Source organism: Lemur catta, chromosome 21 (assembly GCF_020740605.2).
Source record: "Lemur catta isolate mLemCat1 chromosome 21, mLemCat1.pri, whole genome shotgun sequence".
NCBI lineage: Eukaryota > Metazoa > Chordata > Mammalia > Primates > Lemuridae > Lemur > Lemur catta.
The window spans coordinates 8,399,710-8,465,783 of record NC_059148.1 but is presented as its reverse complement, the minus strand read 5'-3'; the positions used below and the strand labels follow the sequence as shown (position 1 = coordinate 8,465,783).

The 66,074-nt window shown below is 55.8% G+C and overlaps 5 protein-coding genes across 12 annotated transcripts; 3 read left to right on the top strand and 2 right to left on the bottom strand.

The window, feature by feature from the left end:
* Positions 1-3,053: 3,053 nt before the first annotated feature.
* On the top strand, positions 3,054-5,768 carry C21H22orf15 (chromosome 21 C22orf15 homolog). Of its 3 annotated transcripts, none has more exons than XM_045534149.1 (6): positions 3,054-3,357; positions 4,000-4,086; positions 4,178-4,212; positions 4,553-4,627; positions 4,708-4,861; positions 5,252-5,768. In XM_045534149.1, exons 1-6 carry the CDS (start codon positions 3,333-3,335, stop codon positions 5,506-5,508), a joined length of 633 nt encoding a protein of 210 aa, XP_045390105.1. In that variant the 5' UTR covers positions 3,054-3,332; the 3' UTR covers positions 5,509-5,768. The 3 variants fall into 3 exon arrangements, with proteins under 3 accessions (XP_045390105.1, XP_045390103.1, XP_045390106.1); XM_045534147.1 differs by having other exon boundaries at positions 4,178-4,311; XM_045534150.1 differs by having other exon boundaries at positions 4,178-4,315; positions 5,252-5,341.
* On the bottom strand, positions 5,754-7,645 carry CHCHD10 (coiled-coil-helix-coiled-coil-helix domain containing 10). The gene is made up of 4 exons (XM_045534151.1): positions 7,502-7,645; positions 7,017-7,242; positions 6,054-6,204; positions 5,754-5,952 (listed from the first exon to the last, which is right to left on the bottom strand). The coding sequence occupies exons 1-4, from the start codon at positions 7,540-7,542 to the stop codon at positions 5,933-5,935; spliced, it is 438 nt and encodes a 145-aa protein (XP_045390107.1). The 5' UTR covers positions 7,543-7,645; the 3' UTR covers positions 5,754-5,932.
* Positions 7,646-11,205: 3,560 nt separating this feature from the next.
* Positions 11,206-21,745, top strand: MMP11 (matrix metallopeptidase 11). The gene is made up of 8 exons (XM_045534289.1): positions 11,206-11,319; positions 16,622-16,851; positions 17,884-18,027; positions 18,106-18,239; positions 18,385-18,626; positions 18,711-18,927; positions 19,735-19,992; positions 20,829-21,745. The coding sequence occupies exons 1-8, from the start codon at positions 11,206-11,208 to the stop codon at positions 20,960-20,962; spliced, it is 1,473 nt and encodes a 490-aa protein (XP_045390245.1). The 3' UTR covers positions 20,963-21,745.
* A 1,781-nt stretch (positions 21,746-23,526) lies between these two features.
* SMARCB1 (SWI/SNF related, matrix associated, actin dependent regulator of chromatin, subfamily b, member 1) lies at positions 23,527-60,620 on the top strand. 2 transcript variants are annotated; one of them, XM_045535087.1, is made up of 9 exons: positions 23,527-23,846; positions 27,518-27,629; positions 29,338-29,467; positions 33,046-33,183; positions 35,404-35,531; positions 45,302-45,468; positions 53,007-53,197; positions 59,737-59,868; positions 60,273-60,620. In XM_045535087.1, the coding sequence occupies exons 1-9, from the start codon at positions 23,754-23,756 to the stop codon at positions 60,310-60,312; spliced, it is 1,131 nt and encodes a 376-aa protein (XP_045391043.1). In that variant the 5' UTR covers positions 23,527-23,753; the 3' UTR covers positions 60,313-60,620. The 2 variants fall into 2 exon arrangements, with proteins under 2 accessions (XP_045391043.1, XP_045391042.1); XM_045535086.1 differs by having other exon boundaries at positions 23,563-23,846; positions 27,518-27,656.
* Positions 60,593-64,971, bottom strand: DERL3 (derlin 3). Of its 5 annotated transcripts, XM_045535092.1 has the most exons (8): positions 64,762-64,890; positions 64,572-64,637; positions 64,427-64,500; positions 64,220-64,313; positions 63,592-63,787; positions 62,997-63,087; positions 61,604-61,605; positions 60,593-61,028 (listed from the first exon to the last, which is right to left on the bottom strand). In XM_045535092.1, exons 1-8 carry the CDS (start codon positions 64,852-64,854, stop codon positions 60,868-60,870), a joined length of 777 nt encoding a protein of 258 aa, XP_045391048.1. In that variant the 5' UTR covers positions 64,855-64,890; the 3' UTR covers positions 60,593-60,867. The 5 variants fall into 5 exon arrangements, with proteins under 5 accessions (XP_045391048.1, XP_045391047.1, XP_045391045.1 ...); XM_045535091.1 differs by lacking the exons at positions 60,593-61,028; positions 61,604-61,605 and adding an exon at positions 62,667-62,892 and having other exon boundaries at positions 63,592-63,664; positions 64,199-64,313; XM_045535089.1 differs by lacking the exons at positions 60,593-61,028; positions 61,604-61,605 and adding an exon at positions 62,667-62,892.
* Positions 64,972-66,074: the final 1,103 nt, after the last annotated feature.

Sequence of the window (66,074 nt, the reverse complement as noted above, 5' to 3'; positions counted from 1 at the left end):
AGGGAACCATCACTCTGATTCTGTCACCTTCGATTAGTTTTGTCTGGTCTAGAACTTCAACTATAAATGGAATAACAGTGTCCTCTTTTGGGCCTGCTTCTTTTGTTCAATGTAAGAGTCATCAATGTGTGTGCAGCAATATTGAATTCATTCCCGCAGCTGTGTGTGACCCACTGTGTGACTATACCACAATTAGTTTATCCATTCTCCTGTCATTAGACGTTTGGGTGCTTTCCAGTCGGCCATTGCAAACAAAACTGCTATGAACATCCCCGTCAATGTCTTTAGTGCACTGTGCTCCTGTTTCTGCTGGGCAGACACCCAGGATGGAACTGCCAGGTAGCATCGAGTGTGTATGTTTAATTTCAGTAGGGACTGCCACGGTTCCCAATGTGTTTGTACCGGTCTGCAATCCCCCCAGCAGGTAAGAGAGTTCCAATGACTTCACATGCTCACCAGCACTTGACATTGTCAGTCCCTTTAATTTGCCAGAGGGCGGCTGGGTGTGGTGGCTCACACCTATAATCCCAGCACTTTGGGAGGCTGAGGCAGGAGGATTGTTTGAGCCCAGGAGTTTGAGGCTGCAGTGAGCTATGATCATGCCACTGCACTCCAGCCTGGGTGACAGAGCAAGACCTTGTCTCTAAAAATAAAAAATAATAATTTGCCAGAAGGAGGGGAGCTGAGGTGGTTTTCAATTTGGGTTTGAATCCCAGCTCCTACGCTTTAAGTGCATGACTTCAGCCAAGTTACTCCCTCTCCCTGCGCCTCAGTTTTCTCATCTGGAAAATGTCATTAAACATAGTGCCAGCCCAAGGACTGTGAAGATACAAAGATAGGACCTATTTGCTCAGTGTGGGGCACAGAGCGTGGACTGTGTCTTTTATTTTCTGCATTCTAATGCTTTGTAATCTGGGGCCTTGCTGACCATGGAGGGACTGCCCCTCTCAGAGTTAGGCAGTCCCTGGAGATAGTAAAAAAAACCTCTTTTATCAGGCCCCCACCCTTCACCTAATCTTCCCAGGGCCAGGCACAAGACAACTAGGGACAGCCCCTATGCCCCAGAGCCCAGCTGAAATTATTCAATCCTAAACCTGCCCACCCAGCCTTGCTCACTCCTTTGGAAACCACAATAAAGGCTCCCCTGGCCTTGGGACCAACCCTGGTACTTACCTGGAAGTACACCTGCTGTGGCGTGGCATGTCCACTCTTCTTGAGAACTGTGAGTGACAAACTATCTTCTCAGTGGCAATCTGTTCTGTATTCTGACGTTGGCCTTACTATACCAATTGAAACAGTGCACTCTTGTTAACTCACAGCCTCCAGGGCTCCCGTGGAGGAGGAGATTATAAAGCCCCTCCAGGGTCCCACTATGTACATTCCTGACACCTACTTAGGGCATCTCCATGACACTCAAGATAAAAGACTCTCTCCTTGGTGGCGCTGAAGAGCCCCTTGGACAGCAGAATGGTGACTATCATCAGAGCTGAGGCTCTAGGGACTGGAGTCTCCTGAGCTGTGTTCTGCAGGACATGCGTCCCCAGATACAGTGCTGCCCCAGGAGGAAAGTGCCCTCTGTTTCAGCAAGTTTAGGAAATGCCACCTGTTTCCACAGTACTGACTGGAGCACTGGCTACATCGTGGTGCTGAGCCCAGAAATAGCTTTTTAAAGTGTTACCATGTTTAATCCTCACAACCCCGCTGAGTCACCGTTCGTATCCTCCTTTTACAGGTGGGAACATTGAGGCAGCCCAAAGGAAAGTGCTTATCCAGGGGCAGAGTGTGACGATGGTGAGCTGCATGGAGGACCTTCCACCTCACCGCCCAGAACTCTGCCTGCAAAGGGCCGGACAAACAGCCAAACCTTGGGACAGGGAGCATTTCTTGGGGAAAAAGGAGCCAGCAAAATGATGGCGGTGGGGGTGGTGGTGGCTCTATGCACCCATCTGGCACCCTGGCTGCAGGGGTCTGGTGTGGGCTCACAGGGAGGGGGTGGGAGACAGAAATAGAGGCGAGGCAGGGAAACAGTGTGAGACACAGAGTCCGAGAGGAGGGTGGGAGGGGAGAGAGTGGGAGAGGCAAGTGAGTATGAGACAGGAACAATGGCAAGGCCTGGCAAGGCCGGCGAGTGGGGACCAGCTAGTGGTGAGAGCTAACAAGGAGGAACTTGTGACCTACTATGTATCTGGGAGACAGAAAGAGGGACAATTTGACCCTGTGAGGACATGCTGGAATACACGTTGGCAGTTCCCTGTGAAGTTAAATAGACACACACCCTAGGAGCCGGTAATCCCTTTTGTGATACTTACCAGCCTATAGAAACGGAAAACTCCACACAAAAACCTGCAGGCGAATGTCTATACTGGCTTTATTCATCATCTCCAAAAGTTGGCAATAACCCAGAACAACAGCAGATGAATGGACCAACAAACTGTGTACATCCAAAGGGACACTCCTCAGCAGGAAGAAGGCATGGGACAACCTGGATAAATCACAAATGCATCATGCTGAGTGACAGAAGCCAGCCCCAAAAGGCTCCACCCTGATTCCATGTATATGGCATCCTGGAAGAGGCAAGGAGGGAAAGCAAGGCAGTGGATGCCAGGGACCAAGGGGCACAGTGGAATTTTGGGGGTGATGGAAATGTTCTGTGTATCCTGACTACGGTGGTGGTTACATGGGATTTGTCAAAACACTAAAAAGGGTGAATTTTACTATATGTAAGTTAGACCTCAATAAACTTGACTAGTGAGAAAAGAAACAAGGACAGAAGAGAGGAGGCTGGGGGTGGGGAAGGGAGCACAGGGAAAGGGCCTTGTGTCCTGGGGAGCCTGCGTGGGAGGTGAGGACCCCCTTTCAGCGAGCAGTCCTGTCTCTCACTGGCAGGACGCGCGGTCTCCGGGGCAGTCACGAGGGCACCCCTGGACCAGGCTCGCGCCCCCAAGATGGGCTGGGCCAGACCCCGCCTCGGGGAATGCCCGCCGGCCCAGGTTCGTTACCCGGATACGGGGAGGAAGGCGTCTCCTGCCTAGATGTCTCCGCGGCTCCCACTGCCATGGAGACCAGCCGGCGAGCGGGGGGAGTAGCTCCGGCCCGGCGAGCGGCGTGAGGAAGAGGAGGCCTGGGGTCCTGGACTAGCTGCAGGGCCTGGTCCCGGCTGGTGGAGCCAAACTACAGAGGCGGCCGAGCGGAGGGCCACACGCTGTCACACCGACACACCTCCCCACGGGACCCCGCCCCGGCTTAGGTGTCAGCTCCTGGCCCTGCCTTCATTGGGGAATCGGGGGTTGGGGGATCAAAGCCCCCCACACCTGTCTCCTGCCCCCTGCGCCATGTTTATCACGGTGATGTTCGGAGGTGAGTGGCGTCCCCGGTCCCAGCAGGCGGGTGGGAGGATGGGCACACTCAAAGGCGCTTCCCCTTGCCCTGGGGGAGGGTGGGGAGGCAATGGCAGGGAGGAGGGGTGCAGATGGGGGCGGGGACGGGGGCGTTGGGGAGGGGGCTCTGTGAGGAAGCAAAGCCTGGAGCGAATCCCTCTAAACCCGGGCTGAGCCCTGCCCGCGTAACTCATGCGGGCTCCTCTCGGCGAGCACCCGCCGCGCCACCCGTGGAGCACCTTTTTAAGCCGCGCAACTTCTTCCCCATTCAGTCAGTGGTCCTCGGGCTTCCGCGAGCAGCAGACGCTGGAAGCTCTAGCTACCGTTGCGGTTTCCCCGCCGGAGGGTCCCCATGTGCGGGGCGGGGCTGCCACGTGCGAGGGCGGGGCCGGTGCGGGACTCTGGGCTGGTGCGCGCCGGACATGTTCCGGCGATGGATGAAGGGGTCTCGCAGGCAGTGAAGGCGGAACTTGCCAGAGCGGTTTTGCCTGGGACACGTTCCGAGCCCCGCAGCCCTAGTCGCAGCTCTGGGAAGGGGAGCGATTGCAGGGAGAGGCAGAGGACCCCAGATTGAGGGGGAAGTAAGGGATTCCACACGCTCACCTCTGCCCCTTCTCTACAGCCGGCTGCTGGGAGCTGGTGAACCCCTGGTGCAACCTGGTGACCCTCACCGCCCACCTGAGGCAGAGGGGGAAGGTCCCCCCAGATGGTGAGGAGACAGGGAGGGGCTGGGGAGGAGGGGCTAAGGGCCCCCAGGCAGGTGTGCCAACCCTGGCCCGCCTCTCTCCACATCCTCCCAGCAACTATCGCTCTCCTGTCTGAGGATGGGCACCTGGTGAGCCTGGACGAGGGCCTGGAGGAGGGGGCTGCCCCAGCAGAGTCCATGGCCAGTTCCCTGCTGCAGGAGCGAGGGACCTATGTCCTTGTGCAGATTGTCAGTAAGCAGGGCCCAAAATTCTCCCCTGTGGCTATGTCGGAATGGAAGGGGGGACACAGCAAACCACAGACCACCCAAGGCCTTGCCCAGCACCCCACCTTGGCCCCAACCTGAGCCTACCCAGTGCTCTGTCCCAGCCCCCAACCTGGCCTAGCAAGCAGGCCTAGAGAGGCAGACAGGTCCAGGTGAGGACCATAAGGCACTCAGGGGTCCTTCACCCTCTCTCCACACTCCACAGGGGGAGAGGGCGGAGCCCCCACCCGCTATGAGTCCCTCCTGGAGAACCTGGATGGCCAGTGTCCAGAGCTGGCAGGTGAGTGTTAGGGTAGAGCCCTGGGGGGAGGGCACATCTTCTTCCCAGCCCCCACCAGCAGGGCTTCCTGGGCCTTCCAGAGGAGCTGCGCTGGCTGTCGGACCTCCCAAGGGGCCAGGGCCGGAGGAGGCGCATGGGCACACGCCGTGGCCACCGGGAGCAAGGCCCCCCTTCAAGGCCCGGAAGGGTGGGCGCCCTGCCGTCCAGGACTCGCTAGCTGGGGCCAGGAGCCAGGTACGGAGGAGATACGGACACCCAGGGAGACATACCCAGAGTGGGACCCCTTCCTGGGGGACAGACACACTCAATGCCAACTCTACCCACACAGACCCCCAAGATAGAAAACACTGTATCTAGGGTCCCCACCACCCCCTGGAGTGTAAGGGCAGGAATGTCCTCAGTGCCCTGGAGACGTGGAGTAGGGCCTGGCACACCGTAGGTACTCAGCTGCTGAATGAACTCAACAAAGGTGGCAGCTCCGTGTGTGACAGAGCGGCCTGCACTGGGTTTGAGGGCCTGCTCCTCCGCTCCCACAGGCCCAGGGACCTGGCACACCATAGCCAAGTGGCCAAGCTGGACTGGGACCCAAGGGGGTTGACCGTGACCTCTGCCTTGTGTCATCAGGTGCAAACAGACAGCAGCCCAGCAGGATTCCTCTTGCAGAATCTGGAATTGCTGAGAAGTTGCATCAGCAAGAGGGGCAAGGTCACAGACAGGACGTGAGGCCGCTGGGGGCCCCTAAAACGTGGGTGCAGAGAAAGGGATCCAGAGGCAGAGACGAGAAGGGTGGGAGGGGGCAGGCGTCCCTGAGAAGGGGAGACAACAGGCTTCTCCCGGGATTCCAGCCCCCAGACTCAGATGCCCTTGGGGTCACCAGCTAATGCCTCACCACCCCACTTTGGACTGCCCAGGGCAGTCTGACCTTGGCTACCCATGGTGCAGATTACAGCAGGGCTCCTCCCACCCCACCCAGGATGCCCCACCCTAGACGCCCGCTTAAGGTGAAGCATTCTATTAAGGTGAAGCATTCTACACCTGAGTGAGACATCCATCCATCTCCCCTGACCCCACCTCCTCTGCCAGGGAGCTCCCGGGAGATGGACCAGCGACAGGGCACACAGCAGGCTGTGGTCTAAAATAAACTCTTTTAATTGCACATTTGTGTCTCGGGTTATCTGTGGGATGAGAAACCCCCTCTTCACTCCCAATCCCAGCTACATGGGTACAATCTGGCATTGTGGTCCAGCTGTCGGTCAGGGGGTGCGGGTGGGTGCAGGGCTGGCGCCCGAGTCTGCATCGGCCTCTTCAGGGCAGGGAGCTCAGACCTGTGGAGGGAGGGGCAGCACAGGCCTGTGGTCAGCTTGCAGGTGCAAGAAGAGGGTCCGCCCCTCCCCCACCCCTCCAGGGCCAGGATCCGCTGGCTCACCATGGTTGTATTTGCACTGCTTCAGGACCTCGCTGAAGCCCTCACACAGGGACAGGTCACTCTGAGTGGTCGAGCACTCCAAGAACTGCTTGATCTCGTAGGCGCAGGGCCCCCCCATCTGCAGGGGCTGGGGGGCAGTGTGGGCAGGGGCCTGGGGGTACAGCATGAGACCACAGCATCAGCTTAGGTTTGCTAGAGATGGGGTTCCTAAGCTGGGGCGCACCTGCTCCTCCCCACAACCCCAGCTCGGGTGTCCCATGGGTCCCAGGAAGGCCAAGTGACCCAGGGCCAGGCTGCCTCAGCTGCTCCAGCGGTGAAACAGGTGAGCCAGCAGCAGCTGATACAGACAGCATTTCTCTGCTGCCTCATAATCGGCACATTGCACAGGTGCAGGAGAGGGAGAAGGCTCAAGAAAAGTACTGGGCATGTACTCTGGGAGTATGAGCCCCACCCCCATGAGTTCTAGCACCTTCCTGGCTCAGCCACACTGATCCTCATGACCCCGGCCCGACCCAGCTTCTAAGCCTAATTTGTCTTAGGGCTGGTGGGGGCCCCAGTGGGGGAGAGGTCATCAGGGAAAGCTGCCCTTTGCCCTCGGGCCCAGGGGCCACTGTGCTGGATCTGAGTGTGGCTCAGGAAATTTAACATCCCTCTGTTCTCTACGGTTAGGTGACCTTAGGTGGGTCTCTGAGCCCCTCCGGCCCCAGTTTTCCCATCTTTAAATGGCTGGTTGGTGTTTCTCCCTGGGAACCTAGGGACCTTAGCCTCAAGGGAGGGCTGGGAAGGTGCCTTTAAGTGACAGTGAGCTCATTAGCAGACTGAGGAATAGGACCCTCTTTGGGCAAAGTCCTGGGCTTGCAGCAATTCTGCATGCACTCAGACACTTCTCACTGGGCACTTCGGCAGCGCCCTGTGTGGCCTTGAGAAAATCCCGCCTCAGTTTCTCCTGGGCCCGCTGCTCACCTGCTGGGCAGCAGGCTGGGCGGGGGCGGGCTCCGAGCTTCCCCCGCTGAAGGCTCCGGTCAGGGCGCTGCCCACGACGTGTCCCACGGCCGAGCCCACGGCTACCCCTGCAGCCGTGGACGCCATCTGAGCCATTAGGCCCGGCTGGCCCGAAGGGGCGGGGGCCGGGGCTGCAGCCGAGGGCGGTGGGTGAGCGGGCGGGTGGGCAGAGTGCGCGGGAGGGCGGCTGCGGGGGGCGGGAGGAAGCAAGGTCAATCCCGGCCCGACCTCAGACCAGGGGCCCCAGGGGCCTGCAGCTCTTAGAAACGACCCCCCTCAGTTCCCGGGGAGGTGGGCGACCCGGGTCTTAGACACGCGGTTATTGCACGCCGCCCCTCCCCCCGCCAAGATGGCGCAGAAGCAGCCAAGGTCACTCTGCGGACGCCCTTGGGGGACTGCCCACGCTTCCAAGCCCCCTCCCCACGGTGCCCTTGTGTCCATCACACCTGGCTGGCCGGGCGGCCACGCTGCGGCTCCCCCGAGGCATGGCGGCGGCGGTGGGACGCGGCAGACTTTAGTCAGAGACAGCAGCGGCGCTTCTGTCGCGAGGACAAACGCTGCAGCGCTTCTCACAGCGGGCGCGAGAAGGCGGGGCCTGGGCGGGGCCTCAAGACACGCCCCCCGCGGGAGGCGTTGCTCCCCCCGAGCCAGTCCCGAGTCCACCGTTCCCCCGACCCCCGGACCCTGCTCTTCCAAAAACCGCTGGTCTCAGCGCCCGCCTCAGCCGGAAATAGGACCTTGAGCCCTTCGTGCGCCTGACCGGAGCCGTGCAGGCCCTGGGGACAGAGGCCACTGCTGCAAAGCGCTCGGGGCTTAGGCAAGGGCGACAGGACCCGGTCCTTCCACCACCGAGGAGTGCAGGGAGAGGAGTTTGGGGTTGTCATGAGCCCCGGCGGGGAGAGGAGAAGTGAGGTGACAGGCTGGGCTCCGCTCCCTGCTCGCTCGCACCAGACAGGGTCTGCTGACCCCCCGTGGCCTCAGGGACGCGGGTGAACTAGAGCGGGGACTAGCGTCCCTGGGGAGGGCCTGGAGCGACCCGTCCGCAGAACCCCGCTAGGAGGCGTCCCACCCTCCTTGGACTCTCCCGGCCAGAAAGTGCGGCTGGCGCGGGCAGCCGAGGGCTGCGCCGGCGCGTGTGCGATGAGGACCCCGCGAGACCCTTAACCCCACCGGACACCGGCGCCCACCTCGCCCGGCTCTCTGGGTGCAGCGCCAGACACTGACGGGGTTTACGCGACTTTCCAGCCTCGCAAAGGCCGTGACCCGAGCGCCTGGAGGCACCTGAGAGCCTAGAGGCGTTTGCGCGGCTCGGGTCAAACCAAGTTCAGGTTTGAATCCTGCAGCCTCGGGATTTTAGCACCTTGGTACCCGGCCAAGGTGGGGCTGGGGGCACGGATTTAGAACACTTCCCTTCGCTTCAGAGACTCCAGGTTTTTGTGGTCTTTTCTGGGTGACTTTGCAGTGGTCATATTATTACCCCTAGATGGGGGCCGGGAGGGACCCTCCCTCATCACTGTCCGGTGTGCCCCGGGGAGGCCGCCTGGCACCGGGATTGTGGGGAAGGTGAAGTCACCAAGAGCAAAAGCAGCCGGGAAAGGGGGCCGTCTGTCCTTAGGCGGGGAGAGGAGAGGAGGTCCCTCTGTGAGGAGGAGGGCAAAGGAGCAAGGAGAGAGGGGCTCCGTCATGTGTGTGCGGAGCTGTTCCCGGCCATGCATACTGGCCGTGAAAGTCATGTGCAAGTCTGTGTTCTCACCACGCTTTAATCCTTTCAGCCGGCTTGGGAAGCAGGGCCCTCCGCTGACCCACCTTCAGTCTTCTCGCCTCCCAGGGAGGTGAGGGTATGCAGGGTGGGCCATTCTCTCCTTGAAGACATGCCAGGCCTGGTCCAGCAGCTCGGTCCAGTCCCTGCCTACCTGTTCCCATTTGCAAAACTGAACCATCCTTCTAGCTCATCAGGGTCCTCTTCCTACAGGAAGCCCTCTGTGACCAGCACACCTTGCTGGGTGCACTGTTGGCTTGTCATGGTGACCCCTGGACCGTCACTGAGGGTGGTTGTTACTTCAGCTGCCATGGCTGGTGGCCTGCAGGTTCCACAAGGCATGGCCGTGTACCCCTGGAGGCACCCAAGACCATTTAAGGTGTTACACGAATGAATATTTTTATTGCGATAATTATGTATTTTCATATGTATCAGAAAAATGTATAAACAGCTCATCAAACCCATGATTTCTTGGCCAGTATTGGTAAGATGAAGCTGAATCAGGCATTGAAGTGACTACTTTTTAAAAATGAGTCACTTTATTTTTTTTATTTTTTTTTTTTTTTGAGACAGAGTCTCACTTTGTTGCCCGGGCTAGAGTGAGTGCCGTGGCATCAGCCTAGCTCACAGCAACCTCAGACTCCTGGGCTTAAGTGATCCTACTGCCTCAGCCTCCCGAGTAGCTGGGACTACAGGCATGAGCCACCATGCCCGGCTAATCTTTTTTTTTTGTATATATATTTTTAGTTGGCCAGATAATTTGTTTCTATTTTTAGTAGAGACGGGGGTCTCACTCTTGCTCAGGCTGGTCTCGAACTCCTGACCTCGAGCGATCCACCCGCCTCGGCCTCCCAGAGCTAGGATTACAGGCGTGAGCCACCGCGCCCGGCCAAAAATGAGTCACTTTAAAGAAAAAGATTGCCAGCAGTCTAGGGAGTAAAAATCACTGCTGGCCAGGCGAGGTGGCTCCCACCTGTAATCTTAGCGCTCTGGGAGGGCAAGGTGGGAGGATCGCTTGAGCTTAGGAGTTCGAGACCAGCGTGAACAAGAGTGAGACCCCATCTCTATCAAAAATAGAAAAATTAGCTGGGTGTCATGACACACGCCTGTAGTCTCAGCTACTCGGGAGGCTGAGGCAGGAGGATCGCTTGAGCCCAGGAGTTTGAGGTTGCAGTGAGCTATGATGATGCCACTGCACTCTAGCCTGGGTGACAGAGCTAGACTCCGTCTCCAAAAAAAAAAAAAAAAAAAAAAAAAAAAAAAAAATCACTGCTGTCCTGCCTCTCCTTGCCCTCTAGGAGTCCCTGTGGAGTCTTCCCATAGAAGCCGTGAAGCACCCTCTTCCCTTCCTCGGCCCAGGCTGCCTGCCCACAGCCTCCCCTTACAGCAGCCAGCAGCTCAGGGCCCTGCCAGCCAGATGGGAGCCACGGCCTGGCTCTTGGCTGTGTAGGGCTGCCCGTGATGGAGCAGATGCCCGGGGAGTCGGTGAGGCCCTTCATCATTGCAGGGGGTGTACAGTGGGTACCCTCTGCAAATTAGGGATGAGACTGGAGAATCCTTTCCAGAATGTGGACACCACCCCCTCCCACACTCACCTCCTCTCCCTCCTGTCTCAGGTGGCTGGTCCTGACTAGGGGACACTTTGGGCCCCCAGTGCCCCACTCGGTCACCCTCCACAGCCTTCTGACAGCACCCTCCCCTCCCTGACCAGCTGGAGGGCCTTCTGACCCCCCCACTTGCCTGCTGAAATGGAAAAGGCTGGCCCCTTACTCTTGGAGCCTCAGTTTCTCCATCTATACATTGTGATTCTGTTCCAAGTGGCACAGCTGGCCAACCCCTGCAATGTGCCTCAGTTTCTCCTGGGGCACATTTTAATATCCCTTTCCTCACTGGGGCTATTGTGTCATCTTCCAGATGAGGTTCTGAGGTGTGGGGGAACTTGCCCAAGGATAGGGCCACCTGTCACAGGCTAGCAGAGGGTCAGACGTCAGGCCACCAAGGAGACCCAGCCAGATGCGCCTTCCAAAGGAGGGGGTAGGGATCCAGAGGAATGAAACCCGACTCCTCTCACATTCTCACCAGGTTTAAGGCTTTGGACGTCCACCACACAGCCGGGAAACTGAGGCCCAGAGCGGCCCCAGCTGGCCAGGGTCACCCAGCTCCCGGCCCGCGAGGACAGCAGCTCGGCCCACCCCGGGGCGGGACCCTGTCTCCAGCCCGACCCAGCGGGCCGGCCCCTCCCCGTCCACCTCCCCCACCCTGGCCCTGGCCGCTGGGAGAGTTTAGAACAAAAGGCGGCGGGGGGCGGGGCCGGGCGGGCCGGGGGCGGGGCGGAGGCTATAAGGGGCGGCGGCCCGGCGCGGCCCAGCAGGCCCAGCAGCCCCGGGGCGGATGGCTCGGGCCGCCCGGCTCCGCGGCGCGGCCCCACGCGCCCTCCTGCTCCCGCTGCTGCTGCTGCTGCTGCTGCTCCCGCCGCCGCCGCTGTCGGCCCGGGCCCGGCCGCCGGTGAGTGTCCGCCGCCCGCCGCCCGCTCCTCGCCGAGGGGGCGCCCGGCACGCGGGCTGGGCCCAGCGGCCGATCCGGACCCACGGGGGCGCCCCGGGTGGCCTGATGCGGCCGGTACCAGAAACGCTTTCTGATTCCCTGTGGGTGTGAGAGATAGTGAGCTTCCCGTCCCTGGGAGTGTGCAAGGGGAGCCTGCGCCGGGATGGCTGGGACTGGTGAACAGGACTCCACACTGGACTCACGCCCCCTCCCAGCGCAGGGACCTGCCCCTCGCGCCCCAGCCGCGGATGCCAGGGTGCGTGTTGGGCGAGGTGGCAGAGGGAGTGGTTATGGGGCCCCCTATTCATCGCAGGGACAAAGCCGAGCAGTTCCCAGGCGGGTGTCAGCCTGCAGGTGTGTGGCCGCAGTGAGCGCACCTCCAGGTGCGCAGTGGGACGGAGGATGGAAGCGCCAGGGAGGGCGGTGCTGCGCTGGGGGAATAGGGTCTGAGCCTGGAGGATATGCTGCCCCCTGTGCACCTGCCGGCAGGAAGTTTGGGAGGCTGGGAGCCAGGACAGCGTGAGTGCAGCCTGTGTGACCAAGAGGTGGGCGTCAGAAAGAAGGGGGGGCTGAAAGTGGGTGGCCGAGACCCTCAGGGGGCAAAAGGGTGGGGAGAGAAATGGAAGGAGACAGTGTGTGCTCCCACGTGGAGAAGAAAGTCCAGGTAAGAGAAAGCGGCAGTGAGGAGAGGAGGGACTGTCACCGCGTATGTGTGACAGCCTCTGTGTGTCCCAAAGGCTGCACCTTGCCTTGAGGTGGGCTTCAAGGCACCAGTCACAGGGGTCACCAGGCAGGGCCTGGGTGCCTGGGCCACTCTGCCCTGCAACCAAGGTGTCCAGGCAGCTCAGGCAGGGTGGGAGCAGGAGGGGGTGACAGGCTGGAGTCCCGGGACTGGTGTGGTGAAGAGGGAGGCCTGGGCGGGCTGGGGCCCTCTGTCCAGCCACACCGGCTCTGCCCTGGCCAGCCTCATCCTGTGCTGGCCATGCAGGAGGGGTTGGGATGGGTGGGGTAGAGTGTATGAAGTGGGGGTCACCTTAGTCTGGAGGCTCTGCCTCTTCCCAGCCCCTCTTGGTCCCCTAGAACCTGGGACAGAGTAAGGAATCAATCACCCTGAGTAGCCATTGACCCCATGGGTATGGGACTTGGAGAAATCTGTGTTTGAACCATGTGACCTGGGTGAGCCTTCTTATGCCTCAGAACCTCACCCGCTCCATCTGCAATGGCTGGGCACTGAGGATGAAAGGAGGTGATGCCAGGCACACTGGAGATACTCTGTCACCTGGAGCTGCCACTTTGATGTTTGTACAGGGTCATCGCTGGGGCTGGGAGCCAGTGTAGGGTGGGATAGACACACAGGGAGCATTTGGGGTCACCTCTGATGTGTTTATCCCCAGGTTGCTGTCAGCAGGGCCAGGAGAGCTCTGTAAATATTTATCCATCCCAGTTCCCAGCTTTCAGGGTCGATGAAAGCCCCGAAGTCCAGTGGGACAAAGCTGCCTCCCCTCCTGGAGGTAGCAGGGGAGGGGAGGGGAGGGAAGGGGGAGTTTAGGCGGAAGCTTGAGGGAGAAGGGAAACCTGCTTGCCAACTGGCTGTGTGACTTGGGCAGGTTGCTTGACCTCTCTGGGCCTCAGAGGGACAGGATGCTGCCTACAACAGCGTGGTGATGCTCCCGTGCTCCTCACAGCCTAACCAAGTGCCCTCCATTCAGGCTCACCTCCGAACAGCAGAAGGCACAGCTCTGATTAATTATCCCATTGGACAGATAGCAACTGAGGCCCAGAGAGAGGCACAACTAGTCTGGCCTTACCCAGTGGTTTCCTAGCCTGGGGTCCTCCTTATGTCACCTCTGTCTGCTGCTGCCCGTTTTCTGGGTTGGAAGTTGACTCAGGGGCCGCCCCTGAGTCTCTGAGCTCTGCCAGGCGACTGGGTCCGTGGAGAAATTCCTTGAGTGTGTCTGAGGCTGTGGTTTGGTGCCTGCCAGAGGAGGGCAGGGCTGGGCCAGCCAGGCACCCACCACAGAGCAGGCCGAGGGCGGCTGCGGGCCAAGGAGGGAATGCACTGGGAGCAGAAACACCCCTCAGGAATGTGGGTTTTGGAGGTAAGCCAAGAGCGAGCTGGGGGGGTGCGGTAGGGGAAAGCTCCAGAGCTGGAGGTGTGAGCCCCAGGTCTAGGCCCTGCTCTTCCCTGACCTGCTGTGTGACCCTGGGCAAAGTCCTTGACCTCTCTGGGCTGTTTCATCCTCTGCAAAATGGGGGATGCCTGCTCCCCAAGGCTGCAGATGAGGCCAGGAGTGGGCTGTGCCCCAACCTCACCTCACTGAATCTCGTATTCCTGGGAGCACCGAGCACGCCCATCTTAGGAATCAGCAGCTGCCTCACGCCAGGCCTTGCAGCGAGGGCCTCTGGCCCCAGCCAGAGAGGACTCTAAAAGATGAAGTGTGGGAGGTCAGCGAGGCCGGGAGTGTATCTCTCATCCCAGTGATGGGGAACCGAGGCCAAGAGCTGGAAAATGATGACCTCTAAGGAAAAAAAATTCACACCTGGATTCCAGCGTGTCCTGCTCACTCACGCTCTAAGGTCAATGAACGGGACGTGGCAAGGGAGCAAGGGACCTCCTCTGCCTTGCTGGGAGAGCCTGCATGTGGAGCTTTTCTTCTCTGGGCCTGGGAGCTCCCTTCTAACTGCTACTTCTGTTTTACCATTTTAGTCTGGAGATTTTGAGGTGGAGCTGGAGGTGCGGTGGCTGGGGGGGTGCCATGGAGACTTTGGCAAGAGGAGGGGAGGGCCTACAGGCCAAGGAGCAGGGCAGGTGGGAGGCGCTTCTCTGCCAGAGGCTGCAGCAGGTGTCACAGACGGATGTCATGCAGCTCTGTGCCGTGGCACCACCCCCATTTGACAGATGGGGAAGTTGAGGCTAAGAGAAGACAGTGACGTGTCCAGAGTCACCATGGTGTAGAACTAGGCCTTCTGAACTGCAGAGCTTGGCTATTTTTCCTCACTGAGAGGGCCGGGATCCAGAAGTCTGGGCGTGGACTTGGTGCCTCTCGGAAAAGGAGAGGAAGGGACAGTGGAGGGTGTGCGGGGTGTGTTCATGGCTCCACGGATGTCCCACCATGGCTGGCTGCGCAGGCTCACTGAGGGCAGAGGCAGAGGCCACAGGCATTAGCAGAGCCGGCAGGCTGGCCTTTGGGCTGTTTGGGTGTCCCAGGGGACAATGCAGCTTCGCCCTTCCCAGGAAGGGTCCTTATACCCCTGCCAGGGTTGGGGGAAGGAATGATTTCTCCTGCAGGTCAAGGGGCAGCGTGGCGGGGAGGAGGGGGCAGGCCCCATGGCCAGTCCTCAGACCTGGGGTCCATGTCCTCAGTGTGAGACTTTGGATGTGCATCGTGCCCACCCTACTGACCCTAGCGAGCCTGCCCCGGGAATGCCCAGGAAGCAGCAGGTGCTTAATAATGTCCCTAAGGTGTCACTAAGGAAGGATGACTCAAGCCCTAGAGAGCAGAGCACAGGCAGCAGGCAGCAGGGTGGGCCATGAGCACAGACAGTCCGCTACCTGCCCGCTGGTACCAGAGCAAGTCGCTTATCTTCTCTGGGATCCATTTCCTCATCTGAGCAATGGGGGTGATGACGGTGGCCTTGGTGAGACGTTCCGCTGGGGCTAAGAGCATGTCCACAGATGCCAGGGGCCTGGCCTGCAGCAGTGATAAGTCCTTATTAACAATAAGCCCCGAATTGGCTGGAACCACACCCCAGTGGGGCCGTGCTAGGCCACGTAACCACGCAACAAGCAAGCTCTGGAAGTGGGGGAAGTGGCTCCAGGGTCTCACACCCTTAATAGTCTCATGGCCCCCACGTTCAGAAGGCCCCTTCCTATTGGGGTGTTCTTGGGAGTTGAGTCCTTAGCTTGGGGATCAGGAGTTTGGAGGCCTGGGAGGCTGACCCTGAGGCTTCTGGGCCCTGGGACAGCTGCCAGAGGCTGAGGGTGAGGCGGGGCCTGAGTGGCCGGGCTCCTGCCCCAAATATGGCTGTGCGGAGGCTGCGGGCACCCAGACCAGACAGGTGCTCCGTCTCCCAGCAGACAGCACAGCTCCAGCCTTCTTCTCCAGTGCAGGAAGGAGACTTAGCTCCGTGCGGTTCTGAGCCAGGCCGCAGTCTTAGGCCTGGGATGCCAGGGTCCTCTCACGGTCCTGCCACACCCTTGCTGGGTGACCTCACAGGGCCTCCCACCCTCTCTGAGCTTCTGTTTTTCTCGTGCACAGATACTGTGACTTCTGCCCTGGGACTTGCAAAGGGTAGGGGGTGTAGCTTAGGTCAGAATTGCCATCTGTGCTCCTGGGGCTTCAGCAGGTGGGCCTGGGTGCCTGGTGACTGGCTGCCCCCCTCCCCGCATGGCAGGCGGATCACAGGTCTAGCGCCCGCCGTGCACCGGCCCTGGCGAGGTGTGAGCAAAACCGCCTGTGATGGAAGTCAGGCCTCGGTTACCAGGTGCCCTTGCCGGGTGCCGGGGCTGTGCTAAGTGCTCCACATGCATCGCCTTGTCTAGTCCTCAGGTGGACACGTTGGGGAGCTACCGCCATCCCCACCGGCCAGGTGAGCAGACCAAGGCCACGCTACAGGGCTGCAGCCCCTCCACGCTGGGGGAGGAGGGGGACATCCTGGGCAGGGGAGATGGCAGAGCCTCTCACATGACCGGGGAGGCAGAGCGGGGTGACTCAGGTGTGCCTGAATGAAGAAAGGGAGGTGGAAATGAGTGTGCGGAGGGTAGGGTGGGGTGGGGGGAACAGGACGAACTTGCCTGGTGTTTCCTCGAGAGCGTTTTGGGGTCCGTTCCTGGGAGTGTGTGGAGGATACAGTCAGGGGCTCATAGCCAGTGCACCCCCACCCAGACCTCGCTGGCCTGAGTACGAGAGTAGGTGAGTAGGTGACAGGCAGCCCAGGGCCCTCTGGGGCGGGGTGGGGAGGCAGCCTGGTGCCTTGGAGTGAGGTGTCGTGCTACGAGGCCCTGACTATATTCTCCACACACCCCCAGGAGTGAACCCCAAAACACTCTCGAGGAAATACCAGGCAAGTTCCTTCTGCTCCCCTGGGCCCTCAGAGTCAGCCCAGTGCCAAGGGCCCTGCTGTGTGCTGGCGCCCTTGCCTCCCTGTTTGCCCAGCCACACGGTGGGCCGGGGCTGTGCATGGTGTGCTGACGGCCACCTCTAACCACAGGCCACGAGGGCCCGAGGCCTGACCAGGCCCTCGCGTTCTCTCTCCTGCCCAGGATGCGCATGGCCGCCGCCCTGTGACGAGGGGGCCACAGCCTAGGGATGCACCTCTTCCCAGCAGCCTGGTGCCTGCCCCTGCCACCCAGGAGGCCCCCCGGCCTGCCAGCGGCCCCAGGCCCCCCCGCTGCGGCGTGCCTGACCCACCCGACGGGCTGAGTGCCCGCAACCGGCAGAAGCGGTTCGTGCTGTCTGGCGGGCGCTGGGAGAAGACAGACCTCACCTACAGGTAGGGGCTCAAGGGCGCTGTGTGTCCCCATGTGAGAGCCTGCCACCCTCACAGCTGCTTCCTGAGACACACACCAGGGCCAGATCTGTGTGGCTAGCGGACCCCTGGGCCCACTGACTCCCTGCCTTCCAAGGACACACATGCGAACAAACACCCCTCACACACACGGATACCCTCCCTCAGCAGAGGGAAGTGCCTCTGTCATCGCCCGAGGAGTCTCAGCACACGCTTGGGGACAGGTGTTCAGTCACCCAGGCAGCCTTTACTGGGGACCTATAAGGGCCAGGCCCGGGACTCCATGGTGAAGGAGGCAGACACAGCCCTGTTCTCTTGGGGAAGGCGATGTCAGCTGCGTCACTGTTGGACTCGGTGCCGGTGGAGATGCCGGGGAGCAGGGGCAGGCAGGAGCTGGGTCCTCACGGCGTGACAGGGAGGCAGGAGCTGGGTCCTCACGGCGTGACAGGGAGGCAGGAGCTGGGTCCTCACGGCGTGACAGGGAGGCAGGAGCTGGGTCCTCACGGCGTGACAGGGAGGCAGGAGCTGGGTCCTCACGGCGTGACAGGGAGGCAGGCCCAGGGCAGGTGCCACGGAGGCTGAGGCTCCACATACTGCAGGCGGCCACTCAGCCCGTGAGGGAAGAACGGTCTGGTGTCACATGGCGTTAGAGCTGAGAGTGCAGGGTCCTCAGGGATTTCCTGGGTGGGGATCTTGGATCCAAGAGGGGGCTCAAGGGGCTGAGGTCTCCGCATAGTGAGTGGCACTCTCAGGTCTAGAATGTGGGTCCTGGGACTCCTGGACCTGTGTTCTTTCCACCGAATGCAGACATCTGTACACGCCTAAGTACACACAAACCCACCCAAAGACGTGTCTACATGGCCAGGAGGACTGGGGTGCTGCACGAAAGGCCCACAGCACACCTGGCTGTGTCCCAAGTGTACACACACCCACCAAGCACTGTGGGGCAACTTCTGACCCCTCAGCCATCAGGGGCTGTGCCTGCCCTGAGGCCCAGGCCCCTGCACCTCCCCGCAGGGTCCTCCGGTTCCCGTGGCAGCTGGTGCGGGAGCAGGTGCGGCAGACACTGGCAGAGGCCCTGCAGGTCTGGAGCGAGGTGACACCACTCACCTTCACTGAGGTGCACGAGGGCCGAGCCGACATCATGATCGACTTCACCAGGTGATCGGCGGCCTGGGATCGCTCAGGGAACAGCCCTGCCTGCCAGCTGTCACTGACTCTGCCCCCACCTGCCCACAGGTACTGGCATGGGGACAACCTGCCATTTGACGGGCCTGGGGGCATCCTGGCCCACGCCTTCTTCCCCAAGACCCACCGAGAAGGGGACGTCCACTTCGACTATGACGAGACCTGGACTGTCGGGGACAACCAGGGTATGGGCTGGGTACCCATTTTCCAGGTGGGGCAAGTGAAGGTCACAGAGAATGGGTACTTGCCAAGGCCCCTGAGCTGGGGTCTGGAGCATGGGTATCTTGCAGCAGGAGGTCCAGGGCTTGCTGACCCACCTCCCTTCTCCAGGCACAGACCTGTTGCAGGTGGCAGCCCACGAGTTTGGCCATGTGCTAGGGCTACAGCACACGACAGCAGCCAAGGCCCTGATGTCCCCTTTCTATACCTTCCGCTACCCACTGAGCCTCAGCCCAGACGACCGCAGGGGCATCCAACACCTATATGGCCAGCCCCGGCCTGCCCCCACCTCCAGGGCCCCGGCGCCAGGTCCCCGGGCTGGGATGGACACTAACGAGATTGCACCGCTGGAGGTGAGGCTCGGGAGGGCGGGAAGTCGGAGGCGGGGCCCTGTGGCTGCAGCGTGTGCCCTCAGCACAGGCCCCTCTCCCCCCAAGCCGGAAGCCCCACCGGACGCCTGCGAGGCTTCATTCGATGCAGTCTCCACCATCCGGGGCGAGCTCTTCTTTTTCAAGGAGGGCTTCGTGTGGCGGCTGCGCGGGGGCCGGCTGCAGCCTGGCTACCCGGCACTGGCCTCTCGCCACTGGCAGGGACTGCCCAGCCCTGTGGACGCGGCCTTCGAGGATGCCCAGGGCCACATTTGGTTCTTCCAAGGTGAGTGGAGGTGGACGGTCTGTCTGCTCAAGGAACTTCCTTCCTGGAGCCAGGAATGTCATGCCAAGGGTAGGGATAGGCAGATGGATCCCCAGGGATGAAGTGGGCAGGGAGAGGGTACCCCAAAGGCTGGGGGCCAAGGGAGAGCATGCCTCACTCCTCGAGCACAGTTGGGAAGCTCCAGAGAAGGCAGCTCTGGAGATGGGGGCGGCACAGACGGTACTGCACATCCGGGCCCTGGACATCTGGGCTGTGCGCTGCCGCATCCAGCCCTCAGAGCCACCCCCTGGGGCAGGGTGCTATTCATGAGGCCTCTGGGGCTCAGAGGCAGTGAAGTGACTCACTGAGGCTGCAGCTTGGAAAAGGCAGAGCAGGGATTTGATCCAGGTCTGAGACCCTGGAGCTGTGATTTCAACCTTCAGCTGGCAGAGGTGAGACCTGGAGCCTTCCAGGTGCCAGAGACTTCAGAAGCAAAGGTGCGGTGTGGAAACCTGCACGTGGGTTTGGGGAAGCGGGGCCCAGGGAGTGGTCATCGGGCATTTGTCACAGACAGCCAAATGCCAGGGCAAGGGGCAGGAGCCCAGCAGCCCTCCACTGACTACAGTAGCCCCACCCAGTGCTACTTTACAGAGCCTTCACCCCGGCTCATCCCAGCTGGCTCCCAATTCCCTCTGGGCATGTCGGGTGCTGAGCAGGCACTATTGGCCCCCATGTTTTATGGGCAAGGCAACTGAGGCTGGGAGAGTCCATGGTGCTGGGCGTGGCAGTGGTGGCTTGGCAGCTCCTTGCAGCCTCCCCTCTTGGCAGGCGCCCAGTACTGGGTGTACGACGGTGAGAAGCCAGTCCTGGGCCCCGCACCCCTCTCTGAGCTGGGTCTGGTGGGATCCCCGATTCATGCTGCCTTGGTCTGGGGTCCCGAGAAGAACAAGATCTACTTCTTCCGAGGCGGGGACTACTGGCGTTTCCATCCCAGCAGCCGGCGTGTGGACAGTCCCGTGCCCCGCCGGGCCACCGACTGGCGAGGGGTGCCCTCTGAGATTGACGCTGCCTTCCAGGATGCCGATGGTGCGTTGAGGGTGGGGCCGTTGGCAGGAGGTGGGTGCAGCAGCCGCATCTCCTGCCCAATGGTGGCTGAGCCTTTGTCCAGCACCATCTGTCCTCCTCCTGGTGGCCAGGCAACACTGTAACTTGTGTTGCAGATGAAGAGGCTGAGGGCCAGAGAAGAGCAGAGTCTTGCCCCAGTCCCTTGGGCACAGCCAGGAAAATAATAACCGCTGTTCACTGAGGGCTGACAATGCCCCAGGCACGGCTCTCTAAGCTCATTATATGTCTCATGCATGTCTCAGAACAGCCGTCTGACCTGTTGTGAACCCAGTTTCCAGAGGAGCAAACAGAGGCTCAGGCAATGAGGCCTCTACCCAGGGCCACCCAGGTGGACAGTGGCAGAGCCAGGACTCTCACCCAGGAGGTCCCTGCTCATAACTGCTGAACTACCTGGTCTCCCACAATTGCAAAGGATTAGAGCCGGGTCAGGACTCACAGTCCAGTGCTCTTTCTCCCCTACATTGAGACCTGCTGCGAGAGCTGTCCTGGGGTGGCCTCAGGCTCCAGGACTCCAGGAAAGCCATCTGTAGTCTGGTCGGTGGGTGCAGGAGAGAATGACGTGGAGGGTGGTGAGGGCAGTGGGACTTGCTCCCTTGAGAGGTAGGACTCGGGCCACTCAAGTTCCAGGAAGCTGTAAGGTGGGACCAGACCCTGGGGCAGGCGGAGGGGCGTTCTGGAAGGCCAACCTCGGATCCTGCGAGGAACTCAGCAGTAGCCAAAGCCTGCCCACCCAGCCCTCCCCATGCTTGTCCCTGAGCTTAGGGTCCACTCACTCAGGCCTGACCCTCTCTTCTCAGGCTACGCCTACTTCCTGCGCGGCCGCCTCTACTGGAAGTTTGACCCTGTGAAGGTGAAGGCTCTGGAAGGCTTCCCCCGCCGCGTGGGCCCCGACTTCTTTGGCTGTGCCGAGGCTGCCAACACTTTCCTCTGACCACGGCTTGGGTGTCCCCAGGGGTGTTGACCCCTGCCAGGCCATGGATATCAGGCTAGAGACCCACAGCCATCTTTGTGGTTGTGGGCACCAGGCATGGCACCAAGCCCATGTCTCCTCAGGGGGGTGGGGTGGGGGTGCAATCACCATGACAACTGCAGGGAGGGCCACGCAGGTCGTGGTCACCTGCCAGCGACCGTCTCGGACTGGGCAGGGAGGCTTTGGTTTTACTTAAGAGTGAGGGCAGCCTGGGACCAGTGCCACCCCACCTGTGCAGGTCCCGGTCAAACCTGGCTGCTTTCCGTCTCCGTCCCTGCCTCTCAGGGCAGGACCTTGGCAGGGCTGAGGGAACTGGAGTGTCCTCACTCATTCCCTGCTGTGAGGTTCCTGCCAGGAGCTGGCGCTGGAGCAGTGGAGCCAGGCCCCCAAGGCCTTCAGCCCTGGCCGAGCAACTGGGCCACGGGGAAGGGCCCTCTCCTGAGAAGTCAGCTCTGGGTAGGTGCTTACATCTGGCTGTCTTCCAGCTGGTGATGCTGGAGCTCTGTTCTGCAGGGTGCAAGCCAAAAGGTCCACAGCCAGCTGGGGCGTGGGTAGGGGGGTGCTTCTTGCAGGAGACCCCAGGCTCTGGAGACCCCAACATACCTCAATCCTGTCCCAGGCCGGATCCTTCTGAAGCCCTCATCCCAGCACTGCTATCTTCCAAAGCCATGTAAATGTGTGTACAGTGTGTACAAAGCTTTTTTTTTTTTTTTTACTGAGGACCGTCATTAAACACAGTTGTTTTCTACCTGCCTGCCTGGTCTCTCTTTGTGACTGTGCAGCCAGGATGGGGAGGTCTGGCTTGGGTCCAGCCCTACCCTGGGAGCCAGGGTCAAAGCCCCCACCCCACCCCAATCCCCTAGCCCTGGCCCTTGGGGCTGGGCACAATGCTTGGGGCTCCTCCTGCTCCATCCCCCCATCACAACTCATGGACACCTGCAGTGGCTTCTTAACTGGCTCCCTGCTTCCCTCGGGTCATCACTGAGTGGTGGTCATTTTATCTGATCATGTCACACCTCAGCCCCATCGTAAAGTACCCGTCAGCCCTCCATATCTGTGGGTTCCATGTCCGTGGAGTCATCCAACTGTAGAAAATATTTGAGAAAAAAAAATGGCCAGGTGTGGTGGCTCACACCTGTAATCCTAGCACTCTGGGAGGCCAAGGCAGGAGGATCGCTTGAGGTCAGGAGTTCGAGACCAGCCTGAGCAAGAGCAAGACCCCTGTCTCTACTAAAAATAGAAATTATTTGGACAACTAAAAATACACAGAAAAAGTTAGCCGGGCATGGTGGCACATGCCTGTAGTCCCAGCTACTCGGGAGGCTGAGGCAGGAGGATCGCTTGAGCCCAGGAGTTTGAGGTTGCTGTGAGCTAGGCTGACGCCACGGCACTCTAGCCTGGGCAACAGAGTGAGACTCTGTCTCAAAAAAAAGAAAGAAAAAAAAGGATGGTTGTGTCTGTACTGAACACATACAGACTTTTTTCTTTTTATTCCTCAACAATACAGTTTAACTATTAACATAGTATTTATACTGTATTAGGTATTATAACGAATCCAGAGATGATTTAAAGTATACAGGAGAATATGTGTAGGTTATATGCAAATATTATACCATTTTATATCAGGGACTGGAGCATCCATGGATTTTGGCATACACAGGAGTCCTGGAACTGATCCCCCATGACACCAAGGGACGACTGTACTTTGGTTTGCCACTGCTGTGGGGACACAGAACAAAACTCATGGTTACCATGGCCCTTCCTAGCTCTCCTTGGTGTCTCCTTGCCCTGCCCAGCCCCACATGTCTTCATAGCAACTATGACAGCGGCAATTCCATCAGATTGAACCATGCGGAAGTGTCAGTAGTGGGCCGCCTTTGACTCACTGCATTGTTCAACCAGATGCCTGGATTGCTTTGATGCTTTCTGTAGTGGTGGCCCCACTCCTGGCTGTAAGTGCCAAGGGGCAGAGCCACAGGGCAGGGCTGTGCTTATTGCAGGCACAGAGTGCAGAGTTAAGGAGGGAATGGAGAAGGTCGCCCTGCCCTCCAACACTCATCTGATGCACCAGCCACACCAGATACACCTGGGCCTCGGAATACCGCCAGGCCCCACCCACCCAGTGTTGTCATTCTGCCCATCCCCACTGCTGCAGGAAGAGCTGTAGGCCTGGAACTGAGATATCTGTTCCTAGGAGCCCTCTTATCTTCTCAGCTGACTGCGATTTGGGGAGGGGAAACTGAGGCGCTAGTCTGGGTCACAAGGCTTGCCCAGACCATTCAGGCTTCCAGATGTGGCTCTGTCCTCCTGGCCTTCAGGCCACACTTCGTTTCTTCTTCCCTGGCCTGAGTTCCGGTTCTGGCTGTAAGACTGAGAAAGCCACATAAAGAGTCAGGGCCTCAGTGGCTATTTTTGTCCGTGAGAAAGCTTTCCTCTGTACCACGGCTTCAGAGGTAGCCTGGCAGGAAGGGAAACTGGACGTGGCTCCTTTAAGGGGTCCGCGGGGACGCGCTCGGGCTTTTGTTTGGGCGGCGGCGCGCGCGTCGCCGTCAACGCCTGCGCCTGCGCACTGAGGGCGGCCTGGTCGTCTGCGGCGGCGGCTGAAGAGTCTGGCAGAGACGCGAGTCCCGGCCCGGCCCGACCAGCACTTCGCCTCCCGGCTTCGGTTCCCCTCGGCCCGGCGCGCCCCGGCCCCGCCCTAGCCCTCCCAGTCCCTCGCGGCCCGGCCCGGGCTACCGCCTCCACCGCCGTAATGATGATGATGGCGCTGAGCAAGACCTTCGGGCAGAAGCCCGTCAAGTTCCAGCTGGAGGACGACGGCGAGTTCTACATGATCGGCTCCGAGGTAGCCCGCGGCACGCCCTCGCCCTCCCTGGGCCCGGCCCCGCGGGAGCCCCGGGGCGGGTCTGCGCGCCGGGAGCGCGCGTCTCCATTCATCGCGGCGGCGGGCGCGTGCGCGGGGCTGGGATGTGTGGGGGCGTGGCCGGGGCGTGGCCGGGGCGGCCCTGTGGCTCCCGCCCCTACCCCGGTATTCCGGGCTTCCTTGCCCTGTTCGCCGTCCGGGTGCACCCTGCTGCCAGGGCTTGGGGCACCGCGGGAGGCCGCTGGTTCCGCGCAGAGTTGGTACTGCTCCAGCCGGACGCAGAGACGGGATGTTCGGTTAGCCCTTGCGGCTCTCGGGGCCGCACTAGTGCCCTTGACTCTTTTGAGATATTGCAAATCTCACGTGCACCCCTCCCCTCAGTGCTGCTTGTGGGGTTCTGAAATCGGAATTTGGAAACCCGGGGCTTATGAGGGCTCACCCCCATTGCATTTGCTGCCTCTGAGGGTGGCAGGGGAGGTGTTTTGACCTTTGTTTACCAGTGAAGAAACAGATTTGGAGAAGGATGCTTGCTTTGGGTGGATAAGGCCCCCAGTGCCTGAGCTAGATCTTTCAGCAGTTCAGAAGCAATTGACGCTTTCGATATCTGTAAACTGATTCTGAATTGTTACAGGGGAAAGATCCTAAGGATCTTTAATCCTTAATTAGAGTGGCAGCACTTTGTTGAATCAGCTGGAACACTGACTGTAGGAAAACTCTAACTGGTGCTTCAATGGATGTTTGTTTTAAGTGTATTAACTTTTTGCAAATTGTCCCTAACTAGCCGTTTTTGGTCTAAAGGGTCCCCAGCTAGTGTATATTCCTTTTTAAAAAAATGGTGGATATACAATTCAGATGTGCAAACATCAAGCAATAGAGTCATGAGGAGGTAAGTTAAGTACCAATCCCATACAGCTTAAGCTGTTACAAAATGCCAAGAGTTGCCTCTCCTTGTAGCAGTTTTTAGTATTATACGCCAACATTTCATATTTTTTAAACTTTTGGGGGTTTTCTTCACAATTGACCATAGTGTGAATGAATAAAGCCTCCTGATGGTCACACTGAGGCTTCCAGGGCACCCTGTGATTCCTGTCTTGTGTTAGTTGTGTCAACTTACGAGACCGATGTATCAGTAGCATCAGAACTTTAGTGTTTGCGTCACATTTTCCACCAATTTTTTTTTTTTTTTTGTAGAGATGGGGGTCTTGCTTTGTTGTCCAGGCTGGTCTTGAACTCCTGGCCTAATACCAACCCCCACCCTCCCAGCCTCCCAAAGTGCTGGGATTAGAGGTGTGAGCCACCACACCTGGCTATGTATCCACCAATTTTTATAAAACAAAAAGGGCAGGATGCAATAAATTCATGTTCACATGATCACGGATGTGCTGGGGAAATGGAGCCAGTGCCCGTCCGTCTGCCGCGGCTCAGAACGGTCTCCATCGTCTGGTAGGCACCTACTTAGGTGCAGGATGCAAAAGGCAGTTGAGTAAGTAATGCTGGGCAGGTGGTTTGAAGAAAGCTTTACCTGATCTAATGGGTGGAAAAGTAATTAGTTTGGCCTTGATTCTGAGTGGGTGGTACTTTTGAAAAGAAAGCGTTCATTAGGTGGAGCAAATTTAGAAGCAACACGTAGCCAGGTGGGAAGAACCTCAGGAGGCCTGGTTTCACCCCCAAATCACTTTTCTCATGTGTATAACAAGGTGCTTGGACTAAATGGTCTCTAAGATCTTCCCCCAAACACATTTTAGATTCTAGTAAGCTAAATATAGTCTTCTCTTTCAGCCCCTCCACTCCTGGCCCTCCCTGTTGAGTGAGAGTAATAGTTGTGAGACACAGAGAGGCAGTTTGCTTTCTTGGGCCTGGCTTAACAGTCATCAGACCTTTGGAGTTTAGGGAAGGGTTCAAGATCAGACAACCATCTGTTGATATCTAGTAGCTCCTGTGACACTACTAGATGGATGCCCCGAGCCCCCTTCCCGGTGGAAACAGTTACTGCTTTCAGAGAGGTGGGCGGTGGTGGCAACACACGCAGCGCCTCCATGAAACATCTACAGAACTGCCTTGGAAGGCATTTGCAGTTGCTATGGGTGTGTTTGTCACTGTTCTCCTGCCATATGCAGGTGGCTTTATTCCTCAAGCCAGAGTCATGGAGCTAAGAGAAACCTAACAAATTGCCAAGTCCAGCATCTTCATTTTATGTTCAGGAAACCTAGGTCCACAGAGGGCAAAGGCCTGTTCAGGGAAAAGCCAAGAACGCAAGCCCAGTCTCCTAAGTTCTGAAGGGGCCTGGGGAGGGATCTAGGAGTCCTAGCGCCCTGGTGGGCCTGCAAGGTAGTCATGGGGGCAGTATTGTCATTTCTTTTCAAACACTTAATGGTGGCTCATGCCGGTAATCCCAGCACTGGGAGTATCACTTAAGGCCAGGAGTTCAAGACCAGCCTGGGTAACACAGTGAGACCCCTTCTCTACCAAAAAAAAAAAAAAGTCAAGCATGGTGGTACACACCTGTAGTCCCAGCTACTCAGGAGGCCAAGGCAGGAGGATCACTTGAGCCCAGGAGTTCGAGGCTGCAGTGAGCCATGATCACAACACTGCACTCCAGCCTGGGTGACAGAGTGACCCTTGGATGGTAATGACACACAAACCAAATAACGCTGAGGGGTCTGTGCTCTCTGTGTGGAACGTGAGTGTCTTGCTGTGGGTACTTTTCTCTCGTGTATTCAGCAGTTCTAGTTGTTGATTACATAAGTCTTTCATTAATGGAAAATGGAGAAACATTTTTATTTAATAAATATACTATGCTTGGTAGGTAAAATGAGACAAATAATAGAAGTAGTCCTTTGTAGGACGAAGTTCAGAGTTGCTGAGCATTTGACAGATGAGTAGAGACCCAGAAAAAAGGGAAGTGATTCTAGGTCATAGATGGAGCCAGCACCTGGCACCTTATGTTTTGGCCACCCCCTGCACGTGACTCACAAGTGATCAGCTTTAAAAAGTCAACGAGGCAAGGAGGTATCTTTATACAAAACTTTAGGACTGGATTTGTTTTCCTTCAGAAAGTCATACTTTCGTTGTTTGATACAAGTAAACTGAAACTGTTGTTTGGGGCAGTAATGATTTATGTAGCAGTCTGGTGATTTCCAATAAGTGCTTTTTAAACCCTTTGGAAAATTCCTTTGGTATCCCTGGTTTGAGTTTTGTTACTAAACAAAGCAACACAAGCCATGCGGGAAATTTTTTTGCGTCTGTCTAAAATTAAAAGACCTTTTTGGTGTTTATTACATCATAAAAATATCAAAGTCTTGTTCTTAAGATAAAAGAAGGTCAAGGAGGCCTTCCATTTCTGGAAAGTGCCAGAGATCATTAGTCCAAAATCAAAATAACTGAGAGTTTCTTGCTAAGCTCTGGGGCCTCCCTCTCCGGCATGTGGCCGTGCCTTTCAGAACTCGGTCCTGTCGTCCGGATGCACACATGCAGGCCAGATGTGCACTGCTGCTGAACCCTGGATATCAGCAGAATGCGTTTTATTGCTGCTGAAAGCCAGGCGCCTTGGGGCTGCCTCGAGGCCACTTGATCCCGCGGAGCCTCTGGGCCAGGACCCTCCCCTTCCGCATCTCCTGTGACCCTTATAATGAGCCTTCTTGCTTTACTCATAGGTGGGAAACTACCTCCGTATGTTCCGAGGTTCTCTGTACAAGAGATATCCCTCACTCTGGAGGCGACTAGCCACTGTGGAAGAGAGGAAGAAAATAGTTGCATCGTCACATGGTAAAAAAACAAAACCTAACACTAAGGGTGCGTCTTCACGAGGGTTTGTAAACCTGTTTCAAAACCACTCGCTTATGTCATGAAGATAAAACGTTTTCACTCCAGAGTGTCTTCACTGCAGCCTTGGCCTTAGGCAGGCAGGGAGCGTTCCAGGGGCGGGGCTGGCTGGCTTGCACAGCAGGCAGGAAAGTGGCTCCAGGGAGCCAGTGGTGTTCCCCTGGCAGGTGTTTCCAGCGGGCCCAGGATAGGAGCAGGTGCGGTGAAGACATGTTGGTCTCAAAACGTTTTAGGAATGCTGCGATGCTCTGCCGTCTGCCGTGGGCATGTCGCCATACTCATCCTCCATGCAGCCTGAGCGGTGGGTGGTGGCCCCAGCTCCCATTCCCCTCTGGGGCTTTCACCACTTGCTTTCCAGAGCACATCCATCCCATAGCACTGCACCCTGGCTGCCAGTGTGCTGGAGCTCATGTGCATGTCCCTGCTCGTCGTGTCTGTGGTGTGCCTGGGGCTTGCTAGGCGAGCCGCCTGACTCTAGAAACTAGCCTGCTTCGGGCCGTGCAGCTCTGTGCAGGGCAAAAGGATGCTCCATAGACACTCTGGGGCTCCATCGGGAGACACTCGCAGGGGACATTTGGCTATGGACACAGCATGCCCTTTGGCAGGTGCTGAAACTACTTCCCACTTGGCAATGGCGCCTTGTAGAGAGCTGCCCTGGGCCCGGGTGTGCGCGTGTGTGCATGCGCGCGTGTGCGTGTGTGTGCGTGTGTGGTGCTTCGCAGTCTGTCCTGTTCGGTTGTGTCTGTAGGTGCTGATGTGGTTTTGTCCACTGCGGGAAAGTAGTGGTTCTTTTAATGCAGGAGCCAGAGCTTCTTTTTTTATCTGCTGCTATAACGCTTCCACTCACTTGCTTAAAATAATTTCCTTTCTGTTCCCCCCCTGCCAGTGGAGCACCCGTCCCTAATGCAGTGAGTCCCCAGCTTCGCTTTCCCCCCGCAAGTCCCTGGTGGAGTCTTGGTGACTCTTGCGCGTTGTGCTTTGGAGGTACCGTCCCCATAAGTGACTGAGTTCTCCAGAAGAAGCCAGGCTGAGCCCAAAGAGAGGTAGCAGCTCTTGACTGAGGTTCCCTGGAAGAGCTAGGGGTCAAGTTGCCTAGAATCTGCCCTACTCTCCAGGGAGCACATCTGGACTGGCTCGGGGACGGCAATTCATGTTTGGTGTGAAGCAGCTATTTCCACCTCTCTGGGCTCTTGTTTTAAAAGAAAAGTATTCTTCATCTTCCATTCCATCTCCCCACCGTGCATCGTGTCATGGATTGCTGTGGTGTCAGACCTCTTCCCATTGGGGTGTTACTCTGGAGCCTTCCTTTGCCCCGAGTGAGGACCAACAGAATATGTTCTGGAGCTGAGAGTCCATGTTGGCTGTGCTGTGCTGTCGCTGCTGCCCTGAGCACTTCCTCTGCCCCTGAGCGGGGGCTTCTGGGGCAGATGAGTCCAAATCAGCCCACTGGAGGCTTTCCTCAGTCGGGCTTCTAAATAAAGCACGCAGTCCAGAGTGCCCTTTTGGAAGAGGCCAGCATTTGGCAGTAGTGAGTAGACACCTTGCTTTCCTACCTCCCGCATGCGAGGACCTTGATGTGCTGCACCCACTTGGCTGGCTGCTTTGTGCTACCACTGCCAGTAGAGTGACCCAGTGGTGTCTCTGCTTACAGATCATGGATACACCACCCTAGCCACCAGTGTGACTCTGCTAAAAGCCTCAGAGGTGGAGGAGATTCTAGACGGCAATGATGAGAAGTACAAGGCTGTGTCCATCAGCACGGAGCCCCCCACCTACCTCAGGTAACTTGTTCCTGGCCAGGACATGCTCCTGGGCCGCCCAGGAGGACTTCTCTCGTACTCAGGAGCTGGTGGGGGTGAAGTTGAACTGAAATACTTCTTAACTCTTGACCCACTGTACTTACAAATTTTCTAAGCTGGGTGTCTAAGTTTATTTTGTGTCATTGGCATTCCCAAGAAACATAAGCCAAGTTTTGGATTCTGGGGAGCGGTTAGGAATGCTTTGAGAGTAGGACTAATTTGTTAGAAAAATTAGTGGCTCAGATAAACTCACAAAAGAAACAAACAATAGATTTGAATGTGTAAAAACTTAGAACTGGCGGGGTGTGGTGGCTTACGGTTACAATCTTAGCACTCTGGGAGGCCAAGGCGGGAGAATCGCTTAAGGTCAGGAGTTCAAGACCAGCCTGTGCAAGAGTGAGACCCCATCTCTACAAAACGTAGAAAAATTAGCTGGCATTGTGGCACATGCCTGTAGTCCCAGCTATTCAGAAGGCTGAGGCAGGAGGATCACTTGAGCCCAGGAGTGTGAGGTTGTTGTGAGCTATGATGATGCCACTGCACTGTAGCCTGGTGACAGAGAGAGAGAGAGAGAGAGACCCTGTTTCAAAAAAAAAAACAAATCTTAGAACCTTTGCGAGGGCATTTACAGTAACAATTTAAAAGGCAAGTACTTGGAAAGTTACTGTGTTGTATGTAGAGTCTGTGTATCCAGATTTATGAGACTAACTTGATGCCCCAGTAGATAAATAGGTTGAGTGATAGGCCATGCCCAGAAGTACAGGGCGTAAGCAGACATAGGAAGAATGTTTGTCTTCATGGGTAATTTTAAAAATTCAAAGTAAAAATAGCAAAATAAAGAATTGGGAAGTGCAGTAGAGCTGCACATTCACACGCGCTGGGCCAGATCTGTTCTGCAGGCGGGTGCGCTCTGTTTGTGACGCATTACGACATCAAACATCTTTTTTTCCTCTGGCCTGTTCATTTCGTCCCTGGGAATTTGTCCCAAAGAAATAACAAAGTAAATCAATGCGCCCACGGTGTGTATAGAGATTCTTGTAGCGTTGTGGGTAATACTGGAGAACATGCAGTTGCTCAGTGTCCAGCCTTGGGGAAGGGACAGGTGAGTGACAGTGCGGCCAGTGGAAGGGACTAGGATGTAACCCTTATGTATTATAATTAAGCAGATTGTGTAGCAGCCCGGGGCAGGGCTCACCTGAGGGAGACGAGCAGGATGCAGGATCATACCTACCTACCTTACACTTTCAGCTGTCAAGAAAGTTTGCATTTCTCTGCACAAAACCCAGGGAGAACTAAGGGGGAGAAGAGGATTATTGTTCAGAGTGATGTGGTTGTGGAAATTAATTTCTTTCTGGGTTTTCTCTCCACTTTGCCGTTGGATTGCTCTCACGATCCTCCCCTTAGAAAGGTGGCACGCACCCAGCCGGCCGGGGCTAGAGACATGAGCTCTGCAGATTCCGTTCCCCTAGGGAATGTGGTAGAACACCAGGATGGCCAGGCCTTCCCGGGGAAGCCTCGGGAGGAAATTGTGTGCACATGGATGGCACTTTTCAGTCTGCACACGTCAGCTGGAAACCTTTTATGGGGCAGTAAACAGTTTCTTGATGGTCATGTCATGTGAGGACCAGCTGAGGGCATTGAATCCTATTACCCAGGAGGCTGGGTCTGCACAGGTGGGGGGGCAGAGGGTTGAGCAAAGTGACATTGGCTGGCTCCACACTGCTCAGTCAGCCTGACAAGGGGACTGGCACCTCCCCTTCTGTTGCAGGATAGCTCTGGCAGAGGCTGGGTGTTCCCTCTCAGGGCTCTTCGGAAGGAAGGTAGAATTTTGTGACTCAGATTCTCGGATTCCGTGTATGGCTGTGTGTTATTCACATTCACTGTGTCTGTGGTGACACATTTGCGTCACCCGCTTGAGGTGGCTACCGGACTTGGAAATGAGCGAGAGATTGCTGCTGAGACAGGGCAGGACTTGCGGCGGGGCGGGGCTCAGGCTCCAGGAGCCTAACCAGTCAGAAGAGAGGAGGTGTTCGGGATCCGTGGTTTCTAAACACAGGCCCAGCTGCGCAGGAATCGTCCGCAGAAGTTGTGAAGAATCCATATTCCGGGGCCCTGGCCCAGAGACGGGGAGTCACGTGATCTGGGTGGGACTCAGGAATTTCCTACTTAAAATTTTGCACCAAATGAGTCTGTGTGACCAGGAATAGGAACCACAGCCCAGATAGGCTATAGTGGGGACCTTGGTCTTGCTGTCCCAGCTCTTAGTCTCTGCCCCAATTGCTTCCACGGTCCCCATTTTCCCAGGCTTCTGGTGCGAGGTGAAGGCCCGTTGGAGGGTCCCTCTAGTGCTGGCTGGTAGCCCCTGTTCCTCCTGCCCCACCACAGTCAAGAGGGGGTCCCTGCCTCAGCGTCAGAGTTGCAGGTGGCCCCTGCTTTGGACGAGAAAAGAGTTAACACATTAACAAGAGTTAACACATTAACTGCCACGAGAGCTGTATTTAACTCACTCTGGTTTTGACACTGGGGCCGCGTGAAGCAGATAGAAAATCTTACTTGTTGATGTTCTTATTTGTTAATATTGACAGTTTAATTCTCAAAATGTAGATTAAATAAAAGTCAATAAATTTCATTCTTCTATTTATATTTACCTTTAAATTACACTTGAAGCCTTTATTCTATTTTTCTAATAAAACACCATGGCCCCAAGGAAAAGTTTCTGGGAACTTTGTGTGTGGCAGTCAACGTGTTAAAGGGCCCAGGGCCCGGGCAGGTTTCGCCACTTCCCCGCCCTCCACTGCCTCGTGGAAGGAAGGGCGCACGTGCTGGCTCCCCGGGTCCCTCCTTAGACGGCGCTGCTGGGCATTTGTGGTCACTTGCTCTGAACTGTCGCAGTTACTGCCGGAGCCATCTTGTGGGTGTTGGGGGCACCCAGGGGAGTGACACAGCACTGCCCTTTCTTGCTCGCATTCTTGCCGGGGACCAGGGGAATGTGCAGAGCACAGTGGAACCCGAGAGCCCACGTGTGTCCAACCCAGCCCTGGAGCCTCAGTTTAAAATATTCCTAAGTAGCTTTTGGTATTTCCTCGTAGTAAAAGCAACCTGGAATTCAGAGAAAAAAGCAAGCCCTCATGGAACCTGGGTTATTTAAATCACTTTGGGTGTCACCCCAGCTCGGCAGCAGGGTTGAACCTGCGATCGGTGTCCAAGGCTCCACTCTGGTGGCTGCTGTCCCAGGAAGCCCATCGTGCCCCAGCCGGCGTCAGGGACGTGCTTCTGTGGGAATCAGCGTGGTGTGTAGCGTGGCACGCTGCGGCTGTGGGTGAGCAGCCCACGTGTGCCCAGGGTTGTGTCTTGTATCCGCTTTGCACCCTTGTCCTCACCTGGGTGCCTCTGGGTGGCATTGAGAGCCTGGGGAGTGGACCCCTGCAGCACAGGGGTGCACAGGTGACTCCCACAGTGGCCTGGAGCCCAGCGGGGGCGTCTCTGAGCATGAACTGATGCCTAGTGGGCAGGATCGGACTCCTAGACTGACAGCGGGCGCCTTTCCTCTGTCTCCCCAGAGAGCAGAAGGCCAAGAGGAACAGCCAGTGGGTGCCCACCCTGCCCAACAGCTCCCACCACCTGGACGCCGTGCCCTGCTCCACGACCATCAACAGGAACCGCATGGGCCGGGACAAGAAGAGGACCTTCCCCCTGTGGTGAGGCCGCGTCAACGCGCTCGCTCTCTGCACGGCGTCCGCTGCGGGTCTCCAGCACAGTTTAGTCTCGTCCTCCCCGGAAAAACACTCTGCTCTGACCTGTGCCTCCTGAAAGGCCACACTGCCGCCTCCTCCTTGAACTGCCTTGTCCCAGACTTCCAGATGTCGTCTGTGGCTTTCTGCAGCCTGCCTGGCACTGCCTGCTGTCACCTCGCTGTGTTCTCCTCACTCCTCCAGCACTCAGGCCCCGGCCCAGGGGCACAGTCCTTGGGCCCGTCCTCGCCCTCAGTCTCTCAGAGCGGGCCCCAGCCAGTCTGGCGGTTCCCATGCCCGCCTGGGTTCCCTGTGGCCGCGGGAACAAACCACTGTGAACTGGGCGGCTTGAAGCAGCGCCAGTTTCTCCTCTCACAGTTCCCGGGGCCAGGAGAACAAAATCAGTTCGGGCCGACATCAGGTGTGGGCAGGGCTGTGCCCCATCCCGAGGCTCTTGGGGCAAATCAGTCCTTTCCTCTTCTAGCTCTGGTGGCTGCCATGGTCCTTGGCGTGTGGCCGCATCCCCAGTCTCTGCCTCCGTGGTCGCGTGGCCTCTGTGTGTGTGAAATCTCTCCTCCGTGTCTCTCTTATGACACTTGTGATGTAATTTAGGGCTCACCCAGATAATCTTCAGGATCCTTCACTTAATCTCATCTGCAAAGTCCCTTCTTTTGGCCATATGAGGTGACAGTCACAGGTTTTGGGGATGAGGACGTAGATGTCTTTTGGGGGCTGTTTTCAGGCTCCCAGCCCATGTTCACCTCTGCGCCCCGGCCCCCCGGCCCCCCTGCCCGTTGCCTGTGGACTTCTCCGCCTCGGCCTGCTGATCCAGCCTCCCCCGCCCAGGCCGCTTTCCCGGCTGCTCCCTCTCTGTCACTCAAACCGAGTCTCAGCTCTGGTCTCAGCGCCGCCCTACTTGGGCCCACCTGGGCCAGCTCCCCACGGCCGTCGCTGAGGGATGGCGGCTGCGCCTGCCTGGCCTCCCCGCTGCCTTCTCAGCTTCGCAGCTGGCGTGGGCCTCTTCGCTCTGGGCAGATCGTGTCTCTCCTCCCCACGGAATCCTCCAGACTCCCTGTCACACTCAGTGGAAGCTGGTGCCACCACGGCTGCCGCTCTCTGCCCCTCTCACAGTACCCGCCTCGCTATGCTGGGCCGCCCAGGGCCTCTGCCGAGGTCGCTTCTCGCCAACATCTCCAAGGCTCACCCGTCCTCCCTCCTCCACTTTTTCTTTTTCTCCTTCCCTCCTTCCCTCCTCCCCTCCCTCCCATCTGCTTCCCGCCTCCCCTCCTTTCCTTCTCTCTCTTTTCCTTCCCTCCTTTCCACCCTCCTCCCATCCCTATTTGAGTGTCGCTTCCCGCTTTAGGATGGCCACTCCTGCCCCTTTTCCTGTCCGCGTTTCCCAGGCATCCGTGCCCAGCACCCAGTGTGTTTCCCTCCCTGTGTGTCGTCCGCCTCCCAAGCTCCCGAGGGCTGTCCTCAGCCGTCTCCATGCTCCCAGACACCCCTAGGCCTCCCCTGGCCCCCGGGCCGCTCTCAAGGGCCTGCCCGCCCATCTCTTCCCGCTCTGTCTTCCCCAAATACTCAGTTCCCTTGCTTAGTGTCCCCCTGGGGCTTCCTCAAGGCAGAGGCCAGGTTCCACAGCCTGTGGGCACTTCGACACCACCAGCTTTGCAGTGTCTCCTGGGACTGCCCCCCACATGCTCCCCGGACTCTGCGCTCTGCCTTCAGGGGTCTGTTGATGCTCCTTCAGCAGTTCCCTCTTCCTCCTGCCTCTCAGCCTTTGCCGGAATGTTTCCTCTTCTGGAAATGCCTTTTTGCTTTCCCACAGCTTTCTGTGAAAGTCCTGCCTGCTTTCAGGCTTGACTCTCCCTTTGCAGTATCTCTAGGTCTTGTTCCAGCGCTGCCCGGGTCAGCAGCTTCCCGTCCGTTCCCCGTGCGTCTGTGAAGTACGCAGTTCTGCCCTTTTGCAGCATTTGCCACAGACAGGCTGGCACTTGTCATTTGAAGCTCCTCCTGCCCCCACTGAACTGTGGCTGTGCTGGCCTGGTCTGTGCTGCCTCAGATGTTAATTGACAAGTGGCCTTTCCCCCTAGCCAGGGTGGCAGTGACCCCTGGTGCAGAGACGAGGGGAAAGCTCGCATCCCTGGGCCCTGGTGCTCCGGCTGACCATTGCCCTTTCACTTTCAGCTTTGATGACCATGACCCAGCTGTGATCCATGAGAACGCGTCCCAGCCTGAGGTGCTGGTCCCCATCCGGCTGGACATGGAGATCGATGGGCAGAAGCTGCGGGACGCCTTCACCTGGAACATGAATGGTAGGAGGCGTCCCGTCTCTGCTGGGCCCAGCTGTCCCCTCCCCTAACGCGTTCTGTCCTAACGGTCCCCTGGCCAGCTGCCTGCCTGGCAGATACTGGACCTGACATTCAGGGCACCGTGGTGCGGTTTCGGAAGGTGCGGACAGCGGGTTTGGTCCTGGTTCTGCTGCTGTTCCCCGTGGGCTGGGTGTGTGCGCTTCCGGCTCCTTCCTTCCCCTTGAGGTCGGGTGGTCCAAGGGGCCTGGCATGGCAGGACGACAGTCCAAGTGGCTCGGGTGAAGACGACAGTGCCTTTCAGACCTGCTTCAGCCACCCAGCCCCGCACGCACGTCCGCTTCAGCCCCGTTGCCACCCGCTCTTGATTTGTGGCTGTGCCCTCCCTGGCCTCCGCCCCCGCCCTCACTGCTCTTCCCGCTGGGTGTCCTTGCACTGCAGGTCCTGGCCCAGACACCGTCTCTCCAGGCTCTTCCCAAGTGTAACTCCCTGTGTGCAAATGTAGACAGAAAGGGGAGAAGGTACATGCCCAGGGTGTTGTGTGTGCTTATCCCGTCTGGGAGGGAGGGTTATGCATGTGTTTATTTTCTTCTTTATTTTTTCCTAAGTATGACAGAATTTTTATAATGAATATATTATTTTTTATTATTATGTCAGGATATTACAGGGGTACAAATGTTTAGATTACATTTATTGCCTTTGCCCCGCCCGAGTCAGAGCTTTAAGCATGTCCATCCCCCAGACGGTGCACACCGCACCCATTAGGTGTGAATATACCCCTCCCCTTATCCCCTCCCCCACCTGCCCAACACCCGATGAATGTTACCACTGTATGTGCACATAAGTGTTGATCAGTTAATACCAATTTGATGCTGAGTACACGTGGTGCTTGTTTCTCCATTCTTGTGATACTTCACTTAGTAGAATGGGCTCCAGCTCCATCCAGGATAATACAAGAGGTGCTAGATCATCATTGTTTTTTGTGGCTGAGTAGTACTCCATGCTACACATATACCACATTTTATTAATCCACCCGTGGATTCATGGCCACTTGGGTTGTTTCCACATCTTTGCAATTGTGAATTGTGCTGCTGTAAACAGAACATATCATTTATATTCAGACAAAAAGCAGTAAATATCATTTTAACTTTATTTTATTTTAGAGATGGGGTCTTGCTGTGTTGCTTAGGCTGGTCTCAAACACCCGGCCTCAAGCGACCCTCCCACCTCAGCCTCTGAGTAGCTGGAATTACAGGCACTCAACACCACACCTGCTTTATCATTTTTAAATGCATAAAAGTTTAAAATCATCAGAGTCTCACCACCCTAATAATATTCAGATTCTACCTTTTCACTGCTAGTTATTTCCACATGCAAATATTTTTAACATAGTTGTCATTATAGTACAAGTATCTTTTTATTTTTCTTCACTTTTAAGTATCTTCATGGTTTCTTTGGTCTCCATAAGTGGTGCAGAATTTTCTGTGGGTTCGAGGTGCCTTACTTTGCTAAAACTCCCCCTGCTGTGGACGGCCCGTGGCTGACAGCATATTTGCTTGCAGCATTTTCTCCCAGAGGAGATTTCCTGAGGGACAGTGTGAGTGGTTGTTGATGTGTGGTTGCCTTGAGCTTTCTGGAAGGATTAGGTTTCTTCCCTTGATCATCCCCAGGCACTTGGTGTGCCAGGCCTGAGTCCAAGGGCCTCTGCCCAGTCCTGGGAACGAGGTCTGAGAGCCAGGTACCTGCCCTCTGGGGCCCCCAGGTTAGCTGGTGAGAGGGGACATTGGTGGGGGAGGGACACCGGTGAGAAGATCCAGGAGATTGTACCGAGTGATGACAGGGCAGATACAGTTTGCTGGTGACGCCGCAGCACGTGGACAGGACAGCCCATGGGTACCAGGCCACCACCAGGCCACCACCAGTGCTGCACATTGCCTGTTATCTTTGCTGACTCCCCCACTTAGCTGGCTCGCATCATGGTTACTTGTTAATTCCTCTCTCCCTGTGCATTTCAACCTTTGAGGTCAGGGAGCTTCTCTGTTGCTGCTTTTCTCGTAGCACTTTGTGTAGGATCTGGCCAGTTGTTCACATGGAATCGGTACGTGTGTTGTCTTGTTACTTTTCTTTCAGCAGCACGTAGAAAGTTCTGTTTATTTGTAACCCCACCCTGTTCCAGAAGGGATGTAACACAGCTTACGTGAGGACACCGGCTACAGAAGACTAACGCAAATAGAAAAGGCGTGGGTAGGAAAAACCGGGTAAAGGAGCAAACGGACCCGGGCGCTGCGCGGGGAAGCCAGCACCCTGCTGCCTGCTCGGGTCGCAGTGGGTGCACGTCGCGGCGAGGTGGGCAAGGCTCTCAGCCTTTCAGAGCCCGGCAGGACGAATCGTGAGGGTTGGTTCCACGGTTCTCGGTTCTCGGTGTGGGCAAGATCAGCGGCAGCCTGTGGCTCCACAGAAGCAGAATCACATAGTACTTCGATCTCAGAGACCCTTTCCCCACAGCCCGCATGAAGAGGACACGCTGTGATGTGACAAAGACCAGCATCATCCATGAACTCCACTGGGAGCTTTGCTGGCCTGGTCCTCATAGGAGTCCTCACGTAAAATGCGATCCCCACTGCATGCAGTTTAGTATAAACACGTAGAGGACCAAAACAGCGCTGTTCTGTGGACTCTTGCTCCGCCCTGGGTGGTATTTAGCACGTGTGAGGGCCGTGATTCTTAAGTGGTGGTTAGCAGGCCACGCCACCGTTGCTACTGATTTCCTGTTCTTAGTCATATCTAATTTACTTTGAAATTTCAAATAATCTTAAAGGTGGGCATGAGAGGCTTTATCACAAAGGAGTTTCAAAATGTGAAGTAGCATTACTTGAGAAGCGTGAATGAACTGTATGGTCTTCAGGCCATCCTTAGTAGCCAGGATTTTCCCAGACAGGCTCTTGGAAGGCATCAGTTTGTAATGAGTTCAAGGTTAGCTTCTCTGAAAAGGACTTGAAGTGGAGCTTCTCTGAACTGCTGGTTCTGAAGTAAAACAACTTACCTATAGGGGAAAGGTAATTATGAACAGAATGACAGTGGGTTTCTCATCAGAAGCCATGGAGGCAGGAGGAAGTGGCGTGATATTTTTCAAGTGCTGAAAGAAAAGCGCTGTTAACCTAGAATCCTATACCCAGTGAAAATATCCCTCAGGAATAGAGAGGGAATCAAGGCGTTCTCAGGTGAAAGAAACTGTCACCTGCAGACCTGCCCTAAAAGAATGGCTCAAAGAAAGGAAATGATAAGAGAAGAAACTTGGGAAGGAGGAAAACATATAAGCAAAAATGTAGATCCATAAAACAGGCTTTCCTTCTCCTGTTTGATTTTCTAAATTATGTTTGACAGTTGAAACACAAATTATAACACCATCTGATGTGGTTCTAAATGTATGTAGAGGAAAGATTTAAGATAATTATATTATCAATGAGCCAGGGTAAAGAGGTATAGTGTGGTAAGGTTTCTTCCCTTGAATTGGTAAAATAAACCAATAGACTAATAAGTTATGCATATATAGTGTAAGACTTAGAGAACCACAAAAAATGCTATACAAAGAGATACCCTCAAAAATACTGTAGAAAATGAAAATGGAATTCTAAAAAGTGTTCAAGTAACCCACAGGCAGACAGGAAAAAGAAAACAGAGAAAAAAACAGAAAATAAAATAAAATGGCAGACTTAAGCCCTAACATGCGAATACTTACCAGTCAGAAGATAGAGATTGGCAGAATGGATGTTTTTTAAATGACTGAACTATATGTTATATTCAAGAAAGTCATTTGAAATATAATGAAGTAAGTAGGTTGAAAGTAAGAAGATGGAAAAAGATCTAAACACTAACCAAAGGAAAGCAGAAGTGGCAATGTTAGTATCAAGTAAAGCAGACTTCAAAGCAAAGAGAATTACCAGAGACAGAGGACGTTAAATAATGATAAAAATGTCAGTCCACCAAGAAGACATAGCCATTGTAAATATGTATGCAGCCGCAACAGGGCTGGAAAATATGTGAAGCAAAGCAGATGGAGTGAAAGGAGAAACAGACAAATCCACAGTCATATTAGAGACTTTAACATTCCTTTCTCAACAACTGGGCAGAAAACCAGCAAGATGACTTAAGCACTCAAAAACACCATCAACCCAAAGAATCTAACATTTATAGAAAACTGCAGTGTGGTCAAATATGCATTCTTTTCAAGTGCTTATGGAACGTATACCATGTGAGCCATATCATGTGTCATACAACAAGCCTCAGCAAATGGAACAGACTCGAAGCCACACAGAGTATGCTCTCCAGCAGGGATGGACTCACATACCTTAAAACTACACAGCACACTTCTACGTAGTTCGGGGTTCATAGAGCAAGTCTATAGGGAAATTGAAAAATGTACGTGGACCTGAATGAAAATGAAAATGCAATATAAAAATTCGTGGGGTAAAGATAACATATGGTGCGAGGATAACCTGTAGCACCAGTGCATGTATTAGAAAACAGGAAAAGCTTCAGATCTGTAATCTAAGCTCTCAAGAACCGAAAAACCAAAATGAGACCAAAGCGAGGAGAAGGAAGGATATAATGAAGAGCAGAGTAGAAATCAATGAAATTGGAAATAAATACAGTGGAGAAAATTCAGACATAGCCAGTACTTTGAAAGATCCATAGAATTGCCGACCTCTAGCAAGACTGACAAAGGAGAGAAACATAAATCACCATTATCGAGAGTAAAGTGGGATATCACTACTGACCCTGCAGATGTCGAAAGGAAGGGAATAACACAAACAACTGTACACGTATACATTTGACAACTTACATGAAGTGGGTCAATTCCTTGCAAAACACACAAATGACGGCAATTGACCCAGCATCAAATGGATGATTTGAATTGCCCTCTAACTACTAAGGAAATAGAATTTGTAACTTAAAAATCCCCAAGAAAGAAATCTCTAGGCCTGTGTGATTTCACTGGAGCATTCTACCAAACATTTACAGATGAATTAACACCAATCCTATATAATGTCTTTCAGAAAATAGAAGAGGAGGAAGGACTTCCCAATCCATTTCACAAGGCTGGTATTACCCTGACACCAAATCTAAAGATAGTGCCAAAAAAAGAGAAAAATACAGACCAATATCCCTTATGAATATAGATGCAAAATCCTTAGCAGAATATTAGCAAATAGAATTCAGCAACATATAAAAAGAATTAATACAAATTATACACCAGGACCAAATGGGGTTTATCACAGGGATGCAAGGCTGGTCCAGTGTTTGAAGCTCAATCCATGGGATTCACCATATTAACAGACTAAAGAAGAAATATCACACGACCGTATCAATTGATACAGAAAAAGCATTTGCTAGAATTCAAAACCTGATGATAAAAAACTCTCAGAAAATTAGAAATAGTAGGAAATAGCCTCCATTTGATAAAGGGCATCTACAAAAAGCCCTGTAGCTAAAAACCCTGTGGTAGGGAAAGTCTGAGTGCTTTCTGCCAAAGATGGGGAACAGGCAAGGATGTCGGCTGTCAGCATTCTTATTCAACATAGTGTTGGAAGTTCTAGCTAGTGCAGTAAGACAAGAAAAAGAAATAAAAGACCGTATAGAGTGGAAAGGAAAAAGTAAAATCCTATTTGCAAATGACATGGTTGTCTGTGTAGAAAATCCCAAGGGTTCTACAGAAAACTAGAACTAATAACAGTTTAGTAAGGTCACAGGATACAAGATAAACATGCAAAAATCAGTTTATTTCTATGTACTATTGATGAACACAGACACAGAAATTAAAAATACATTACTATTTATAATCACTTAATAAAAAAGGAATATTTAGATATAAATCTAACAAAACATGTACAGAACTTACATACCAAAACCTACAAAACCTGATGAAAGTAACTAAAGATGATCTAAATAAGGCAAGACACAGTGGGTTACACCTGCAATCCCACCACTGTGGGAGGCCAAGATGGGAGGAACACTTGAGGCCAGGAGTTCGAGACCAGTCTGGGTGACATAGTCAGACCCCATCTCTACAAAAAATAAAGAAACATTAGCTGAGTGTTGTGGCACGTGCCTATAGTCCTAGCTTCTTGGGAGGCTGAGTCAGGAGGATTGCTTGAGCCCAAGCGTTCAAGGCTGCGTCAGCTACGATGACGCCATTGCACTCCAGCCTGGATGACAGAGAAAGACCTGTCTCTTTAAAAACAAGCAAACAAACTGAATAAATGGAGAGACTGGTTTAAAGACTCAAAATAATGCCAGTTTTACCTAAATTGATACACGAGTTTAATGCAGTTTCTATGAAAATCCCAGCAAGGTTTTTGTAGATATAGACAAGATAATTCTAAAATTTGTTTGGAAAGGCAAAGGAACTAAAATAGCTAAAGCAATTTTGAAAAAGAAGAATAAAGTGGGAGTAATCATTCTACCCAGTCTCAAAGCTTACTATATAGCTACAGTAATCAAGACTGGTATTTATGAAGTGACAAACACATACATTGATGGAACAGAACTGAAAATCCAGAAACAGACCCACACAAACGTGCCTTCCTGATTTTTTTTTTTTTTTTGCAAAGGTGCAAACTCAATTCAGTGGAGGAAAGATAGCTCTTGAACAAAATGGTGCTGGAGCAATTAGACATCCATAGGCAAATAAATGAACCTTGACCTAAAAATTAACTCAAAATGTGTCATAGATTAAATATAAAACATAGAACTATAGGGTGGGCACGGTGGCTCACACCTATAATCCTAGCACTTTCTAGCACTTTGGGAGGCTGAAGCGGGAGGATTGCTTGAGGCCGGAAGTTGGAGACCAGCCTGAGCAAGAGCGAGACCCCATCTCTACTAAAAATAGAAAAAATTAGCCAGGCACAGTGGTATACACCTGTAGTCCCAGCTACTTGGGAGGCTGAGGCAGGAGGATTGGTTGAGCCCAAGAGTTCAAGACTGCATGAGCTATGATTGCACCACTGCACTCTAGCCTGGGTGACACGGCAAGACCCTGTCTCCAACAAAAAAGAAACAAACAAAATCTATAAAATTTTGGGGGAAAAAAGGAGAAAATCTTAGGGATCTAGGGCTAGACAAAGAGTTCTTGGACACCAAAAGCACAATCTACTATAGCAAATACTAAAAAAATTGGACTTCATCAATGTTAAAAAACATTGCTCAGGCCAGGCACGGTGGCTCACGCCTGTAATCCTAGCCCTCTGGGAGGGTGAGGTGGGTGGATCGCTCGAGGTCAGGAGTTCGAGACCAGCCTGAGCGAGACCCCATCTCTACTAAAAATAGAAAGAAATTATCTGGACAACTAAAAATATATACAGAAAAAATTAGCCGAGCATGGTGGCGCATGCCTGTAGTCCCAGCTACTCGGGAGGCTGAGGCAGAAGGATTGCTTAAGCCCAGGAGTTTGAGGTTGCTGTGAGCTAGGCTGACACCACGGCCCTCACTCTAGCCCGGGCAACAAAGTGAGACTGTCTCAAAAAAAAAAAACACAAAAAACAAAAAAACGTTGCTCAGCAACAGACACTGTTAAAACAGTGAAAATACAAGCAGCAGAGTGAGAGAAAATATTTGCAAACCACATATCCAGTAAAAGACTAGGCTCTAGACTATATAAAGAACTTTAAAAACTCAACAGTAAAGAGCAAACGGTCCCAATAAAATGTGAGCAAAAGACATGAAGGGATATTTCACTGAAGACATACAGATGGCAGATAAACATTGAAAAGATGTTCCTCATCATTAGCTACTAGGGAAATGCAAATTAAAGCCACACTGTCATTCCACACCTATAAAAAGTAGTGAGGATGTGGAGGGACCGGGTCACTCACGGCTGGTTCAGCCACCCTGGAAAACCGTTTGGCAGTTTCTTTTTGAAACTGAACATGCAGCTACCATAGCAGTTGCACTCCTGGACACCTATCCCAGAGAAATGAAGACATGTTTACACAAAAGCCTACACACGGATGTTCATAGCAGCTTTATTCATAGAAGCCAGAAACTGGAAATGCCGGTATGTCCTTCAGAGGGTGAATAGTGAAACTGCACTCCACACCATGGAATGACCCATGGCGATAAAAAGGAAGTATTATTAACAACCTGAATGAATCTCTGGAGGATTTTGCTGAGTGAAAAACTCTAATCCCAAACAGTTACATGCTATATGGTTCCATTTACATAACGTTATTGAAAGGAGAAGACTGCAGACAGGGAGATGGTGAGCAGGTGCAGGGTTGAGGAGGGATGGGCGGGGGAGGGTCCTGTGTCTTGACTTTGGGATCTTGATTGTGGGATTATGATCTTGTTTTGTAAGGTGTTGCCACTGGGGGAGACTTGGCACACTGTGCCTGGAATCTCTCTGTTGTTTCTTACAACTGCACATGAATCTACAATTATCCCAAAGGAAAAAGTTGAATTAGGCCGGGCATGGTGGCTCATGCCTATAATCCTAGCACTCTGGGAGGCCGAGGCGGAGGGATTGCTTGAGCTGAGGAGTTTGAGACCAGCCTGAGCAAGAACGAGACCCATCACTACTAAAAGTAGAAAAAATTAGCCAGGCATGTTGGCGTACACCTGTAGTCCCCACTGCTCGGGAGGCTGAGGCAGGAGGATCACTTGAGCCCAGGAGTTTGAGGTTGCTCTGAGCTAGGCTGACGCCACGGCACTCTAGCCCAGGTGACAGAGTGAGACTCTGTCTCAAAAAAACAAAAAACAAGAAACAAAAACAGACTAAAAAAAAAATTAAAAAGAAAAAACGTTGAATTAAAAAAGTACTCTAGGCCAGCGGTCCCCAACCTTTTTGACACCAGGGACCGGTGATGCCTACCTCCTGCTGTGCTGCGTGCTGTGGCCTGGGGGTTGGGGACAGCAGCTCTAGGCAGTGTACTCACAGGGTGCTTAGCCTGAGCACTTGAGGTTTCTGCTGCAGTCTCCAAAGTAAAACACTTGCCTTGCCGAGTGAGCTGTTGCTGGGCACCCCCGTGCTGGGAGGAGGAAATAGCGGGGCTCACCTGTTAAGCAGACCTGGTTCTCTGTGGTGGAATCATGCTCTCTGCTCTGGGAATTCTTTCCTGGCTTTGCCTTGTCTGTCCCAGTGAGGTATCTTGGCAGTGACGTGTGGGTTACAAGAGCCGTGCAGAGCAGGGGGAGAAGATTTGACTGAGTGGGACCCTGCTGAGGTCTGGCTGGTCGCAGAGGCTCCTCTGTGAGCTCATGCCTGGTATGGTTACATTTCCAGGATCTGGGGTCTGTAAGGACCTCCACACTTGTCACCTTGTTGAGGTGCTGCTGCAGGAGTCTCTGGGGTAGGGCTGGTCTCTGTGCCATCGCAGGTGCCACCAGCCCAGCACGGAGGGGAGGAGAGTGGAGATGGCAGGTGAACTCCAAAGGGCTTTGCTTCCCCTGCCCCAGGCACCTCACTGCTTGGGGCAGTCGGTTCTCCCACCCAGCTGTGCGTAGCACACAGAGAGCCCGGAATGGGGGAGCACTGAGGGCCATGACCACCCAGGGGCACGGAGGAGGAGGTGTTTCAGGATGAGGATCCAGGGGGCACTCATCGTGTGTTTCCTCCTCCCACCCCCAGTGTCTGGGAGGGCCACCCTCGGGCCCTAGTCGTCCTCTGCATCTAGGGAGGTTTAGCAGAGGAGGAAGGGGTAGGGGAGGCCGGGTCAGGCCTGATCACAGTGACATTAGGCCTTGCAGCCTGTTGGGTCCCCTGTCTCTGCTGATTTCAGAGAAGCTGATGACTCCTGAGATGTTTTCGGAAATCCTCTGTGACGACCTGGATTTGAACCCGCTGACATTCGTGCCAGCCATCGCCTCAGCCATCAGACAGCAAATCGAGTCCTACCCCACAGACAGCATCCTGGAGGACCAGTCGGACCAGCGCGTCATCATCAAGGTGGGGGATGCTCACCCTGCACTGGGCCTTCCTGGTGGGGTGCGGGGTGTCGTGGGGCACTGGGGGTACACCCAGGCCCCAGCAGAAATCTGTCTCTGGGTTTCGTGCCATCTGGAAAGTCATCTTTCGGGCAGTACTTGGCTCTGCCTCCACCCTCCCGGGAGGGGCGTGGACCCGCGCTCAGGAGGTGCCGTGGTGGCGCTGCAGGATGCTAAGCAGAGCCCAGAGGTGAAGGCAGCGGATGGGCAGAGGGGGGAAGCCCACGGCAAGGTGGGCAGCACTGCCATGCTTTGCCTGTGGGCCGAGCCAGGCCGGGCTGAGCGTGTCCCGAGCTGGAGCATTACCTGGTAAGGTGCTGCCTTACCACTGTGATACACATGAAGAGGTGGGCCGGGGAGAGCCGGGGTCACCTGCTCCTCATTGGCCAGCTGAGAAGCGGAGAGCTGGCATTCGGGCCCAGGCCTGACCCCTGCGGAGCCTGCCGGCACAACCCTCGCTGCGCCCGGCTGCTCTGCGCTGGGCTGTGTGTTGTGGGCCAGGGGAGCTTTGCACACAGGAAGATAGATGGGAGGAAAAGTAGGTGCCACTGGCACATGAGATGATCTTAAAATGTCAGTGATTTTGTCTGATCTGATTCTGGGCATTTGGCTTCAATTTTACAAACACATTTGTGTTTAAAAATAAGAGCCAAGTTACAAAGGGTTCCTGAAAATAGTATCTGGGGTGGAGGAACCTCAGGAAGATGCCTGCTGGGACTGAGGGCAGCCTCTGCCCCGTGCGCCAGATGTGGCCTTGGCCCATTTCATCCCGCAGCGCTCCCGCTGGTTCTCCCCGGGCTCTTTAGAAAGATTTTAGGAAATAAAGGTGGGGAATCTCCTGCAGCCTTCTCTGTGATTTCCCAAGTAGAAAACAACTAAATACTTTCTCTTTTCTTGGTTAAGTTTTAAAAATTATGGCAAAATATTCATAACATAAAATTGACCTTTTTAACCATTTTCAAGTGTACAGTTCAGTGGCATTAAGTGCGTTCATGTTACCAGGCAGCCGTCACCCCACCCATCACCTGAAATTTTATTATTATGTAAAACTGAAACTGTACCTGCTAAACACTAAGTCACCATTCTCCTCTCCCCCAGCCCCTGACAACTACCTGTGTCCTGTCTCTGTGAGTTTGATGATTCTAGGTACCTCGTGTAAGTGGAATCATGCAGCGTTTGTCCTTTCGTGACGGGCTTATTTCATTTAGCATAATGTCTTCAGGGTTCATCCATCTTGTAGCAGGTGTCAGAATGTCCTTCTTTTTTAAGGCTGAATATATTCCATTGTATGGATAAGCCACATTTTGTATATTTGTTCATCCATCAAGGCACACTTGGGTTTGCTTCCACATTTTGGCTATTGTGAATAGTGCTTCTATGAAAATGAGTATACAAATATCCGTTCATTTCACTGCTTTCAATTATTTTGGGTATATACCCAGAAGTAGAGTTGCTGGATCATGGGGTATTTCTATTTTTACTATTTTCAAGAACCGACTCACTGTTTTTCTCAGCAGCTGCACTGTTTTAAATTCCCATCAGCCATACACGTGGGTTCCAATTTTTCCACATCCTCACCTGCATTTGCTATTTTCTGGTTTTTGATAATAGCTATCCTCTTGGGCATGAAGTAGTATCCCATTGTGATTGTGATTTGCATTTCCCTAATTAATTAGTGATGTTGAGGATCTTTTCATGTACCTGTTGTCTTATTGGCCATTTGTATATTTTTTTGGAGAAATGTCTATTCAAATCCTTTGCCTGTTTTTGAATCAGTTTTATTTTTGTGTTTTGTTGTTGAGTTTTACCAGCACAGTATTATGGATATAATCCCTTATCAGACATCTGATTTGCAAATATTTTCTCTCATTCCATGGGTTGCCTTTTTACTCTGTTTATGATATCCTTTGATGTACAAAAATTTTTAATTTCGGTGATGTCCAATTTGTCTATTTTTTAATTCATTGCCTATACTTTTGGTGTTATATCAAAGAACCATTGCCAAATCCAATGTCATGAAGCTTTTCTCCTGTGTTTTCTTCTAAGAGTTTTATAGTTTTAGCTCTTACATTTATGTCTTTCATTCACTGAGTTAATTTTTGCATGTGGTGTTAGGTGTCCCACTCATGCTTCTGCATGTGGATATTCAGTTTTCCCGACACTATTTGTTGAAAAGACTGTCCTTTCCTCCAGAGAATGGTCTTGGCCCCATTGTCAAAAATCGTTTGACCATGGGTGTTAGGGTTTGTTTCTGGGCTATTTGTTCCACTGGTCTACGTGTCTTTCTTTATGCAAGTACCATACTGTTATGATTACTGTCGCTTTGCAGTAAGTTTTGAAATTAGGAAATGTGAGACTCAGCTTTGTTCCTTTTTTTTTTCAAGATTGTTTTGGCTATTTGGGTTTCCTTGAAATTCCATATTGATTTTAGAATGGATTTTTGTCTTTCTGCGAAAAGCATTATTGAGATTTTTGATAGTGATTGCATTGAATCTGTAGATGACTTTTGTTAGTATTGACATCTTAACATTATTGCCTTCTAATCCGTGAACATTTTGTGTCTTTAATTTCTTTCAGCAGTGTTTTGTAGTTTTTGTTGTATAAGTCTTTTATTTTCCTTGGTTAAGTTAATTCCTATGTATTTTATTCTTTTTGATGCTATTTTAAATGGAATTGTTTTATTTCCTTTTCAAACTTTTCATTGTTAGAGTATATTAATAGAAATGCAACTGATTTTTGTGTGTTGACTTTGTATTCTGCTACTTTGCTGAATTCATTTATTAGTTCTAACTGGTTTTTGTGTCATTTTTAAGGATTTCAACAAATAAGATCATATCTTCTCTAAACAGAGATAACTTTACTTTTTCATTTCCAATTTGATGCCTTTTGTTCCTTTTTCTTATGTAATTGTACTGGCTAGAACTTCTAATACTGTGTTGCATCTTTGTCTAGTTCCTATCTCAGAGGAAAAGCTTTGAGTCTTTCACCACTAAATATGATGTTAGCTGTGGGTTTTTCATGTATGGCTTTTATTATGTTGGGGTAGTTTCCTTCTGTTCCTGGTTTGTTGAGTATTTTTATCTTGAAAGGGTGCTGAATTTTGTCTAATGCTTTTTCTGTATCAACTGAGATGATCATGTAGTTTTCCCCTTTCATTTTGTAAATGTAATGAGTTACATTGATGGATTTTTATATGTTGAACCATCTTTGCGTTGCAGGAATAAATCCCACTTGGTCATGGTATGTATAATCCTTTTCATATGCCACTGAATTCAGTTTGCTAGTATTTAGTGAGGATTTTTGCATCAACATTCATAAGAAGTATTGGACTGTAGTTTTCCTTTCTTGTAGTGTCTTTGACTTTGATTTCAGGGAAATGAGTTTTATGTTTTATTTTTATTTTTTATTATTTTTTAATTTTTTTTTTTTTTTTTTTTTTTTTTTTTGAGACAGAGTCTCACTTTGTTGCCTGGGCTAGAGTGAGTGCCGTGGCGTCAGCCTAGCTCACAGCAACCTCACACTCCTGGGCTTAAGTGATCCTACTGCCTCAGCCTCCCGAGTAGCTAGGACTACAGGCATGTGCCACCATGCCCGGCTAATTTTTTCTATACATATTTTTAGTTGTCCAGATAATTTCTTTCTATTTTTAGTAGAGATGGGGTCTCGCTCAGGCTGGTCTCGAACTCCTGACCTCGAACAATCCACCCGCCTCGGCCTCCAGAGTGCTAGGATTACAGGCGTGAGCCACCGCGCCCGGCCTATTTTTTAATTTTTAAAAATATTTTTTTCTGTATATTTTTAGTTGTCCAGCTAATTTCTTTCTATTTTTAGTAGAGACAGGGTCTCACTGTTGCTCAGGCTGGTCTTGAACTCCTGACCTCTAGCGATCCTCCTTCCTTGACCTCCCAGAGTGCTAGGATTACAGGCGTGAGCCACCGCCCCTGGCCGGAAATGAGTTTTAGAGTGTTCTTTCCTCTTTACATTTTTGGAAGAGTTTGAGAAGGATTGGTGTTAGGTCTTATTTAAATGTTTGGTAGAATTCACCAGTGAAACTGTCAGGTCCAGGGCTTTTCTTTGTCAGGAGCTTTTTGATTACTCATTCCGTCTCCCTACTTGTTAATACCTTTATTTTGATAAGAATGTGAATTTGTTTCCCTTAACCTGGTTCAGTTTCTCATTATGGCCAGCTAGCAGAAAAAAGGCACAGCTGAGAAAGGAGGGGCTATTGTGGGGGAGAAACGGGCAGGGGGTGGGTGTGGTAGTGGGTGCCTGGCAGGCATCCCCAGTGCAGCCGTGAGGGCTCCGCTCTGTGCCCAACTTTGTCCTGTAACCGTGGTGAGGATGAGGTCATGTGGGTTAACCCACCCGACCACATGCTTTCAAATGTCTGGGGTTAGCCACATGCAGTGTCCTCATGAGTCTGACCAGCTGGCTTCCTTGACATTTTTCTCAGAATTGAGCACGAGTTTTTGTTGTTGTCTTGGCGGGCCGGTTGGGCGGCCATCCAGAAAGCAGTCCGGCAGCTGTAAACCCTCCTGGGCCAGAGGCCTTCCCAGCGGCCCTCGGACTTACCTGCAATCCCCATCCACGGGATGGTGTCGGCCCGGAGGCTGTTGGGAGGCCGTCCCCTGGTTGGGTGTCCTGCCCTGCCCCCTGAGGTCAGATCAGTGCCACAGGGCGGACACAACTAGCCCAGGGAGGCCTGTGCCATGTCTATCAGTGCAGTGCCCTTGTTGGCACCTGACCTCAGGGACGGCGTCCCATCTTGCACGTGAGGAGCTGAAGGTCCTGCCCAAGGTTCCTGTTTGTAACTGGGACTCAGAAGCAGAGCTGGGCGTTTCTGTGAGGACGCCCTTTGTCCTGATCCTGGGACGTGGCAGAGGGAAGACAGGAATCTTTGGAGCGATGGCACCTGAGGGCTGTCTTCTCAGAACGCAGAGCCTTAGGTCGGGGGGCCTCTTACAGGGGTTCTTGGCAATGCTGGGACCAAAGCCCAGGCCTGGCTGCGTTTACCAGGGCCAAGGTGCCAGCAGTGCTGGCCGGGCCTGGTCTGGGGACACATGGGTGTGGACAGGTGTGAGTCGAGGCTGGGAAGACGGGCAGAACCCTGGCCCCCTTCCGTGTGCCTGCGTCGGTGTCCTGGCCCTGCCTCGCCTCTGCGTCCACCCGGAGCCCAGCGCTCCTCGCCACGCTCCCAACGCCACCACCCACCAGACAGCTCCCTCCCGCAGAGGTTCAGCATGGAGCCAGAGGGCTTCTCCTCTGCACAAAACACTCCAGAAGCTTCCCAGATCCCTGTGGAAGCTGAGCCCCTCCAACAGCCTCAGGCCCTGCCTGGCCTTTGCTCCGGCCCCTGGCCACCCTCATACCCTTCCCTTGTCCCCTCACTGGGCAGACCCAGGTGACAGGCCTCACCTCCTCAGGCCTTTGCGTTGCTGTGTCCCCTGCCAGGATCCTTTCCCCCAGGGAGCCAGAGGCCTGTGCTGTGGCACATTCAGTTCTTCCCAGAGGCCACCTTCCCTGGGAGGCCGTCCTGGCCCAGGCCTCCTGACTGCTGAGGCCAGCCCCGCCTTTCTGCCCCTCCCTCAGGCCCCTCCCTGGCACTCTCTGCTGTCTGACACCACGAGCTCACTCACTTTTTTTTTTTTTTTGGAGAGAGAAAGGGTCTCGCTATGTTGCTAGGCTGGTCTGGTCTCAAACTCCTGGGCTTAAGCCATCCTCCTGCCTCAGCCTCCCAAGTGGCTGAGTCTGTAGGTGCCACCATGCCAGGCTTGGGCGGCTTTTGGAATGTTTGTCTCCCCTGTGCCTCTCCTTGCGAGGCACGCTGTCTGCACTTTGGAATAAATGAATGCATTACTGTCCGAATGGCAGGGGGCGGGAGCCACCGTCCGTGAGCCCAGGGCAGGGGTGTCTTGCCAGGTGTGGGCCACATGCCTGTGGTCCTCTGGGGTCCTGTTTGGCGTCTCCATGCTGCTGCGGTGCTTCCTGGGCCCAGCGCCGAGGTGGCTGGCTCCGTGTTTGATGCCAGTTGGGAGGGGACAGTTCTTCGATTCTGATCTGCCGACCTGCGCCAGCGGCTGGGCGTGGGCGCACGTGGAGACAGGAGAAGACACGGGGCTCGGCCCTGTGCCCTGCCTGCCCTCAGCTTCCTCCCTCTTGAGGGTGCCTTGAGTCCTGACACGAACAGTGTCGAGCTCGTGCTGGGGTTCCTGGTTGCCAGGAACGACAGAGAGCAAACAGGCGGACAGCTGATGGCGACCGTCTCAGACAGCCCCACGTGCTTGGTGGAAGCAGCGGCGAGGAGGGAGGTCTCGGGAGCTGACACTGTAACTGAGACCAGGTGCCAAGAGGAAGCTGGCCCTGCCCAGCTGAGGGGAAGAACTTTCTAGTGAGCGCAAGGTGGTGTGCAGGGCTTAGGGCTTCGTGAACATGGTCAGGGACTGCGCTTCCCTCATTTCTCTGAAGGAGGCAGAAGTCCCTGGGAGGGCTGGGCTCTGAGGCGTTGCCAGCTCACCAGGCGTCTGCTGGCCTGCCCCCCAGTCCTTGTCTTAAGAGCCGAGGGACAGAGTTGTGAATGGGCAGGGCCACCGTGACCCGCTGGCCCCGAGGAGCACCACGCGGCAGTGAGGGACAGTCCCAGCCCCACACCGCAGCAGCGGGAGTCTGGCAGACATGATGTGGAGGGAACGGCACCAGACCCTGCAGGGCCCATCCTGTGTGATTTGGTGACATCCAGTGTCAGGACAGCCACAGCTAACGTGGGAGCAAGAAGTCAGTATGGTGGCTCCGGGGGTGGGCGTAGGTGGGCGCTCCCAGGACGCAGGCTGTGCTGTCCGGGTCTGGGGGCCAGTTTGCCAGGTGCCCCCTTGAGAAACCGCCTGACTGCACTCCAGGCCTGAGCCCTCTGCCTGCTGGTCACATCAGCGGGGTGCTGGCTGGGGAGCGTGGGAGAAGCCGGCCCAGTGCCCTGTCCCCTCCATGGCGAGCCCACGGGTTGGTCCAGGGTGGGGGTGTGTCTGTGGACACACTTGGCCAGTTGATCTCCAAAAGGGACAAGCTCTGTGAAGAAACAGAGTAAGGGCACAGACGTTGGCTTAGGACAGGGCTTAGGGACAGTCTGAGGAGTGCCGCTTGAGCTGAGCCCTGGCCGGCACAGTCAGGTAAAGACGGATGGCAGGAGGGGCCTGGCCGGGTGGGGAGCAAGGGGGACGGCATGAAGGTGTGGGAGTTCCTGGGGCCACACTGGGGCCTCCAGAGGGAGACCCTGCTGGCTCTGGGCCAGAGTCTCTCATGGCCACTGCAGGGGTTGTGGCATCAGCCCAGTGTGTGGATGGGGAACCAGAGGGACGAGGCCCAGCTGGGTTCTCAGCTAGTAAGTCATGAACAGGGCCCACCCCAGGCCTGGCAGCTCCAGAGGGGGCTGTCCTCACCTTCCGAGGCCTCCCTGGGCTGGGGGCTGTCCCAGTGGCTCTAACTCGTGTCCCTTGGTTCCTGCCCCAGCTGAACATCCACGTGGGGAACATATCTCTGGTGGACCAGTTTGAGTGGGACATGTCGGAGAAGGAGAACTCGCCGGAGAAGTTTGCCCTGAAGCTGTGCTCAGAGCTGGGGCTGGGCGGGGAGTTTGTCACCACCATCGCATACAGCATCCGGGGACAGCTGAGCTGGCATCAGAAGACCTACGCCTTCAGGTAGGATTGCACACGAGACTTGGAGCCTTGTCAGTTCAGTGTGAGCCTGAAGTCCTCAGCTCCTTGGAGCCCCGGGTCCCAAGCCCCCGCCAGGTGCACCTCTGGGCCCCTCATGCTCCACGAAGCCGTCCTGCCCCTCGTCTCTCTGCACGTTGGCCCAGACTGTTCTGTCAGGGCTGCCCCTTGCCCAGGGTTCTTCATCCATTGGACTTGAATTCTGTCTTAAACAAGGACCTTCTCCAGCTCTTGAGACTCAGGGAGCCCCCGGCAGCGCCTTCTCCCTGTAGCATCTCTGCCTTCAGCCAGAGAGCGTGTGGTGAGTACCATGCGGGGCTGGAGCCCATCCTGGGCACCGTGGATGACAGACAGGTCACCCCGATCCCTGCCTGCAGCGTTCAGGCTGGCCAAGAAGGTGAAACACGAACAGAACATTCTGGTCCAGTGTCTTCTGCGCTGGGGCTGGGAGTGGCCCGGGTTGGCCTTCCTGTTCCAGCAGGGGCAGGAGCAAGTAGGAGAGGTAAGTGGGAGGGGGGCCGCCTCAGCGTCCTGCAGGGCTGGAATCCATGGTTTCTGACCGTCCTGTGCAGGGCTGGGGTGCGGGGGTGTCCCTGCATCAAAACAGGATGTCAGGGTTTGTTGAGCTCAGCAGGCTGTCACCATCTGCATTCGCACTCATCACTCAGGGACAACAGCTTAAAATGCTCCACATGGAACAAATATGATGGTCTTTTTGCAAAGACACGACGATTAATGAAGCTCGTTAGTAGGTTTGTGTCTCAGCTTGTTTTCCCAGACGTCCCAAGAGACAGCTTTCTACGATTTCCTGTAAATCTGAGCGAGAGCGAAGGAATGAGGGCGCGACCACAGGGTGCACGGCCCGGGGCCTGGGAAGCAGCTGAGCGCCTCGGCCCGAGGGCCTGCTGGGGAGATGGCGTCTGGCGCTGCCTCCCTGTTCCTGGGGGCTGCCTGCCCGTGCAGCCCTGGCATCCGCTCGCCCTGCGTGGAGCCAACGCCAAAAAGCCCCCGGGAGGCTTCACTCCCCAGAGTTGACTCAGGTCTTGGGAGGCAGTGACATTGCGCAGGTGCTGGGAATGGCGTTGACGCTGAGCACCTCTGCCCCCAGACACCAGTGGAACCGGAACCCTCATTCTGGACGCGCAAGTGCAGGCGGGAGACTTGCTGCTCTGGCAGCTGAAGGCTGAGGTTGTTGACCTTGACCTAGGCTGGTGGCAGCCGCCAGTACCACAGTTAGGGCTCAGAACTGAAGCCCCCAGAGCCTCTGGAAGGGTCCCCTGGCCTTTCTCTCTGCTGCCAGTACGGCAGCGGCATCCCTCCTGCTCTGACCCCCAGGTGACCTGAGCCATCAGCCTAAATTCCTTGCTGAGCTCCAAGTGTCTGCAGTTTGTGCTGTGGCTCCAGCGTAGGCCCCCCGGGAGCCCCTGGTGGTGGCAGGTGGGGACTTAAAGGCGGTGGTTCCTTGATGTCAGCGACCACGTAATGAATTCCAGCTGTATGGATTGGGGGCATCACAGACCCCCACCCTGCCACCGTCTCTAGTGCTGAGTGTGCAGGTTTCAAATCCTTAGGATTAAAGGCTGGGCCACCCGCTGGGACCAGGGTGAGCTCACATCCCCAGCACAATAGCCAGGGCCAGCCAGGAGGGAGGGGCGGCCTGCAGGGGGACCTGGGGGGTGTCACAGGCATGTCCTGGCATCAGGAGGGCCAACCTGTTTGTGTGCCCTGTCTGGTCTGGGTGGCCAGGATGCTTCCCACACTGGGAGAGAGCTGGCAAGGACAGGACGGGGACCTTCGCCGTCAGGGGACAGAACTGCGGCAAGGCAAGGTGCTGGGACTTGTGTCCCTGACTCTGACCCGCATTCCCCCCACTGCGCCATCGCACTCCACAGGAGCTTAGGAGGAGGGGTCTTTTACCTCTTCCCCAGGAAGACGCCACCGTCAGTCAGCCCTTCCCTGCTCTGCAGGCCCTGCCTGGGGAGGGAGATGGGCTGCTGAGTCCCCAGGGCCAGGGCCACCCTCAGCCCATGGAGAGCTGGGCCAGGAGCCCCAGCCTGGTCTCTGTGCCTCCCACAAAGCGTGGCAACTGCCAAGTCACGTGACTGCTTAAAGAGGGTTTTAAACTCTGGGCGTCCTTCAGCCCACGTTGCAAGCACTCTGAGTTCCCAAGAGCTAGTCTTGGCATCGCCCCACCCCGACCCGGCACCTGGCTCAGTGATGGGGGATGGCTGGTCACAGGACGTGCGTGAGTGAGGCCACACCGCCCACAAGTCAGGGGGACCCGGGCAGAGAGCTGGCCGCTCCCTTTGGCAATGGGACGGGCGGGAGGCTGGAAGCATGAGGGGGACAGAGCCTGTGACAGACTGGTCAGGGGCCTTAGGCTCCTGCAAGACAGGGCTGGGTCAGAGCAACACAGACATGCTGGAGCCAGTGGAATGGGGACAGAGGGGCCGAGACAGCAGAGGGACAGGGCTCGGCTGAGGGAGGAGGCTGGGCAGAGCCTCTGAGGAGAGTATATCCTGCAAAGGTACTGGCACCTCCTCCAGGCCAGCCGTGTCCTGGGCTGGGGACCAGAGGAGACAGCAGACTGTCTGGCAGCGGGGACAGACACTGTGGGTGGCCACTGACAAACCGTAACCACAGAAAGCACCAGAGGCTGCAGGCATGAGGAAGGGCCCTGGGGCGGAGACCCAGGGTAAGGATGGCCAGGCAGGGTGCTGGCCAGGGGGCAGTGGGGGGAAGGACCGAGAGGAGGCCGGGGACAGAGAGGCTGGCCCTGCTGCTTCCACACGGCTCCCCGGGGCTGTGCACGCCAGCAGCCCTGTGTGTGCTGGGTGAGGCTGAAAGTGAACGAAGGGTCGTGGTGCTCGGTGGCTGGGCCTGAGTGACAGACAGAGAAGCAGCGTGACTCTGATGGCATGGCATCAGGAATTAGGTTGGGGGGCGCCAGGGACACTTTGGACTGGTTGAGTGTGAGCCTCAGAGGTTACTCCTAAAGCTCTGCCCCCCAGCCCAGGCCTGATGTCAGGTTTTATTTGTTTTTATAACAACTTTGTAGAGATATAATTGCTATGCTGTGCAGGTCACGCATTTAAAGTGTACAGTGCAATGGTTTTTAGTATATCCACAGAGCTGTGCAACCGTCACTACCACCGATTTTAGGAAGTTTTCATCACCCCAAAAGGAAGCTCCACCCCCTCAGCAGTCACTCCCGTTCCCCCAAGTCTCCCAGCCCTGGACAACCACTAATCCACTTTCTGTCTGTGGATTTGCTTGTTCTTGGTGCTTTATAGAAATGGAACTAATAGCATGCGGTCTGTTAGGGCTGGCTTTGTACCATAATGTTTTCAAGGGTCATCCGTGCTGTAGCATATTGTATCAGAACTTCATTCTTTTTATGGCTGAATGAGACTCCATTCTATGAATAGACTACATTTTATTTATCTGTTCATCCGTTGAATTGACTTGTGGGCTGTTGCCGCTTTTTGGCTGTTGTGAGTGATGCTGCTGAGAACATTCGTATACAGAGTTTTGTCTGAACACCTGTTTTCAAGTCTCTTGGGCGTATAGCTAGGAGTGGAATTGCTGAGTCATGTGATGACGTGTGTTTTGCATTTTGAATAACTGCCAGACTGTTCCAAAGTGGCTGCACCATCCCCCTGGCAGTGGTTCCAGTTGGTGTCCAGTTCCCCTAGACATTGCCAGCATTTGCTGTTACCTCTGATCACAGCCGTCCCGGCGGGTGTGAAGTATGGGGGGTTTGATTTGGATTTCATCAGACTAATAATACTGAGCATCTTTTATTTTTGGCCATTTGTGTATCTTCTTTGCAGAAATAGCTATTCAAGTGCTTTGCCTATTTCTTAATTGGATTATGTGTCTTTTTAAATTATTGTGTCATAAGAGTGGTTTATACACTCTAGATACAAGTCCCTTATCAGATATATTAATTGGCAGATTTTTTTCCCATTTTATGGGTTGCCTTTTCACTTTCTTGATGGTGTCCTTGGAAGCACAGAGGTTTTTATTTTGATGTGGTCCAGTTTATCTGTATTTTAGTTTGTGCTGGTGTTTTCGGTGTCGTAGCTGAGAAACCACTGCCTACTCCAGAGTCATGTCCCAGCTCCGGGTTGTGAAAAGACTCTTTCAAATTGAGTGGCCTTGGCACCCTTGTCCAAAATAAATTGATCCTGGGAGACTGGGAGGCGTTGATTGCAAACAGGGTGACATCATGTTTTGTCGTCTCTTCCTCCTCCCGGTCAGGTGGCCATGGGCTGGTTGTTTTCCCTCAAAGTCTCTGTCCTGTCATTTGTAAAGTAGGGATAATAACTTGCCTGTTGCATCACATGAGGTCACATTGAAAATAAGCCTGAAGGTACTACACAAGCATCAGTCATGCTCCTTCTGTCACCTGACATGGCTCTCCCCTGCCTGGGTATCTTTCTCCCCACCTGGACAATTTGGAGTGTCTGGGGTCCCTGGTGGCCTAGAAGCCTGGAGGAGCGGGAAGCAGGGTGGCTCCCAGGGCCCCGGCCACCTCTTGAGACTCAGGGCAGCATTTCTGTCTGTGTCCCCCAGACCCGAGGCAGGCTGGTGCTGGCTCCAGGCCCGTTCCTACATGGTTGGCTCCAGCAGTTCTTATTTTAGAACAAACCCACTGGAGTGGAATCTTCCCAGAGTCAAGGGGAGGTAAACAAAGGGGCCTGTGGGACCCACTCTCCAGCTCTTGTTTAAATTAAGAGGAAACATGTTTTGTTTCCTTCAGCGTGGGCTTGGCGCCTTTCATGTCTGCCCTCCGAGGGAGGCGGCTGGGGGCCCTCGAGGTGAGGCATGATGTTTGGGGTTTGAGGCTGGGTGGTTCCTGGATTGCCAAACCACCCGGTGCTGGCCGGGAACAGCTGTCAGGAGCTACTGAGGAGGGGTCGGCCCCTGCCCAGTCCCTGGCCTCTGAGTCACCAGCACGAGCTGGGGCTTCCGGGCCTCGTGGGCCCGGACCTGGTGGGTTGAGCAGCAGCAGCAAGGGGGCAGCTCACTGCGGCAAGGGCTGCTCTGGTCTGCGGTGCCAGCCTCGGCCGGCACGTGGAGCCAGGCCCTGGGCACTCACCGTCCCTGAGACCCCCAACCTTCCCCGGCCAGAAAGGCCCTGCGGCTGCCAGTGTGTGAGCCTGCTGGTGTCATGGTGTGTAGCCAGGGCTCCGCGGGCAGGCCCGTGTGGACGCTTCTCTGTAGCCGAACGTCACGCACAGGCTACAGGGAGGCAGCTGTGTGAGAAGATCCCTGGCCTCTAGGAAGCTGCCTCAGTGGACGTATGTTGGCTCTGTTAGTAATCGTAATCCTCCAGCAACCCTGCCCGACAGCAAACGAGGTGTCACAGCCAAGGCAGAGGCCGGGGGGCTGCCCTCCTCCGCCCCGTCAGCACCTGCGGGTGCCTCCACAGCTGAGGTGCTTTGCGGGGCTCCTGCTGGGCCAGAGCAGGGGCCTCCCCGGGGACGGAGCTTCGGGAGACGAGCAGAGGCCGCCCAGCTGGAGGAGAGGGAAAGGACGGAGCAGAGGCCAGAGCGGCTGCAGCAGGAGGGGCAGGAGGGCCACGGTCAGGGCCTCCCTGAGGCTTTCCGCCAGGCAGGGGTTCGGTGGGGCCGGCGGGAAGCGCTGTCGGAGCCCGGAGCTGGCCCGCCCCCCAGAGGCGCGGTGGAGGGAGCCACTGAAGGCGGGAGCCATGCGGCCCGAGGCGACCACAGCTGTTGCTCAGGCCTGGAAACCAAGGCCCGGAGAGGCAGCAGCCCAGCCACCCTCCTCCTCCCCCGGCGCTGCTGCGCCCACCCTGTGCCTTCTCAGCCCTTGCTCTGCTGACGCCCCGCCCTGCTGTGTCCACTGGACAAGACACAGCCAGGCGGTGTCTGCGGGCCCACGGGGCAGAGTGTGGTCCAGGGATATGGCTTCTGGGTCCAGCTCTCTGCCAACCAACTGCTCTGTGTCTCGGGGGCCTCGTGTGGCCCCCGGGAGGTGGGCTGAGGGGCCAGTGTGTGGAACATGTAGGAGCAGCCCGCCCAGCGCCCTCCGTGGGTTGAGGCCTCTCCCCCCATCAGTAGGCCCTGACCCGGACGCAGGGCGGGGCAGACGGCCCTCCGGCCCCCACGGTTCACTTCCCGGCTGCGGTGCAGTGGTAGCAGCCCGCCCGCCCGTGCTGCCCTGTCATGGGGAACCACCTCCACGGCCAAGGGCCGCCTGCCCGGGCTCGCAGACAGAGAGACGCTAGGGGCAGACAAAGGGCTTGTCAGGAGTTCCCTTTGAAGGGATCCCGTGGGGTCACTGGGGCAGCTCCCTGGAGGTTCAGGTGACAGGAGCATTCCCCGGCTGCTGCTGGGAGGAGCTGGGGCACAGAAGTGGGCCAGAATCCCCCGGCCAGGGCCTAGGCCTTCCCAGTATGCCCTGGCTGCAGCGTCCCATCTGCGGGGGTCGGGTTGGACAGGGATTTTGTGCTGCTTTCCTGTGACAGTCGTTCCTCTCACTGCTCCTCCTCGCAGTGAGAACCCCCTGCCCACAGTGGAGATCGCCATCCGGAACACGGGCGATGCGGACCAGTGGTGCCCACTGTTGGAGACCCTCACAGATGCCGAGATGGAGAAGAAGATCCGTGACCAGGACAGGAACACAAGGTACCCTCTGTCCCTGTGCCGCTGGCTCTGCCCACAGACACCCCTCTTCCCGGGCAGGGGCAGGGCCATCGCCTTTCCCTAGTGACCTGTGGTCTCTGGGAGGGGACCTGCATTGCAGAGGCAAGTTCTTGGGAGATGAGCCCCCCTGGGGTGGGTTCCCTGCAGGGAACAAAGGGAGGTCCTCAGGTCAGGTCCGACCACAGCCTGGACCAGGTTGTCAGTCCCTGGAGAGGTGGGCAGGGCCTGAGCAGCACACAGGCAAGGCCGAGGGAAGGCTGGGGTCCGACCCTGCTGGTGGCCCGCATCCTGCCTCTGTCCCTGCTCCTGTACCTGCCCTAGAGAGCACCAGGGAGGGCAGCCCCAGGCTGGGAGCTGGCCCTGCTCACCGCCCTCTCCTCCCCCAGGCGTATGAGGCGTCTCGCCAACACTGCCCCGGCCTGGTAACCAGCCCATCGGCGCTCAGCTCCCACGGAGCAGCTCACATCGGAGCCGCCCTTCATCTTCTGGCAAGGAGAGAGGCACGGGGACAGTCCGGCACCATCCTGAGGATGCGGGGGCTTCCAGGTCTCCCTCCCCAGCACACATTCCATTTGCTGAGCCCCAGTCCTGTTCCCCCCGCTCCCAGCAGCCTCCCCCAGTCTCTGGGGTCAGGAGTAAGCCTTATTTTGGGTTGTGTTTTGTTTTTGTATAGGAGCCCCAGGCAGGGCTAGCAACACTTTTTAAATAAAAGGCTATAGGTCATGTTCAATTTCTTCAAAGTGGTAGCATCAAAATTACAGGAGAGCCAGGAGCGGGGCCTGGCTGGGCTTGGCAGGGGGTGGTGTGTGACCAGGGCCGACACGCTAGGCCTCTTGCCCTTCTCTGCCTTGGGTCCCCAGGTGGGGGTTAACAGGGTTCCACTCTCAGCACCCAACTCGCCGCAAGGCCTGAGTCAGAGCCCAGTCCTTGCATTTCCTGGGGCCCTCCAAGTGCGAGAACCGAAAGGAGCGGCTGGGAGGCTCAGGGCTGGGCCGCCTGCCTTTCAGCAGCAGCCCGACCCTGCTCCCTTTGCCCGGCCTCGGGAAGGAGCCGTGGGCTCTGCCGCTTCCCTGGGCTGCCCTGGCTCTGCTGCGTCCAGATGGTCAGGCTGCTGCCCGCTGGGCCTTGCTGCTCTGGGATCCCTCACACAGGGCCTGGTCCTGTGGGCACTGCCAGGCCGCTGCCAGCCTGGTGCGGGAGGGCGTCTATCCCAGCTCCAGCAGTGCCCACCTCCCCCAAGCTGGCACAGTGGCACTGTGGCCTGGGCCAGCTCCTGCCTGCCAGGCCGGCTATGAGGAACGTGGGAATGACACACCGAGCCTGGTGCCGGCTCTTGGGGTTGACTGGTGTGTAGGGAGGAGGCACAGCCCTTGGCCTCTCTCAGCTCCACCTCCCGGGAGCTCGTGTGCCCTCTGCATCCTCATCTGTAAGGTGGGAGTGTCCCACACACGGACATGGGATCCAGGAGGGCCACGGAGTGGGCACACAGCTCCAGGCTTACTCAAGATAATGGCCCAGAGCCCCAGCACAGGGCTGCTGCCACCTCAGAGGCTTCTCTGCTCCCTGGGAGCGTGGCAGGGCCCCCTAGGACCTGGCTCCCAAACGGAGCCCCGTGTGGGCAGGGGCAGAGCTCTGCGCAGGTATTGGGATTCTCAGTTGCTGGGATATAGGTGCGATGGGCCTGCAAGGGCTGGGGGCTCCTACGAAAATGTCCTACCGCTTGAGACATTTGTACTCAGGTCCTCTGTTCTCCGTCAAAGAGTGGAACTCGCCAGAGCCCCACAGCAAGGGGACAGCTGGGTCTTCCTGGAAGGCCCTGAACAAAGAGGAAGATTCTAGGCCCAGCTGGCCTTGGAAATGAATGGGCTTCCTTGCTTCATTGCTGAGGTGTTCACTCAGTCCATGGGGCAGCAGGCAGCCCCGTGCCCACCCCGCTGGGCAGGCAGGCCCACCTGCCCGGGAGGGGCCTGGGGAAGGGCCCTCCAGGCTGCAGAGCCAGGTTTCACTACACGATTGAGGGCAGACTCGACGGACTGTTTCTGTTTCCATGAAAACAACAGCTGGTGGCTGCAGGAGCCCTGCGGTGCTCAGCACCTGGACCGACAGGCCTAGAGCAACAGGAGGAGAGCTGCCAGGCCCTCTCATGCCCACGTTACAGGAGAAAGAAGTGGGCTGCGGGATCACGTAAGGCTCACACAGGTCCTCGGCTAAAAAGGGCAGGGACAGAGCTTCCCAGAAGTCTCTGCCTCACCCAGTCACAGGACTCTGGAGTCATAGGAAGGGCAGAAGACCCAATCCCAGCCCTTCTCTGCTCCTGACCCCAGGGGGCCTTGGTGTCACTTGATGGAAAATGAGGCAAAGGTGCACCTGTGAAGGTTGCTGAAGAGGGACAGGAGAGGCTGGGTCAGCATCAGACCAAAGGTACCACGGGCAGGGGCACCATTTTCCAGGCTCAGCACAGGCTAGGAGAGCCCAGTCCTGGCCCCAGGCCCCGGCCAGTGCCCCCTGACCATCAGGGAGCAGAGGCCCAGGGTCGGTAGGACTTGCCCGAGACTCCATCAAGGCACTGGCAGGGCTGGGACGAGAACCCTGAGTCTCATCTGTGAGCTCAGAGCTCTGCTGGGCAATGGGGACAGGTTCTTTGCCCTGGATGGGCCCCGATCCTATCACCTACGATGGGGCTGAGAGGACAGGCTGGGCGAGGGCACAGGGCAGGTGTGAGGGGCCTGGGAGGTGTGGCCAGCCTTGGCAAGGGGAGCCAGTGCCTCGGGCCAAAAGGCTGCAGGTCATACTGTTTATTCGGGTGGGCCCTTGTGTGGACCCAGCCTCTAGGACGGAGGTGGTTCGCTGCAAGCAGGGGTTGGGGAGGGTGCAGGGCCGCCAGAAGCCTCTCGGGCTGGCCGTGGGTGGGGTCACTGCTGCGGGGGTGGCTGATGGGGTCCTGGCTGCTCCTCAGGAAGGGGCAGGTAATCGGGGTCCTCCTCAGGGCCATCCAGTAGCAGCTTCCTGTGGGGAGGGGGCCGGGCTGAGCTGGGGCCAGCACAGGTCCCCCTGGGGTGGGGCCATCTGAGGGAGGGCAGGGGAGGAGGGTTGTCATCTCCAGCACTCACAGGAAGCCCGGGGTCAGCAGCAGCCTCTTGCCTCCAGGCTGCTTGGGGAAGACATCCTCCAAGAAGTAGTAGGTGTGGCCCACGGCAATCCCTGTGAGAGAGCCATGGACTGCCAGAGGCCACCCTCCACAGCCCAGTGGCCCAGGCCACCAGCATGTGCTCCAGGCCTCTATCCACAGCCCAGTGGCCCCAGCAGGCTGAGAGTAACCTCAGGCCCCAGAGCATGAGGGCCCCAAAGTCCTGTACAGGGTGCCAGCCTAGGGTGGGGCCAGGGTTGGCCCCTGAAGGGGACAGGCTGAAAGTGGGCAGGACGTGGGAAAGGGAAGGCCTGAGAACACTGGGCAAGCGGGAACCACGGAGCAGGAACCCTGAACCAGCCATCAGGGCCCACGCACACACCAGCAGGTCAGCCCTGAAGATGCAGATCATGTGGGCTGGCGTGTGTGAGGGGCTGTAAGAACAGAGGAGCTGGCGGGGCAGGGGTGGCGGTGGGGAGGCAGAGGAGAGGTCCCCCACAGGTGGGAGCGGGGCCCTGGGCAGCATGTCCTGCGGGGAGCAGCCAGCCTGGGGCGGGCTGGATGGACAGGCAGCTCACCCAGCAGGTCCACGAGGATCGAGTTGCCCAGCAGCAGCGAGAAGCCCATGAGCGCCCAGGGCAGGAACGGCGCCTGGAAGGTGAGGAGGCCGAAGAAGTTGACCCTCACCAGAGGGCTGCGGCGGCTCCACACATACACCAGCATGGCCGTGAGGGCCTGGCCCAGGAAGAACAGGCTGCCCAGGAGTCCCAGCAGCTGGGCAGAGTCAAGGTGTCCTGGTGCAGGCCTCAGCCCGTGCCCAGGGCCCCTCTGCCTCCCTAAGCCCCTGGAATCGTTCCATTGCTTTCCTTCCAAATTGTCCCCATGTGCCTGCCATTCCCGCATCAAGTGAGCCCTTCTAATAAAGGCCACACTCCTGGCAGTCAGGTCCCATGAGGTGTTCCTCGCACACCTGCCACCTCATCGCAGGCCCCACCCACTGCCTGGCCCCCCCACCCGGCTGTCCAGTGCGTCACCTGTTGTCCAGAGCACACAGCCCTGGCACCTGTACAGCGGTGCGCACATGATGGATCAGCACACCCTAAGGTGGAGTGAACGGCTCTGTCTCTCTGGCCTGGGCACTCGTGCAGCCGCAGGCCGGCCCCATGGCGCTGTGGCCCAAGGTACCAGAGCCCGTGGGAAGGATACGGTCATAAGGACGCCTCCGAAGAGAAACATGAAGACGAAGTCTGCTGTGCGGCCGCGGAAGGAGCCCTCCTCCAGCATACGACAGTAGTGGAACCTGCAGCGTTGGTATAGGAAACGCCACCTGGGCGCTGCCTCAGTTTCCCCGCTCCCCGCCTGGCGGGCCTGCCCCGCCCGCCTCCCGGCCCGGGTCTGCGCGGCGCAGGATACACGAAGAGCATGTTGAAGAAGAAGCTGAATCCCAGGGGCCCGAAGAAGAGGAAGTTGGTGACGAGCCTCCAGACCTGCGGGGGCGGATGGTCAGGCGCGGGACCGGCGACCTGGCCAGCAGGTGCAAAGGGCGGGGTGGCCTCACCTGGAACTTCCGGAACACGAGGTGCGGGTTGAAGTAGAGCTGGAAGGGGCTGAGGAGCTCCAGCTGCTGTGGAACCAGAGGCGCGTCAGGGGCTGCCGCAGGGACCCGGGCTGTAGCCGTGGCGACCCTGCTCCCTCGCCCCTGCCTCGGGCTGCAGTCATGGCGACGCCCCGCCCGCCCGGCAGCTCACCACGGCGGCGGTAGTGAGGACACAGGCAGCGGTGTAGGTGCGCGTCACCGCCGGCACCTGCAGAAACTCTGCAGCAAGCCCTCGCCACGCCATTGCACCAGCTCAGGCACGCGTGGCCGGACCGGCAGAGCGCCCTTTAACCCGCCTCTCTGCCCCGCCTCCCTCCCACCCTTGGCCAATCCGCGTCCGAGGCTCAGCGCGCTCCAGGCTAGCGGGAGGGGCCCTGGGCTCAGTAGCCAATGGAATGAGGAAGGAGGAACTTGGGGGCGGGAAGAGAGCATGGGCGTGTCGAGACTGGTGGCCAATGAACAGGCTTCACGGTTGAGCTCGTGGCGGTTGTTGTGACTGCGGCGGCGGCGCGGGAGAAAGTATGGCCAATGAGGACCTGGAGGCTTCGCGGCATTCTAGGGGAAGACCAATGGCGAGGACCCACGGCACCGCGGGGGCGGGGCTCAGAGTACGGCGTTTGTGCGGAAAAGACCGAAGCCAGACCCACGAGTCCGCGAGGGGGCGGGGCTGCAGGGGTGTGGGCGGGGCTGGGCTGAGAGTCGGGGGGCGTCGGCTGGTGACGATCCTCTTCCCGCTCGCTGGCGACGGGGGCACGACCTTCTCGCCTCCGCGGACCCGAGGCAGGGCCACTCAGCCCGCAGCAAGGGAGGCGTTCGGGAGCGTGTCCAACCCCCCCAAACGTGCGGCTCCTGTCGGGGGTCTTCCCGGGGCCCCGCAGGAGGGGGCGCCGGGCGGGGGCCGGCAGCCCTGGGGGGACGCGACGGCGCTGAGGCGGACTCAGCGAGTGGGCAGGCTGGAGGGGCCTCAGCATTTTGGTGGAAGAGAGAAACTCCATCGTTCATTCATTCATCCGTTTAATGAGCACCTACTCTGTGCCTGTTGCTGTTCTGGATTCTGGGGGTCGGGCCGCCAACAAAAGATGCTGTGCCCTCCGGCCCGGCCCGGGGCAGTCAAGGGGTGGTACGGCGAGCTAGCGCTGACGGAACACAGCCGAGTGAGGAGTGGGGGGCTGCAGTGCCGGACGGGGTGACCTGGGAAGCCTCTGTGAGGAGGTGACGTTTGATTATCACTTTGAAAAGATCCCTGTGTCCATTAGGATGCTTACTATAAAAAACAAAACTAAACACGAAAACAGAAAATCGCAAGTGCTAGCAAGGATGCGGAGAAATTGGAAGCCTTGTGCATTGCAGGTGGGAATACACAACTGGCAGCTGCTGTGGAAAACAGTATCACCATTACTCAAAAAATTAAAAATAGAATTATCATGTGATCCAGCAATGCCACTTCTGGGTATATATCCAAAA

Bases quoted from the DNA above. Each gene is read 5' to 3' on its own strand.
- DERL3 (XM_045535092.1), bottom strand. From the start codon at position 64,854: ATGGCGTGGCGAGGGCTTGCTGCAGAGTTTCTGCAGGTGCCGGCGGTG. The intron at 64,638-64,761 runs GTGAGCTGCCGG...CTGGTTCCACAG, and splicing joins TCCTCACTACCGCCGCCGTG to CAGCTGGAGCTCCTCAGCCC. The intron at 64,501-64,571 runs GTGAGGCCACCC...CCGCCCCCGCAG, and splicing joins TCGTGTTCCGGAAGTTCCAG to GTCTGGAGGCTCGTCACCAA.
- SMARCB1 (XM_045535086.1), top strand. From the start codon at position 23,754: ATGATGATGATGGCGCTGAGCAAGACCTTCGGGCAGAAGCCCGTCAAG. The intron at 29,468-33,045 runs GTAACTTGTTCC...CTGTCTCCCCAG, and splicing joins GAGCCCCCCACCTACCTCAG to AGAGCAGAAGGCCAAGAGGA. The intron at 45,469-53,006 runs GTGGGGGATGCT...TTCCTGCCCCAG, and splicing joins ACCAGCGCGTCATCATCAAG to CTGAACATCCACGTGGGGAA.
- MMP11 (XM_045534289.1), top strand. From the start codon at position 11,206: ATGGCTCGGGCCGCCCGGCTCCGCGGCGCGGCCCCACGCGCCCTCCTG. The intron at 18,240-18,384 runs GTATGGGCTGGG...TCCCTTCTCCAG, and splicing joins GACTGTCGGGGACAACCAGG to GCACAGACCTGTTGCAGGTG. The intron at 19,993-20,828 runs GTGCGTTGAGGG...CTCTCTTCTCAG, and splicing joins TGCCTTCCAGGATGCCGATG to GCTACGCCTACTTCCTGCGC.
- CHCHD10 (XM_045534151.1), bottom strand. From the start codon at position 7,542: ATGCCTCGGGGGAGCCGCAGCGTGGCCGCCCGGCCAGCCAG. The intron at 7,243-7,501 runs GTGTGATGGACA...CGCCCCCCGCAG, and splicing joins GTGGCCGCCCGGCCAGCCAG to CCGCCCTCCCGCGCACTCTG. The intron at 6,205-7,016 runs GTGAGCAGCGGG...CTGTACCCCCAG, and splicing joins CCCAGCCTGCTGCCCAGCAG to GCCCCTGCCCACACTGCCCC.
- C21H22orf15 (XM_045534147.1), top strand. From the start codon at position 3,333: ATGTTTATCACGGTGATGTTCGGAG. The intron at 4,628-4,707 runs GTGAGTGTTAGG...TGGGCCTTCCAG, and splicing joins CCAGTGTCCAGAGCTGGCAG to AGGAGCTGCGCTGGCTGTCG. The intron at 4,862-5,251 runs GTACGGAGGAGA...TTGTGTCATCAG, and splicing joins TAGCTGGGGCCAGGAGCCAG to GTGCAAACAGACAGCAGCCC.